The sequence below is a fragment of the Miniopterus schreibersii genome, assembly GCF_964146895.1.
Source record: "Miniopterus schreibersii genome assembly, chromosome: 10".
Taxonomy (NCBI): domain Eukaryota; kingdom Metazoa; phylum Chordata; class Mammalia; order Chiroptera; family Miniopteridae; genus Miniopterus; species Miniopterus schreibersii.
In genome coordinates this window covers 33226559-33283243 of record NC_138110.1, presented here as the reverse complement: position 1 = coordinate 33283243, position 56685 = coordinate 33226559, and the positions used below count along the sequence as shown (strand labels likewise).

General features: G+C 39.8%; 1 protein-coding gene across 1 annotated transcript; it reads left to right on the top strand.

Moving 5' to 3' along the window:
• Positions 1-13617: 13617 nt before the first annotated feature.
• On the top strand, positions 13618-53484 carry DSG2 (desmoglein 2). Its single transcript, XM_081149547.1, has 15 exons — positions 13618-13742; positions 27380-27415; positions 28822-28956; positions 32062-32223; positions 32366-32510; positions 33308-33474; positions 35448-35585; positions 35703-35888; positions 39414-39679; positions 42720-42862; positions 43152-43379; positions 44869-45096; positions 47361-47482; positions 48817-49152; positions 50763-53484. The coding sequence occupies exons 1-15, from the start codon at positions 13704-13706 to the stop codon at positions 51774-51776; spliced, it is 3345 nt and encodes a 1114-aa protein (XP_081005673.1). The 5' UTR covers positions 13618-13703; the 3' UTR covers positions 51777-53484.
• Positions 53485-56685: the final 3201 nt, after the last annotated feature.

Here is a 56685-nt window from a genome sequence, read left to right as displayed (position 1 = left end):
TTATATAAGAAAGTGACTTCCATATATGTTTTTATCAGTATATTACATCTTTTCCAGCTGATACCTATTCTGCATCCGCCCAGGCAGGAAGGAAATACCTGGAGGCTCAGAATATCTTCTTCGGGTGGATCTAGATGATGCTTTATCTCATTTATTATTTGGTAATTTAGAATTGTCTTTCAGACAAAAGTTTTGACATCTTATGATGGCTCAGAGAGAAAAGCTGGAATAAAGAAAAGGTAAGATTTCCAGCTTAACATGATGAAAAATATATTCCATGGCTCTGGTGGTAGCAGTAGCCACAGTGGTGGGTTTACTCCCCAGTAAATACCTGTTACTTTTGTCTTTTTAAAAAGAGATGCCACAAAATAAGTCTCTTCAGAACTTCGGATCTTGCTTCTGACTGACCTTCCTCATCTTTATATGCATACTTGGACTTGGGGTCTGGAAAGCATAAACCAGATTAAAGTGGATGTTGACTGGAGAAAAGTGGATGGCTTAACTCAGAAGATCCAACTCAATGCCAGGAAAAGTGAAAGCCATGTAGGTAAATTCCAAAAATATTACCATTTTCTCCTATTCTTAGAAAATTCAAGGAATAAAAATTTTAACTTTCAAAAATCACAGGTGTCAAAGGAATACATTCAACTGACCAGCTTCAATGCAACTAACAATTCAGAAACAAGTAAAAGTTCAGGGTCTTTCCTTCTGGTTCTTGGCAATTCAGCATTTTCTCAGCTCCTTTACTGGATGTCCAAAGAGCAATGCTAAATCACAGATTATATGGCTTAACATTTGTTCAACAACATAGTTTGGAATTGTTTTATGTCAGGGGAATAACTGATTAGAAAACAAATCATTTAAATTCCAGGTGATGGAAACGACACGTTTTCCATGACAAACACTGAAATTCCTTCTGCTTTATCTGATCCAGATTACACCAAGATTCCCTCCACGACAGGACATCGAGACGTAGCCCATTCTAGGTTGGTGTTTTTACTTTCTCTCTCATTTATACATTTTTTGTGGGTTTTATGTTTGTTTGTTGACAAATACAAACCAAAAATATCTAACCATAACACTGATGTAGTTAAAACTCAAGAGAGCGATGGTCTAAAAGAACAAGTATAAATGAAAGCAGTTACCAGAGTAGGAAGAAAGGAGACAGGGTGAGGGCTACCTTTTGGGTGGGCAGCAGAGCTACATGTTCTGATTTAATTCTTAAAGTAACCCTAAGATTACAGTCATGAAAACAGAGACTCAGGAAAAGCAAAGTAGCTTCCTCAAGGTCGGACAATAATAAGACACAAATGTAAAGATTAATCTATAGTTATTCGGCACTACTGATAATTATTGTTCTCAGAATGATCTGTTTACTTTAGCACTAAAACTTGAGTAGAACATGAAAATTTGGAGACTACAAAGAGAACAATGAAAGTTTTTTTTTTAATTTAGGAAGATTAGAAATCTAGGTATAATTCTAAAGGTTAAAGAAGCAGTATAATGTAGGGATAAAGATTAAATAAACAGTATAATGTAGGCATATAATGTAGGCATACACACACACACACACAAGGGTGGGCAAAGTAAGTTTACAGGTGAGTATGCAAGGCAGTTTATTCTTGCATTATTATTTATTATTATTTATTATATTCCATAGGAACAACTGTAAACCTACTTTTGGCCATCCCTGGGAGTGGGGGAGAGAGAACAAGGAGTTCTACATCTCCCTATTTATCTAACATTGAGAGACAGAAATAGACAGGAAAGGATGTAAAGATAAAGGGATGGATTAAAAGAATGCAAATACATGATTTGTTGCTATTTTGAAGTATATGTGAGGTTACTTTTCAGGGCAAAATGACCAGTTCTCTTTCACATTTAATAACAAAACAAGTTAGGTAGATGTCATGGAATCTCTTTTTCAGTAAACTCCTTAAGAATAACTTTGACAGTGCACTTTTTAGGCGAGGTTATGTGACGTGTCTAGATACAAAAATAACTTTTTAAAAATTTTGGTATTTGTATATATTGTGAAATGATCACCGCAATAAGTCTAGTTAACATCCATCAACCTACATAATTACAAAAAAAATTTTTTTTTCTGTGATAAGAACTTTTAAGATCTGTTCTCTTAGCAACTTTCAAGTATGCAATTCAGTATTATGAACTATAGTGACCATGCTGTACATTACATCCCCAAGGTTTATTTATTTTATAACTAAAAGTTTGTATCTTTTGACCCCTTTCACCCATTTTCCTACCCCCCACCCACCCCTGGTCTCGGGCAACCCCCAATTTGTTCTCTGTATCTATGAGCTTGGTTTTGTTTTGTTTTTAAAAATAATAACTTTAAATGGATCCATTCATCTTCATTTTTCCATGATTTGTGAAAAACAACACATTTTAACAACTACAGCAACTATTTTACTCCTTAAAGCCACCTCCATTCCTCCTTTACTCCCTTGAAGTACATGGGATCATTGTATTTTTAACTTTATGCCTCAGAACATCTTTGATGTTTTCTGTGTGCTGAATTTTTCATTATTAAATTATCAAGCAGGAAATTTCATGTGAAAGCACAGAACATCAAATTACGCTAATATAAGCAAAACATTGATATTGAAAGAATATATATGTCTTTATTTCTCAGAAGGCACAGGAAGTATTTATATTGTTTCATAATCAAGAGAGGATTGCAAAAAGCTTCCTTAATTAAAAAGCAGTACAGAATCAGGTAATCCCATATTTATTTAAATGGTATAATGACATGGTTTTCACTCCTGCACGGAGGCATTTTTCACTAAGCCAAAAATGAGTATCTAAACACAAAATGTGAGATTAACGTCAGTCGTGTCTTCCCATGTCCCCATGTCCAGCTGACTAGTACTGATAATAAGATTTCTACGTCCCTAACTAGGAGGTAAAACCCACACAAACACGCATGCACACATATCTGCCTCAGGTAACCGTGTAGCTTGGCTTAGCCGAAGCGGTGTCTCTCCATCATCAAATCCACGGACCAGGCATTAATGCTTAGTGCGTGTTGCAGATACAAAGTTTCTGCATGCAAGGAGTCTGCTCTCTAGATTTATTATTCAAAAGAAAAAAGCCACCTGGATTTGTCACCTTTCTTTAGGTAAAGCACAATGAAGAGGTCTTGTCTGACTAAACTTTTACTAATTCTCACCCCGGGCTGACATTCCCAACTTTTGATTAGTTAAAAAATGTGTAATAGGAAATGGAAGTATTAGTCAAAGGTACAAAGTTTCGGTTTTGCAAGATGAGCAAGTCCTAGAGATCTACTGTACAGCACAGAGCCTACAGTTAACAGTATTGTATTGTACACATAAAATTTTGCTGAGAGGGTAAATCTTACGTTAAGTGTTCTTGTCACAAAAATAATAACAACAGCAGTAAGACGGTCTAAGGAAACTCTTGGAGGTGATGGATATAGGTTTATGGCATGAATTGTGGTGATGATTTCATGGGTATACACTTATCTCCAAACTCATGAGGTTGTATACATTGATTATGTACAACTTTTTGTATGTCAAAAAAGTATTGTGTAATAATTTCTGACAATACTGGCTTTTCTGCATCGTCCCTCTGCCTCTCAGCTATTATAAATTACTACGGGATTTTCCTCAGAAGATGCTGTATGGCTGCTAATAGTTGAACTCTAAGTTGATTTTCTAACTACCTACTTTTTCCATATACACTTTCTTGGACCCTGGAACTGTCCTTTTTTTGTGCTGGTCTTTGAATATTCTTTTAAAGATGCAAACCAACAACAGAGGCATATGCTGCCAAGATGACAGAAGATCTTCTCCTCTATGCAACACAGACTCCCTCGGGGCCTCCAGGACAAGCCAACGCAAGCTATTGCTAACTTAGCCAACCGAGTCTGGGTAGAATAGGATGTCTCCATGAAAGAACAAGTCAGGAGATGTTGGCTATTTTGATAGGAAACAATGAGCTGTCAGGCAAAGAAAACCTGTTAAAGTTTGCAGAAAATCAAAACCACTACAGGAGGACCTAAGAGAAAATTTTAAAATCTCATTCTATCTATTAGTCAATCAAAAATAATGGTATGTTATACATATTTTAATAATTAACAGAAGATAAGCTTGAAATGTTTTTTTGTTTGGCTTGGTTTTTTTTGTTTGGTTAGGTTAATGGTTAAGAGTTCAGGCTTTGGAAACAAACTGCTTGAGTTCAAATCGAAGCTTCCACCACTTAACTAGCTGTGTGCCTTTGGGCAAGTTACCTCTTTGCGCCTCTTTGTAATTTATAATTTAAATCTTCACAACGAACTCAACTCAAAGAGTGCTGACATCCAAACAACTGAAACCCATACAGACTCAAAACATCTATATTATCTAATCCAAAGTCTACAGATACTTAAAAACCAGGCTGAAAAGTACTTGTTGATCAAAGGCAGAGTTAGGAATTGACTAGGCGAATTCTCTTTCTGCAGCTCTAAACTGTGACTGTAACATTTTCACTAATCTTTTGCCTTAGCCATAGGCTTGTTCTGTCTAGTCTGTTCTGCCCTGGAAATTCCTCTGACTACACAAGCAAATAGAGATGAACAGCCAAACTCATGAGAATCACCACTGCAATTTTCAGTTGCAGAGTGGAACGGGCAGAGTGGGAGGCTTTTTCCCTAAGAGTTCTAATTATGCTATTTCCACCAAGTAGAATATGGCAGCCAGGCGGCTTGAGGGGTGGTGGATTATTTGTAAGTTAGCATGAAAGGAATGATGCTATTGGCCCAACCTCCAGTAAGACACAATATTAGGTAATGCTACTAGGATAGCAATTACTGCACACACACACAACAATGACCATGCTTTATGTTCAGTTTCTGTATGATTTGTGGTGCCAAGTTTCTGGCCAAGTGAAAAGAGTTTTATTTGCAAAAGCTAGTTAACGCAACATAAAATGAAAGGAAGTGAAGTTTGTCTCTACCTTTGCATGTATTTTTACCTTATATTCTAGAACATGATATGCCTAATGTTTTCATAATCACTACCTCCTGCTCCCCTTAAAAATCTGACCATAACTAGCTGATAAATTTTTTGTTTGATAGCTTAATTCACAGTAACGTGTAAATCACACAAAGCACTTTGTTACTCTTCCCTGGAGTAAATATCTTTAATACTTAAAATAGCTGTTGACACAGAAAACATGGTGAAATTTTATTGTCATTAGGTCATAGGTGAGGAGGCTGAGAGTTTTGTGCTCAGACACTTTCCTGCGTCCCTCAAAACTCATATTTGGCATCCGTTCATGTAGGACCACAGAGCACACCTGGGACTCAGGTTTCCCATTCTGATCAAATGACCTAATGCATCCAGGCTCTAAGAAATAAAAGTATATAAAATACTCTGTAGAACTTCCATCATCTTGTTATTCCTGAAAGCCAAGAAATCACAATCTTCCTTTAATTGTTTTTGTTTTAGATGGCTTAGTCATACTTCTAAAGTGAAAATCCAAGGTATGAAGAACAATAAACCATACTCTGTGAACTCAAGAGTCCAGTTATTGAAAATTCTGAGGCTTGGACTGATTCCCCACAGAGCCAAACAATAGAAACTCACAATGGCACTTTTATGAACCATAAAGCAATTCTTCACATGAGCTTTCATATGGATTTCACTTTGTTCAACTCTGTCTTCCCAGTAATACTGCTCTGCTTAACTTGTTGCATTGTCATCAAATTTACTGGTTATTTCAGATGAATGTTCTAATCTTAAAGCTAAGAAAGAAATACAATGATACACTCTCTTCCTTTCTCATACTCATAGGAGAATTAGTCACAAGAAGTCATTGTTGACTGACTTACCTTTATTGTAGCTGATTCTGCATGAAATGGGTGTGACTTTCTCCAAAGGTATGACGTTATTCAGGCCCAGCTGGAGGGGAAAAAAGTTACAGTAAATTAACAGAAAATTGCCTAATAAAATCAGAGGTCTGCTCTCAGAGCCTATAGTAATGCTCATTGTGATTTTTTAAAAAAAATCTTTAAACACAACTGTCCTCAGACAAGCTCGTAAGGGTCACTTCGTGATCATTAAAACTAAATTATCAAGGGAAATTTTTTCCCATTGTTTTAGGGAGAAAGGAAAATAATTTTCCAGCTTAGAAGGGTAGAAGGTAAACTATTTTTCTTCCCCCACAATCTTATTTGTATCAAAGTTCTGCTTAACTGGTTTGCTTAATGTTGAATATATTTCTGTCTAATAAATATCTCTATTTTAAGTGGGAACAAGATGAAGTAATGGAATTCAAAGTAGACCACTGCAAAAACAAAAAGAAAAAAATTTACAGTTCAAACAAACAGGTTTAAAAAACATTTTCCTGAAATGCTGACACGAGAGACATTTTGATTTTCCCCTTCATATCTGAAAACTGCTTCAGCATTCCAGTTCTCTGGGTGTGTGTAGATGTAACCTAGTTAATTATTATTTTCTATGTTAAAAGATTTTCAGTTACTTTGGCTACAAAAGTAAAGTTAGTACATAGAAATAATTTGCCATTCATATCTTATTTGGGATTCAAGAATAACAATGTTATAACTTTTGATCAGCATGGCTCTTGCAAGTGTGTCCTCCAAAGCAGTGATTCCCAGCGTTTTGTGCGAGACACCTGTGACAGACGACATTCACAAGGTCATGCCTTCCGGTGGACAAGTTTGCACGGAGGCTCCATTCACCTTCCAGGCTAGAATCCACCCTCCACCTCCAACCAAGGTGAATGTCAAAAACGTGAGTAAGGAACATCATGATTGAATAACTTTAAATGTGCTCTAATCATTTTAACAAGTACTGTAAATAATTCACAAATTGAATATTAACAAATTACTACATAGACTGGTATGGTACTGAAATAAAAATCGCCACCAAGATTAATTTTGAAAGTCAATTAAAGTGAGTCATTTAATATCTTCAAATCCTTGTTTGTACTTTAAAATGGAAACTGTTATTTATTTTTGAGATTCTGCTTCTCTCTGCTAAAGTCATTCTGGATCATTTTGAAAAAGGTCTTTAAAGCCAGTATTTTACTGGCACTTTTGCTCTCCAAAGCTACTGCATCACATCTATTGTACTTTTTCTGTCACTTGTGTACGTGCAAATGAAGACACTGTCAAGAAACCTGCACTCCTTTCTGTCTTCTGAGGGGTGTTTTCTGTGTATGTCCCCAAGGCCATTAGTCACACTGGGTCAGCATTACGGTTTCTGTCTGACACTGTGCGTAAACATTCCTGTGCCTGCTATAAACCCGCAAATCCTGTCATGCAGGCACTGAATTCCAGTCCCGAGCTGCTGTTAGCAACGGAACACTCCCCACCTCTCCTCCCCAGCCGCTGCTAGTTCCCTTATCTTTCCAGAAATTCCCATAAACAAATCCTAGGGTGAAACCAAAGCCAGAGGTGCATTCTGAAAGGTTTTTGGAAAATGGATTTGGGCAGATAAAATCGACATTCCCAAGTGTCCCACTCCCCTAATGAATGCTTACTTTGTTCCACTCCCAAGGGATTTTCCATATTGTTTATGGTTTTGCACTTTGTTCCCCTGTAAAGAAAGGAGTCTTAAAGAAGAAGAGGAACACAGAAATGCCCTCCACTGGCCTCTGAGCTCCTCCCGCTCTGTGCTGGCCAGGCAGTCCGAGCGAACCCGTCCTTGACAAAGTGGTGAGAGGGGTGCTGTCCATAGCGAATCAGGCCTCCCTCCCAGTACACCCCCCTCAGCTGGGGGGCATTTACTCACACCCTCCCAGGAATATAATAGCGTCTTGCTCTTTACCCTCATTTTACACACACACACACACACACACACATAACCTATCCTCCAAAATAACCTTGAAACTGTATTCACTTATCCATTCCCACATTCAAATAATATCTACTGAAGACCTTCAATGGCTCAGGCGCTGTTTGGGTGCTGGATACATAGCAGTCCACAGGGAAAACCCCCAGCTGTCATCTGTTCTAGTGAATGGCAACAGATAAGTAAATGCTTAGTCTTTTAGATTGTGCTGTGCCAATAAGACAAATGAAGCAGAAAAGGAGGGTGGGGAGCTCTGGGGGTGGGAGTAATTACAATTTTTAAATGGGTGGTCAGGGAAGGCCTCACTGATAAGGTTGTATGTGAGGGGTGGGGAGTAAAGAGCAAGGGAGTAAACTTTGTGCATGTCTGGAGCAGAACCTTCTAGGGAAAAGAAAAGGAGTGCACAGGCTCTGAGGTGGAGCATGCCTGGCATGTTAGCAGTATCACGCTGTGATGTAAATACCTGATAACTCCCCACCCTTCCAGTAATATGCATGCAACACGGAGCCTTCGGCTAAAGGATTTTAGAGATCAGTCAGTAGGAGGGAGAGGCATTTCGATGGGACATCAAGGCCTTGCTGAGGTTTCCGATAAAATTGTTGCTTTGAATACAACTCAACCCAGCATTACCAGTCTTATCACCTTTTAAAATTAGCAGGATGTATTTTGGAAAAAAAATCCCTTAAGATGTATTCAGCACTCTACTTAGATCCAAAAACAGAGAATTTTGTTTGCTGAGCCAAATCCTATTTTGCAACTATAGTATCTTCTAATTCTCCTCTGTTCCATATACAAAGTTAACAATTTCCTTAAGCCATTTTGATTCAGGGACTTTGCGATCCAAGTAGCCGGTTCTCATACATTGCCTCACAAGGAGCCTGTGGGAAACTGCTCAGTTAGACAGTGACTCACTGCACAGAGCTCCCCCACTCTTTCAGGGCGTTGGCCTCTGTGGCTGTGCTTCCAGGGCTGACTGTTGTTGCCCCCAAAGTGTGGTGACTGCTCATTAAGGGTGTGCTGGTTTCTCTGTGCTAAACCTTAGGCTTGCAGTCTGCTGGGCTTTCATTATTACTCTGTAAGTACTAGCTCAGAATGCCAACAAAGTTTTCCCCCCCCTGTTATTAGAGACCATCCCCCACCCCCAAGTGGGCCAATGCTCCTCTCTCACTGCCGGAGGTAGAGGTGACTCTTGGTCCATCTAACTGGAGAACCCATGAGAATCTCAACATCCTGACTCCTACTGTCTGAGATGTCACTCTTGCCTTGTTTTCTGTGGAAAGGGACCACACATGGCTCCTCCAGATTAAAGAGAACAATCTTCCCCAATTCTCCACACCTGATGCCATACACTGTCTTCCCAACTGGCCCCTGCCAACTCCTCTAGCTTTGCCCTATCCATCTTTCCTGCCATACTCGACTCCATGTATATCCTGGATTAACACCTCTTAACTATCAACCAGGCCACTTTGCAACCCTGACTCACACCCAACATCCGCTGTTCTTCTCCTGCTCCTGGCTGCAGTGTGGTTGGAGAAAATACACATGTACAAATCAACATATGTGTGCACACACACACAATCCCAGTCCAACATTTTCTGACCAGATCCACTATTAACTTATCCGATGTGGATATTCCAAATATCTTTCCCTACAATTTGTTTCAACAAATTTTTTTTTTCTTTTTCTTTTTTTAAAATATATCCTTATTGATTTCAGAGAGAGGAAGGGAGAGGGAGAGAGAGAGAGTTGAAACATCAATGATGAGAGAGTTGTCATTGATCGGCTGCCTCCTGCATGCCCCTCACCGGGGATCGAGCCCGCAACCTGGGCATGTGCCCTGACCAAGAATCGTACCTCGATCTCCTGGATCCTCGGTCGATGCTCAATCACTGAGCCACGCCTGGCAGGGCTCAACAAAATTTTATTGATCATCTAATATATGCTGGATACAAGGGGCTGGGCCCACTATGATTATGATGTGACCTCTGCTTTCAAAGTACTAACAATCTTGAGAAAGAGGGATGGGTGGCATAGCAGACATGGATGAAATAACCATAAGCCACAGTGTAATTGCTACTAGGCAGGTGTATGAATCACTGAGCATGACCATAGAAGGAAAAGAATGGAGGAAAAGGTAATAAATTGGATACAGAGAGTATGGGAAAAGAACTGAGGATGACTCTCAGGTTCCTGGCCTGGGGGCCAAATTGACACGGCACAGGAGGAAGTAGGAAGATTGAGCTGCAGATGTGTAGAGGGGTGGGGAAACCTTTTTGTCAATATGCTGAGTTCGATATGCCTATGAAATTATTATGGTCATTTGAAGTCCCTATGAAATACCCAAATGGTAATGTCCCACATTTGAAGCTTGGGAGAGAAAGCTGTGATAGAGTTGCCCAATGGGAGTGGCTACAGATTCATGCTTGGTGCCAGGTAAGAAGGAAAGAACTCAAAAGGCATAAGCATTTAACAGGTAGGCAGCGAATAAGAAATGAATTGAGAAAGAACAGCCAGAAAAACAGAAAATTAAGCAGCTGTTTCTGCCTCCTAAATCAATCTGCAATTGTGTTCTCCTAATTTCGAACTACTTACTAGACTTTTCTAATTGGATACTGCTCTAATATCTCAAATTCAATTTTAACACAAAATAAGCTTTTACTTCTGACTTCCCTTTCTGTGTCAATAGGATGAAAATAATGCCTTCTTTCACGGATAAACCTGAAACCCCTGACTCTTCACCAACAGCGTCTATGCTTTGAGTCCCTCTGTCCTGGCAGGTCACTGTCTCCTTCACAATTACTCTTCTTTTAAGAATCAGCTCACCACCACCCACCCACCCATACACACACAAACACAAAGACTTCTCCAACTTCTGGTTCAAAGTGTGGATTAGGGACTCCCTTCTCTACAATTGCATTATACCCTGCATATATGTCTAACTGCATTTACAACAGTTTATAAGTAGCTACAGTTATATTATTTCATAATATAAGATCTATTTCATAAATTTTTTGTTTCTTTGGATGAAGAAAACTTTATGTTTGCATCTGCAACAAAACACAAATTAAATATTTGATGAACAGGGACAAACTAAATGTTGAATAAATGAAGGAATACATGAGTGAAGCTAAACTAGAAAACAGATTCCTTCTTTCATCGCCCTTCTCACATCACCTAGAGGTAGTTTACATTTTTTTCTGTATCCACATATGCTTTATTAATCAACTTTCTATGAGTAACCCTCCTGACCATGATAACCATTTTTTGTGTGTGTATTTTAACAGCCACACATTTCTATCATTTGCTTCTCAGGTATTTCATAGGGTAGCAACCAGATTTGGCTCCCAACTCTTTGACATTAATTCTAATACATATACTTACTGAGATTTTCAGTGGAATGAAGTATCAGAAATCATCAAACCATTAGCCAAGAACTGTCAATTTACAAAGTGATTCTAAATGCTGGAATGTATTGGGAGTAAGGAGGTCATGATAATAAATGTGTTGGTCTTTATAAAACTTTTTTTTTTTTTTACAAAATTTTTGTTTCAGATAATATTAAAGGGTGGTATTAATAAGCTAGTCACTTGAAGCTTAGTTTCACCCATGTGTACCTATGGATTCTGCAAAGTATTCTGGGAAATATAGCTCAGGTTGACGTTTTGGATATAGCTAGATGCTAAAGTCAATTATTTGCACAAAGTATATTTTAAATTCATGCATTATAAGTACACTTCTTAATAAAAGTACATTTACCATAATGTTCATGTAATTTAAAGGGAAACCTGTAAGTTAAATCTTTCACATGTTGTTAGCACTTCAATTTATTTTAAAGCAATCATTAATGCTTTGTTGGTGGCAGTCACGTTTGTTTTTGTGCAGAGATTTATGAAATAGGTTTACTCTCATCCCAGCAAAAAGGAGAAGTCATGAGCTAGACAACTAGCTGTGTGTCATTTGACTTTCAACAAGCCTCTTCAACTCACTGATTCACAAGTTTCAGAACTTTTAAAGAGGAATTAATTCAAAAATGACACACTGTGGCACTCTCAAAGCCTTGGAATAAATGTGTTATAGAAGGAATACTATCCTGAAACTGCCTTTGAGAGCCTCTGGGGGAGGTCAAACAACCCAAAAGAAGTAAAATTTGCATTAGCTATTTCTCATTCTGGAAGCTACAGTTTTCCTCATTACTAAACAGGAGCCAAAATCTTGATAATGAGACATAAACACTTGCCTATAAGAATTAATTGCAAGAGCACTAACTTCAGATAGGTCTTATATATAGTTTCCTGGGATGATTTGTGACAGTGTTTTGAAAAAGCCTGCCTTGTTTAATTAGCAGTTTTCCCAGGGTGATGGGGAATGAGAATTATCACCGAGGTGTGCACCGCCCATGTCTGGCTCAAGAGGAAGGAGTGGAAACTAGAAGACATAGTCCTGATTGGACTCTGTACCCCTGGCATTCAGCACTGGTCTGGGCACTGGAAACGGAATGGTAAGCCAAGCAGACCTCTTCCTAGATACCCAGTCCTCAGCTAGCTTAACCACCAACGTTTCAATAACAGTATGAGAAAAGTCACTTGGCAATTGTACTGGATCTGGCAATGGGCAAAATCAGAACTGGGGAGACAGATCCTAGGGGAACGCACTTTTGACCACAGAAGGAACTCTGCTCTTTTTGCCGAATTTTCTAATAGTAAATCAACTCTTTATATTTTTATAGGCTCTTCCATTACTCCAACAATAGTTAACCTTTCTTAGAAGTTTCCCAATCTAGTGCTGATGCTAGTGTTAATGTTTTTCAAGAAGAGTTCAAGTTAACATTTACACTTGCAATAATAACTATCCTTATAAAAGCTACCATTTATTGCACCCTACGTGCTAGACACTGCAGAATGCTTCGCATTGATTGTCTGATTTAATCTTTAGAACAGCCCTATGTGCTGGGCGCTATAAATCCAATTGGACAGATCTGGAAACTGAAGCACGGAAAGGTTGTCCAGGTCGGGGATTCTGACCTCTAGTTACGCTTTGTGCAAGAGATTTTGTAAATCGTATGGAAGAGTGTACTTGTCACCTTAACACTTCTAGAGTTTTCTCCTAATCTAGTTAACAAGGGGTCACAAAACTGTCCATTTAGATCATCTGTGGTTCTTCTAATAACTGTTTCTCCATGAGCCAGATAAGATGCAAACCTGTTGGAAACAATTAAGGGACCTCGGGGAAGAGGTGAGAAGCCTTCACCGAGACGTCCACCTGAAGTGCTGCTCCGGAACCTCCGCTCCCGGAGGGTGGCCACAGGTTCCCACGTCCCTCGTCTTTCTTCCCGCCACCTGGGCTCCGGGCCCCACGCGCAGTCACAAAGCGCCGGGCCTTTCGGCGGCCTGGGCGGCCGGGCCAGCTCGCCGGACACCGCGGGTCTCCGCTCCTGAGAGCTCGGACGGCCGAGCCCCGCCTGGTGGCGCTGAATCCCCGCCACCTCCTGGGAGGAGGCGACTGCGAGCGAGAGGACGGCGGGGCGGGGCCTGCCGCCCGAAGTCCCCAACGGGGCTGTCACGGCCCCAGGTGCGCGAACGCCTGAGGTCCGGAGCCACCGCGCGCCCCTCTCCTCCGCAGACTCCCCACCCCAGCGCCAGCAGCTCGGGCGACCCCGGCTCCATTTTCCCGCGGCGCCCACACCGGGGACCGCGCCTGGGCGGCCACGCGGGCGCCGCGGGGCGGGGCGGGGCGGGGCGGGGCGGGGCGGGGCGCGGGGTGGGGGCCCCGGGGAGGAGCCGAGTGCGCGCCCGCGGGCACCCTGCGGAGCGGGCTGCGCGGAGCAGGACGAGCGGCCGGAGGCGAGGGCGCGGCGGGGACGGGGGCGCGATGGCGGGGCGCGCGGAGGGCGCCCTGCTGCTTCTCCTGGTAAGTGCGCCGGCGGGGAGCGGACCCGGGCAGGCCCCCGCCCGCCCGGCCCGCCGGGCCGCGCCCGCCCGGCGCTCCCTCTCTGTGCCCGGAGGTGGGAAAGGGCTGGGCGGGCGGCGGCGCGCTCGAGCCCCGGGGCTTCGGGAAAAGTGCCCGGGCTGAGCCGGCCGGGTTGGAATCTGTCCACGGTTCAGCTCTTGCCGCCGTGCCCAAGCCCTACTCCTTTTTTCCGTTGTGATCTGTGGGTGTGGAGGGCCCCGCAGCGGGGAACACCTTCCCTGGAGACCTGGGGCTTTGTTTGGAGCCTCCAGCGGAAACATGGAGACAGATGGAGGCGGCGGCCGAGCCTCCTTCCAGGTTCGCCCCGGTTCCCACGGCTCCCCGGGCGCGCGCACGGCCGGGAACCGGACACCGCGGCAATACCTGTGTTCTTCGACTGCAAAAGCAAACAAGGCTGAATGTACTGTTCAAAAAATGTATTTTACAGAGTTTTTTTGTTTGTTTGCTTATTAAAGCCATGTGTGTGTTTTTAAAAATCACCCACACGAAGATAGTTTTGACTTAAAGCTTACAAAGCTATTTTTAAAACAATTTCCTACTGTTAAAAATAACATGTAATAGTCTTGTGTCTCGTGTTAAAGGGTTACAGAAAATGAAAGTGTAGAGCCACAGTCAAGCGGGGTGTTCAGAGGTTAACCTTAAGGAAAAGGGTTTCAGCCGCTGGAAACCGGTGTTCATTCTCCACGCCTCCATGTCTTAGGCTCCAGCTGGATCCTAAACGATATGTGTTTTCTCTTTGTTAAAGGACTTGCACGTGATATAGAAATGTACCTGGTGTATAGGGCTCTGCTAAGTGGGGTTTCATAAAGGGATGATTTAGATGATAATCCAGCAGGATACGTGCGGAGGGAGGACCGCTGCAGCCTGCGGGTCGGGGGCTCGCGCGAGGGGCCCAGAGCGGGGGCACGCAGGTGATTGCCATGCCCTGTTTATCCATTTCGTTTGTGGTTGGGCACGGGGCAGGTAGACAGCATGCTGAGCCTCTTCTACTTAAACCACCCAGAGCTAGCCCAAGTCACTGAGGCAGCTTTCAGTTCAAATTGGTTATGTTAATAAAGCTTTTCTAAGACATAATTTTGAGGTTTTGTTTTGATCTCCAGCATAACAGAGCAAGTAATTCCCTCGTCGTGAGATTTCCTGGCAAAGGAAGGTAAATGCCAAACTAACAGGGCACCTGGCCCCTTTTAGAGGTAAATATCAAATTCCTTTCCTCAAAGGAGAGAAATCACCCTTTATCCTCAAATGATATAACAAGCAGGCCAGTTTAAATACAGTTGGAGAGAGAGAGGTAAATAAGCATAGTTTTTACTTTAGCAATTTCATATTTTTACTTCAGTTTGGCAATAATTGTTCTTTAAAAAGTGATTGTAACTGCCGGGACCAGTGTGACTCAGTTGATTGGGCGTTGCCCCGTGCACCAAATGGTGGTAGCCTGTTTCATTCCTGGTCAGGGCGCAGGCCTGGTTTCCGGCTTGATCCCTGGTGGGGGGCGTGCAAGAGGCCGCCGTTCACATTGATGTTTCTCTCTCAATGTCCCTCTCCATTCCTCTCTAAAAATCAATAATATATATATGTTTCAAAGTGATTCTAACTGAAGCAGAGCAGAATTCTGGACAGATCTTTGTATTTTCTACAGCGCGTTTTGTGATATAAATTAGAATGTATTTATTTTTGGTCAAAGAGCAGTGGGCAGTTTAACCTTTTGCCTGAGATGAGAAATAATAAAAGGGAGGGGGGAAGAGAGAGAGGAAGGAACAGGACTGGGAGGGAAGGGGAGGGAGTGTGCACGCAAGTGTGTGCCTGTCTGTGTGGTTGGGCACATGGCAGGTAGCATGCCGAGCCTCTTCTATTTAAACCACCCAGAGCTAGCAGTAAATTGAACTTCGTTGTAGTCAGTTCCAGCCTTTTCTTTCAACATTGCAAACTTGTTGCTTATAATCCATTATAATCTTATGAAACCACCATCTTGTATATGTGGTCCACTGTTGATCAAAACATTGGTATGTGGTGCACTACTCTACGCTATAGAGTATCGGTTGTTTGCCTTTGCGATCCTGTGGGTGAAGGAGAGATGCAGCTCTAGGTCGCTGCCCAGCATCACGAGAGATTATCTATCACATATTACTAGCCCAGGAAAATATCAAAATTCAAAATTTGAAGTGTGGTTTCTACTGAATGCTTATCACCTTTGCACCATCATTAAGTCGAACCATTGTAAGTCAGGGGACATCTATACAGTCTTTGGTAAAGAATGGAAGGCAACTCATCTGACAGAAGTAGTTCTTAAGGAACTAGGTATTTTATAGAAGGGAATATAAATTATAGTCTATGAGTCAGAGTTCATTTGCAGATAACAGAATTCACACTAGCTAGTTAAAGCAAGAAGAGGCTTATTTCAGAACATTTCGTTGATTCATAAGTGTAGGAAAGATTGAGGAAATAGACTACAGTTTGTGCTATCAGTAAGACTTCAGAGTCACACTGCAGGACCCAAGCACTCTGGGAGGGGCTGCGTCTCCTGTGAACAGGAAGCACACTGTCTCTCGCAGCCTGGAAACTGCCATGATTAGGATTCTATTGCTGCCAACTCCCAGAACCACGCCACAACTGCTAGGATCCATACCAACGAAATGTACCTGTACCCTGCCTCTTGGCACCCATGACTCTAGTGGGTCATGACTCTAGCTCCATAATAAGACTGCTTCCAAAACCCAAATACATTCACATCCAATGCTTGCCAGCAAAACAGCAGCCATATAGCTCCTGCTTCACTTCCTTTTCTCACATCTCATGTAAGTACTGATTGGTTGAACTTAAATTGCAGTCAGAAACTTAGCTGCAAGGGAGTCTGTGATATGTGCGCTTTTGCTTTCCCCTGCAGTTTAGGAAGACACACCAGAAGGAGATGTTGAGTGATACCCACATAATGACCACAGTTATTTAGGCCAACTCCATCTAAATGGAAAAAAGAGATAATTTGTGAATGAAAACAGAGAATCTTTCCTCTTAAGGAGTTCTTTACCTGAGATCCACAAACTCCTGTCCATAGGTAAAATTTAGAGGGTCCTTAGACATGGCTGGGAATAAGTTATATATCTATTTTCACTAACCTCTAACTGAAATTTAGCATTCCTTTAAATTATCAGTGTAGGAAAGACATTTCAATACCATTAACATACAGTACCTGTGACTTTGTCATAATAGAATTCACAAATATTTTTACACCATACTATAGTTATCTTAAAATACCATCCTCATCACTAATAGACTTTATACTAGATCTTATTATTTAATGCATTGATAATGAGGTGCATGATATTACTGCATCACAAATATGGTTGGTTTTTTAAAATTCTAATAATAACTAATTTGACATAATTAAGTTCATTCATAATTTGATGGGTTTTTATTTTATAAATTTAAAAACATTCTGAGAAGGGATCCATAGACTTCACCAGACTGCCAAAAAGAGCATGCGAGGGAGAGATTTTTCTGATGTTATCTCGATTTTGCCTTGGACTAATAAAGCCTGTCCTTTAAAATCAAACTGCATTTTAAGGATTCAGTGATAGCAAAGTGTACCATGAACAGTTTTATCTACTAGTGTTAGTTTGCTAGGACTGCTATAACAAAGTACCAAAACTTGGGTGGCTCAAAACAGCAGAAATATATTCTTTTATAGTTCTACATGCTAGAAGTCTGAAATCTAGGTGTTGGCAGGGCCATACTCTTGCTGCTACCTGTAGGTTTCCTTCTTTGCCTCCTCCTAGAGTTTGGTGGTTTTCCAACATTCTCTGGCGTTCCTTGCCTTGTAGATGCATCACTTCAATCCTCTGTCTTCACATAGCATCCTTCCTATATCTCTTCATATTGTCTTGCTTCTGTGCATGTCTGAGTGTGTATCCAAACATCCCCTTTTTATAAAGACACTGATCATGTTGGGCTCACACTAATAACCTCAATTTGGTTAAATCTGCAAAGACTCTTATTCCTAATAAGGTCACATTCTAAGATGCTGGGAGTTAGAACTTCAACTTATCTTCTTTTGAGAAACACAATTCAACTCATATTATCGATAACATCAGTTATACAGTGTTCTAATTTGCAACTGGATAAAAGAATTTAGAATAAATTCAAGTATATATTAGATGATAAATATTGAAGCCCATACAAATAATCAGTTATCATATCCAGGGGTTTTAGAAATGCATAATTTCACATTTTTTTTGTTTCTAAAAATTAATAGGTGACGGGGAAATGGCAACTCTGAACAGATTTTTTTTAAATTATAAACTTAGAGAAAGAATTTTACAAAAAGACATGTGTGTTCATTTCATCTGAATTCTCCCTGATCATTAGAAATGTCTGATGAACTAAATTAAAATCCCCAAGGCTGGGATCCAGAAATGTGTATTGATAGAAACTTCTCATTAATTATCAGACATGTCTAAGAATGACAGTTACCAGTCTAAATTTTGCAAAATAGTTTATTCATAAATGAAGCATACAGAGATTAATATGGAAAGAAATTACACATTAACTAGGGATTGGTATTTTTAAAACTGCCAAATTGTAGTAAAATCAGAAACCTCAATTGAAATCATAAATGAGTTTAAATCAATTTGAGTATTTCTTAATCAAAGCTTTTTTTTTTCTGTCAATGTGTCACAAATTTTAATGGCTGATAACATTTTCAAACATATGAAAGATTGTTTCCTCAGTTAAACTTATCTTAAAGTATCAGATGTATACTACATATGACATTCATTATTTTTGTTTATTTCAAATTATTTTTAAAAATTATTGTGATTTTTATCATGCAGAGATTGGTGATTAGGGTGAAGGAAGCTGGAGCACCAGATATATACCAAAGGCTATAGTAAGATGAGTAATGCCCCCACACAAAAATAATGTAGAAACTAACCACATGTGACCACTATTTAGTGACACCCTACTTGGTCTTAGGCAATGATCTAGATCACTGGGGACCTCAAAAAAGCCATGTTCTACCCTCATGGTGCTTACAGTCTAGTAAACAAGCCAGTGGCTAATTACCACATGGGTAGTGGTAAGAAGAGTTGTGATAAAAGAACACTTAGTACCATAGAACATACAGAAGGAGCTCTGGCACTGAGCATTCCAGCCAAGATCTGAGAATAATTATAAATTGGTGAGATGGTATATGAAGAGGAGGAAGAAGAATGTTCTAGGCAGAGAGAAGAGCATATGCATAGGCCTGAAGACGCAGGTGCGTGGTTCCTTGGAAGAACTGGAAGAGTTCGTTGTAGCTGGAACATAGAAAAGTAAGGAAAAATAAGAGAATGACATGTAGAAAGATGAATCTGCACTCTACTTGATACCAAGAGAAGCCACAAGAGGCTAATACTCAAGTGAGGGTTTTTAGGGAGGTGTTCAAATCATTAAGAAAATGAAAAGATAGATTTTGGTTGAGTTTTTCAGGAAAGAGTCAAGAAAAAAGAGAGTAGTTGACTAGGTCCAATTTTGCCTCATTATTGTTTTTCGAAATGAAGGCATTCCAGAACTTGAATCAAAGACAGGCAGGGAAGCCCAGAGAATACAGTGCAAGGAGGATACGGCCTGGCAGGAGCATGGGTTTGGGAGCAGGAGCTCTCAAATAAAACATTGGGGAGGGGGGCACAGGGGTGGGGAAGGGACAGTTTGGTATTTAGTACTCCCAAGTCCAGGGATGGTAAACTTGCAATCTGCAGACCCTTCAAGAAGAATTGGCCGCTCATGATTTTTCCTATCACAAATGCCAGTAGAAACCTCCACTGGAAAACAGTGATGGATCACTAGTGAGAGGGATTCATCTTACTTATCTCTGTCCTCTTTTGAAAATGTGAATCTCTCTTCAGTTGAGTAAGCCTCAATACACATTCATTTATTCAACAAATAGTTTTGAGCACCTGCTCCGTGCCAGATGCTTTTTAGGTCTTATATCAAAATCACACCGTTATGTAAATTACTTTCATCAGCCAAGCAGGTGCTGCCTGGCTAATTGGGCAATGAAAGGGCAGATTTGCATAGAGACGAGGAGAGAAGAGAGTTCAGATTTCCCCTATTCTAAAATACCTCCATCTCGTTATTTCAAGTTCCCAACCGTGCAGACTAAAACAATAAACTTAAAATAGTTTGTGCCCACTCCCTCCTTAGAGATCCAATTTCCTTAGACTCCAAAAGTACTCAGAAATTGGGCAAGGGCCTAACTCAGCCACCATCGTCTTGAACACTGTCAGTTATCTCTTCTTTCAAACACCTTCTGCCTTTGCTCCCACAGTATGCTGCTGGGGCTCTTTTACCCTCGAGGAATCTGCAGTGGTCCTCACCCTCTTTTCTGACCACATATGACATTACACCATTTTTGTTCATTTCAAATTATTTTTTAAATTTATTGAGATTTTTATCATATGCAAAGCTTGGCGATTAGGGTGAAGGAAGCTTTAACTCCAGGACTTATACCATCATCTAATGGTAACATGAGTAAAGCCCACAAGAAAATAAAGCACAGGAGGGGGGTATGCTGTACACACATCACCAGGAGACACATCAGGTATGCGTGTGAGGCGACAGGAGTTGCTGAGAGGGTGCTGCCCTTAGGATAGTGTGCGTGCAATCCTTGCGTATCTTTGGGCCATAGTGCCCTCCTCTGTACTGTACAGTCTCTCTCCTCCCTACTCAGAGGATATCCCCAGCATCTGAGCTTCACATTTCTACAATCTGCTCTGAGAATCGCGTCCTTCTAGCCACTCAGACTTCAAATTGTGTGCCCTGTGACTCCTTCTGTCTTCTACATACGGGGCATGGCCAAGCGCTGAATTTAGCCCCATAAAGACTTGCCTCCACCCACCCATCCTGGTGCCAGTACTCTATTGCCATCCTCATTATTTCTCTGGCTTATTACTATCTTCTGCCTTTCATCTTACCCAGCACTGCCAGAAAATCCTTCTGAAGGTCTAGTGCTCTGAAGGTCTAGTATTCCCAATCAGAAGCTGGCAATAACTCCCCCACTCCTTACAGGATCAGTGAAGATCCCTAGCCCAACCTTTTTGTCTTTATTTTTATTTGCCACCATCACATAGTCTAGGTGCCAAACTGCACACTTCTTGATCTTTGCCCTCAGTGTCCAAGTTCTGGCGCTTGCTGCCTTTGAAGCGGATCCTTTCCTTCCACCTCCCGCTTGCATAGACGGAGATCCTGCTCTCCTAAGTCAAGCCCATTGCCACCTCCTGCCCTAAACCTCTCCTCATTTCCCTGGCAGGAAGTAACGTCTGCCAATTCCAACTCCTCAGAACTGTTTTTGCAGCTATCATTCACACAATTAAGTTTTTCTACCTCTTATTATAGTAATGTATTTACACTTTATCTCCTCCTAATCGAAGCTGCTTCAGAGCAGGATATAAACTAGCTAAATGCCTTGGACACAGAAGTATTCTTTAAAAATTTAAGAATTAAAGTATCTATGTTTAGAAAAGCTGGAATCATACTCCGAATTTCATTTGTTTACAAGAAATATTTAATGCCCAGGTAGGTTGAGTGATAAATGTTTGTTTGATTTTAATACATTCATTAGTTACTACTGTGCTTTCACTATGTGCCAAACAGTCTTCTAGGTGCTCATGAACTTGTCTCATGGTCAGTTAGCTTACAGCAAGGGAACAGAAGTACAGGGAAGAGAACTTGACATTTTTTAAGCATCCACTGTATGCTCATCTCTGGATCTAGTGAATGTTACTAATGGGCCAAGCTGGATAGAACCCAGATCCCCCGACACCATATGCCTCTTGTCAATCCAAAGGCATCACTGCTGTGACCTCCTTTTACAGCAGTGTTCTATGGTTTGTCATCAGTAAGGCCTGAACTTCTGGGACTAGATAATTGGTTTAGTTCATTACAAATTAGAAGGCTAGCAAGGAAAAGAGAGAAGAAATGTAAATTAAGGTGTGTCTAGTTTCACAGATAAGTTCCTGCAGAAGTATTCATACAACTTTCAAAAAGCCATTGGTCTTCACTGTTTTCGATTTTGTCATCCACTTATTTTAGGCCAAAATGCCTGTTTCCACCGTGGACCTGGGAGTCAACTGTTGGCCAATTTCTGGCAGTTCTGAAGTTTGCCTTCTTGGTAGACCAGTGCCATCTAATGGTGAAAAGGCACAGTCTGAAGCTCTCTCTTTCTTGAACTGGGGGAGGCTCTGCTTTTCTTCATTCTATTTTTTTAGTGTAATTTTTAGGAATATATTGCAGCAAAAACCTGGAAACAGCCTATCATTTTTGTCTATCAAATTATATGAGATGAATTATACAGATACACTTATATTTTCCCTTATTCTAGAATATATAGTTATTAAAAAAATACATACTAATAAAATGGTAACATATTTCAAAAAATGCTCAGGATTAAGTAAAAGAAGCTAGGAGAAGCGGTATGAATCAGGTGAAAACACTATCTAAAGCAGTCCTGTTGTGGTTGATTTTTACTGGGAAAGTGGAAAATCTTGTGATGGAAATAACTCAGTTGCTCATTTCCTGATTTAGAATCTGTTATTTCACACATGTCTCTAATGAGGGTTCGTTATTCAGTTTATGGATTAGCCAGGCTCTTTTCTTCCCTTGCCTTTGCTACTCTGTGGTTTTACACATTGGTTTTCAGAAGTGTGATCCCAGACCAGCAGCATCAGCATTACCAGGAAACTTGTTAGAAATGCACATTCTTCTACCCCACCCCAGGCCTGCTGAATCAGAAGCTCTCAGGTGGCACCCAGCAATCTGCGTTTTAACAAGGTGCTTCTGATGCCACTCAATTTGGAGAACTGCTGTTAACATCCCTATTACAAATTAATCTGATTTCACTCGTATGTGGAATTTAATGAACAAACTGAACTACCAAGCTAAATAAAGACATACTCAGAGAGAACAGGCTGACAGTCGGGGGGGAGGAGGCGGTTGGAGGGATTGAGCAAAAAAGAAAAAAAGGAAAGAACTCATGGACGCAGACAACAGTGTAGTGACTGTGGCAGGGAGGGGGTGGAGGTGGAAGAGAAGGGCATAGAGGGGGTAAATGGGGATGGAAAAAAATAAAATAAATTTTTTAAAAAAGAAGTTAATTGAGGGTAGAAAAGATTTAATATTTAAAAGCTTACTTTTAACACTTGTTAAAAGTATGATTAACTACCTGTCTCATTTTTTTTTTTTAAATGGTTTAGGGGCCAAAGAAATCGACACTAAGTAAAAAAATGTTGATTTTTCGGGGCCTTCAGTTTATTTGTCTTTGTTCCTTACACCAAGGACAAAGCAGGAGCTTTCCGCGCTCATACAAAACTCAGCTTGAAGTTAGAATGTACCTAATCTAACACCTCACCCGTGTCATAGCATAACTAAATTCATATTTTAAAATGCATTGAGCCAATAAATGCTTCCAAAGAAAATATCGTCCTCTTTGAATCTAAAAGAGGTATGAGTCACCCAATATCCTATCTGTTACAGTAAGATTAGCCCAGACATTGGAAGAGCAGGTGAAAAATTATGATAAATCATATAATTTACTGCAGTTAGACTTAAAGTACGTAGTTTCGCTATCTAAAATTCAAATTCAGAGTTCAAAATACTGCTTTTCTTGGCTGAGTCTTTTCTGAAGCAGCAGCTGTGAAAACAAAAATGTAATTGTTTAAATTAGCTGTTGAGTGTGGCTGCAACATAAATTATACTTCTGTGTGGGTCGTTTATAAGTTGGATTTTTGAGTTGAGATTTTAATGAATAAGTTATGATACTTAGCCATAAAATAAGAAATTTTATACTCCCTCCCGAGAAGCCGGCAGCCAGGAGGAGCTGCCATCCAGTACCTCCTCAGCCCTCCTGGGCTCTGCTTGTTAAACTCATCAAGGTGAGCTCAGAACAGGAAATATTTTTAAAGGTGCTGACCTTGGGAACAAAGAGCACATTGATTGGTCGGACTGTTGCAGTGATGGTTCATCTTCCCTCCTGCCTCTGCCCAAGCCAAATTCTTTCCTTGCCAGTTACCAGGAAAGCCAGTTTTTACAGGATGCACAGGATTCAAGGGTAGACTTTTTTTTTTTACTTTTTAAAATGAGTAAATTGGGATTGTGTTTGAAGGATTTATCTGGTTCGTCTTCCAGCCTTTGGATTCAGAGACTAGAAGCTTACTTTTCCTCTTCAGTCTTAAAGGCATGTTGCATGTGACATTTTTTTTATCACCAAGTTTCTTATGGGGAAAAAGTTAACAGATTTTATACTTGGGAGAAACCATAGTGGTTTCTCGTCCGGCCATCCTTCCAGTGCTTGAAAAGCCCTTTTACAGCAACCCTCCAGGAGGTCACCTGCACTTCCAGACCTGGAAATCTTCCAAGGGAAGTGGGAAGGAGTGGGAATGGAAGACAGAGACAGAGAATGTCACTGGTTCCATTTGTATTGCCTGTAGTATGCTACCAATTTGGAAATTTTCATAAATCCTCATGGTCCTGTGGAACTTGTAGCACGTTCATGACCCTAGTTACCACAGTAATTTCCAGTCAGAGAAACTTGGTCTAAACCAGGATTTCTCAACCTTGGCACATTGCCCTTTGGAACTAGATAATGCTTTTGGGGTGTGTGTGGGGGACTTGTGCATTGTAGACCTGCAGCATCTCTGATCTCTACCCACTAGAGGCCAGTGGCACTCACCTCCCCACCCCCACCCCCACCCCCACCTTGATTAAACAACCGGAAATGTCTCTAGATGTTACCAAATTTCCCAAGTGAGGGAGTGGGAGGTGTGCAAAATCTCCAGTTGAGAAACACTGCTTGAAGTTAAGAATGTGTTTTACAAGATACAGAGTCCCAAGGAAACATTAAATGATGTACTTTAGAAAAGAGTAGTTAAGATCTTAACTTTTTTAAATTAAATAAACAGTTCCACAATTGACAGTATGTTGGTACAGTTCTCTTGCGGTTTTGTGCAATGAATGTAGAGCAAATATTTCAGTCCATCCTCCCTTATTAAATGTCTGTGAAAACAAGCTACTGCAATCGGTGCTATAAAACAAACAGAACTATTTCGTAGATTCCAAGACAACCTCACCTTTAAGATACACACAAATTTTTGTAATTTTTTAGTGTACCATACAGAAAAGTTCACATATCACAAGTGTACTGAATTACTGGATTTTCACAAACTGCACATACCCTAAAACCAGCAACTAGATTAAGAAATAAGCCCAGCCAGTGTGGTTCAGTGGTTGAGCATTGACCTATGATCCAGGAGATTGTGGTTCAATTCCTGGTCAGGGCACATGGCTGGGTTTCAGGCTGGATCCCCAGTGGGGGGCCTACAGAAGGCAGCCAATCAATGACTCATCATTGATGTTTCTCCCTCAATAAGATTGCCAGCACCCCAAAAGACCTGACATCATCCCACTGGCTCACTGTCCTCTAGCAGCACCCACCTTGATGGTGCTGCTATCGTTCCCACTCCATGGCCTGGCTGTGCCCTTTGCAGGGCTCTGTCTGACTTGCCCCCTCATTCCATTCATGTCTTTATGCAGATATAACCTCTTCTGAGAGCCTCCTCACAGTCCTGAATTACTGTCTACCACCCTGTCCCTGCTTTAATTTTCTTTATAGTTCTTATCACAATCTATATTTGTCTATCTCTCCAACAAATAAGAACATTCTACTACTTAGCACATTACAGGAGCTCAGGAAATTGAAGGCATGAATGAATAAACCGCAATTCCAGAAATTTTAAGATGAGGAAAATGCAAGTCTTGGAATTGAGGTAATACCATCATAATTCTATTTACTGAGTGCCTGCTTATATGCCAGTCATTTGTAATAAAAACACATGTATTATTTTTTAATTTATATAATAACCATACCAAGTGGGCATATCAGTTAGATTGCTTTCAGTCGTAAGTAATAAAACCCAACTAAAAGTGGATTAAATAAAAAGGAATATATTTAATATTTAATAGCATAAGAAATGGATGAGATATGGGGTGGCTCCCTATTTGACCAATTCAGTAACTCCAAGATGTTATAGTTTCAGTTTGGCTTCTCTGCCATTTTGTTAACTTTCTGCTCATGGTCACAGATAACTAGCCATTCCACAAGTCCCATCCTTGCTGAACAATCTCCAGAAGCAGGTGAAGAGAGAGGCTATGCATATACTTCTCTTCTTATCAGTGAGGATAATTTTTCCAGACTCTCCTGCTACTATCTCATTGGCCAAAATTCTCTTATACATTGTTATGGACTGAATGTTTGTGTTCCCTCAAAATTCATATGTAGAAGCCTCAACTCCCAATATGGAGATGGGGCATTTGGGAGGCAATTAGGTTTAGATGAGGTCCTGAAGTTTGGAATAATATGTATGATAAGGATACTATAAGGGAGACTAAAATAAGGCAACTAATTTATGGTCTAAATGAGCATATCTTTGAGAATAAAGAGGTTACTAACAGAGGGGATACCTGCACGACAGATGTCATCCCGGCTCTCTCGGGAAAGCATAAACAAAGGGTCACCCTAGAAACCAACACCAACCCTGTGGAGGGAGCAGCTATTAGAGAGCACGGACCTTTGATGGATCCAATCAGCCACTGGGGGCCCTCTCAAACAGTGTTGTCAGTATAGAGTCAGAATCAAAGAGAATAATAGTTATAGGCATATAGAGTTGGGAGAAAAGTGAGGCAGGATTATTAGGAGGTCAAGAGAATGAGGGATCCCTGAGTCACTGACAGCATCTTTGGAATTGGCTGGCAATAATCTATTAGTATTGTCCAGTAGAATTGCCCATAGTGATGGATGTCTGCAGTGTCTCAAGCCACTTGCCTCATGTGGCTGTCGAGCAAATGAATTATTAATTACAAATAATTTAAGTTCAAGTGTAAATAGCCACACATGGCTACCAAATTAGAAAGTGCTGGTTTAGATTAAGACAAGAGAAAAGTGAAGGAAATGTCAAAAGGCAGGATAGGAGTTTACTGTGCAGATTTTAGGGTAGACATAACTGTGTTTAGTTCTGTGTAATGATGGAGTTCAAAATGTGACGGTGCTTAACAAGAATCAGAGAAAAAAGTTAGTGAGACCGAGGAAGGTGAGGAAGGAAGTCTGAATATGGGCAGTCATGTGCATGACCTGTGAGAGTTGGGGTGGTGGGGGGCATTTCACACTAAAGGCTTTGAGAAAAGGAAAGTGGGTTCCCTGAGAACATGAGATGAACACCACAGGGTAAAGAGAAAACCATCAGGGATTGGCTAAGATTTCAACAGGAGAGCTTTTGGTTTTGGGTTTCAGATATTAGTTGTGTTCTGAGTTTCCTCGAGAAGGCATTGTGGAGCAGAAAGAGTGTAGATTCCTCTCTCTAGTCCCGGACATGGCAGGGAGGCAAAGGGGAAAAGTAAATATTGTTTCCTTTTGACAAAGGAGAATAGTGGTGGTTAAACCATTGTTTGTTTGTTTGTTTTTAATGTCTGTAATAACCTAAGATATTCATTAACAAAATATTTAAAATAAGTAAGTGATAAATTGTATTAAACAATAAGTAAATAATTTTATTTTTCAGATATGCTTTAACTTTGGAAATACACTCCACTTAGAGGTAAGGAACCAAGGGGATTACTTCTGTCTTTTGGATTCAGAGGCTTAATTTCATGGGAGACAATTTGTCTGTACCTCATCCGGATTAAAAATGTACGCTCCAGCCCGGCCAGCGTGGCTCAGTGGTTGAGCATCGAGCCATGAACCAGGAGGGAGGTCACTGTTCAATTCCCGGTTGGGGGGCATGCAAGAGGCAGCTCATCATTGATGTTTCTATCTCTCCCTCTCTCTCCCTGTCTCTGAAATCAATAAAAACATATTAAAAATGCACACTCCCTTAAACCCAGGTATTTCCACTCAGATAGCTGCACAGGAACATATATCGAGGGATGTTCATGCAGCATTTTGGAACAATCTGTCCATCAGTAGGAGCGTGGTGCAACAATTTACGGTACATGGAAGAATGTCTATGGTTAAGTACTAAAGAAAAATCAAGGTGCAGAATGGAAAGTATAGTATATTCCATTTATATAGGAAATACATGTGCAAGTGTGGTCATAAGAAAAGGTCATAAAATATATTCATTCATCCGGTTGCTAACAGTGAATACACTGAAGTATGAGTGAAAATGTAGAAGGAAATTTACATTTTTACATTGTAAGCTTTAATGTTATTTAATGTTTTGTTAAATATCTTAATTTTTTAAGATATAAAAGAATTTTTCAACTAAAAGCAAAGAAAAAAATCAGTGACCTAGTGATAAGCAGTGTAAATATTTCTAAATAAAATACATGTTATGTAGGGCTACAGAATGAGCAAAATGAGAAACCTAGTAGAATAATCATTTCTGATCTTAAGATACCAGGTCAGCTGTATTGAAATTATCCTTGGATAAAATCTATATTATCTGTTAAAGCACAATTGAAAATTTATAGAATCATTTTACACCTAAAGGTTCTACAAACAAAAGATAGGCAGTTTAATCCTTAATCCAATCATTAAAACAATAAATTCATTAACTGACACTTTCACTAGTTTTAGTCAAATTGATATCAATAGGTTATGAAGATTTAATTTTAAAACATTTAGTAATTCTTTTTAAAAATATAAACCACCACAGAAAAATTGAACTTCATTTTCAGTTAGTAAGAAAAAAAAAAGTCTCATGTTAACTTTAATTTGCTTATTTGTAAGGTCACTGAATTATTCTTTAACCTTTTAAACTCTTCACTCTGGTAAATCTTTTCTTACTGATAAAAACTAAACCCTACTGCTGTACTGGCTTAGAGAGAATCTATTGAACTCCTATAGAATTTGCTGGAGTGTATACATTTCCTCTTTGAAAATGAAGCCTTTTAATAAATGTGAAATTTGCACAGCTATCTTGAAAGTTTTAGTAAATTACATGATACCATACTCATGTCTTAGGGCACTTAATAATTTTTTGGCAATATTTTATTGTTGTAGGCCTTAAACACAAGAAATGAAAATAAGCTACTTCCTAAACACACTCACTTAGTGCGGCAAAAGCGTGCCTGGATCACTGCCCCTGTGGCTCTTCGGGAAGGAGAGGATCTGTCCAAAAAGAATCCGATTGCCAAGGTACCTTCTAAGGAGGAACAAAAAATATATGCTTATTACTAAAATGTGGTGGGAAGAGACTTTTGTGTTTACTTTTAAATTTAAGGAAAATGATATAGTGTACTTAATGTTTTTTTAATATTGCAGATGTATTTGAAAATTAGCAAAGCTTAATTTTTAGCAGAAACTCCTAACTTTAAGATTCTCTTTCCCATTCTAGAAGATGCAAGATCATTGGTGAAGATATATATATATAATTTGGGGCTTTGATTCAACTAAGAGTTAAGGGATTTAGCACCAGTTGAATCTTTGTATACAGTGTTAGAATAATCAAACAAAGATATTATCACATGCAAGGGAGAGAAAGAAAGTCTTTTTCCAGCTACCTTCCTAGGTTCTCTGACTAGGGCCCTGGTGGACTAACAAAAGAAAGATTAACAAGAGAAAAACAATCAAGTTTATTAACGTGTATATTATACATGTAACACATGGGAGTATCCAGAGATGAGTAACTCAGAGGTTTGGTTAGAATTTGGGCTTATATAGCTTCTTAGGAAGGGAACAATAAATTTTTTAAGAAGTGATAAGGCAAAGGAAGGGGACCTTAAATTTGTAGGGGCAGCAAATTGTGGGAAGGCAAATATATAGTAAACTAATGGTAAAAAAAGATTAGTTAGTAAAGTTTGTTATATGGATTTTTGGCACCATCTCCAAACTGATAAGAGTCTAAAGTTGGTGACAATTAAAATTTGTCCTTGGTAGAGAGGGGAGAGATCACCTTTACAAATTTATGTCTTGCTTTTAGACAAATAGGAGGAAGGCAGGGAGCTTTTTTATATCTGCTTCTTCTCAATTGCCTCAGCTCAAAATAAACCTATCCCAAAGTGGCATATTTCGGGGTGGCATTTCCTGCCACCTACACATGAAGAGTAATTTCCAAAGTGAAAAAAACTGATACCTAATAGATAGTGTGGCCATATATCCTGCTTGAGGTAGTCCTCATTTATGCCCATTGTCCTGGCTCAATAATTAATAACTCCCTTTTTACTCTCAGATTGTTCTATTTTTTGATAAATTATATGGTGATATCTCATGTGCAAACCTCAACCCTTGATTCTCCCCTAAAGGTGTTCTCCGTAAATTCTGCTCATTTCAGTAAATAGCACTATAATTCCATCCAGTTTTTCAAAAATATAGCAAATATTACCAGTTTTACCCCCAAAATATATTCCAGATCTGCCCACTTCTCTCCACTGCCACCCCACCCCACCAGTCCAAGTCAGTGTCATCTCTGACCTGTGTTACCAAAAGAGCCCTGACTTTATATCCCTGCTCTCATTCTTGCCACCCCTGACCCCAACCCCTGACCCCCACCACAGTTCATTCTCCCAAAAGCAGCTAAAGTGGTCAGTGATCCTTTGGAAAGATAAATCAAAGCATGTTCCCCCCTTAGTGAGGCCCTTTCAATGGCTTCCTGCTGCAGTGGAAGGAATAAACTCTTTCCCCCGGCCTACAGAGCACTTGGGATTTATTGGCCTTGGCCTCCTCCTCTGTGACCTCAGCTCCTATCCGCCCCCATGCGCCTGTCTGCTACATACCTAAACTGATACATGTTCATTCCACATCCAGCCCCTCCCCTTTGCCCTTCCTGCTCCCTCTGCTTGGAATCCCCTCCCCACAGACATCTGCAGTATCTCTCTGCATCAAGCCCAAGTGTCACCTCCTAAGAGTTCCCTTCCCTGCCTCACCACATCTCTCTGTCCCATCACCATTTCAGCTTGGTTTACAGCGCAGTCATATCCAGGTTTTACTTCATCTTTCCAATCTTACACACGTCATACACGAAGAGCTCCTTAAACGAAAGAGCAGCTACGTAACAGAGGACAGCAATTTCCATTTTCCAGCAGCAGGTTGTTTTTATGAGAGCCTTCTAAAATCCAGATTTTTAATCATGGCTTTACATCATAATATGTGTATAAGCAATTAAGTTTTTTGGTTTGGTTTGGTTTTCTGAGATATCTGAGTCATTCACACACTCTTTCACGAGGTTTACCTAAAATGCATTGATTCTTTGGGGTTCAATATACAATAACTGTTCTTCCTTCTAATTTTAATTACACAAGTTGTTAAGAGTAAAATTTACGTAAGAAGCAAAAAGTCTTGTTAAATTTCCCCAACTTTACAAATTATCCATCTAGAGGTAACATTGACAACAATTTAGTATGTTCTAGGTCTTAGGAAATTCATAAGAATGTGTATACTTACATACTCTAATGTGCATACATCACACAGTTTTGTTTTATTTTTAACATCAGTGAAATTATATAATATCAGTACATAAAAATATAGAATATTCTTTATAAATAATGTTGTATATATATACACACATACACATATGTATTAATGTACATACCTGGCCAAAAAAGAAAAAAAAAAGGAAAAAGGAGCACAAAGAAAGAGAAAGAGAAACAGGTGGACGGACGCAGAAGCTCAGTGGAAAGGACTCATGGGACTGCTCCGGTTCACCTTTCCACCCCAGAAGCAGAGCGGGTGTAGCAGGAGGTTGGAAACCCCGCCTGCTGTGCCCTTGTCATTTTCAGCAGCAACCCCCCAGCCCCAGTGCATGTTGGGAAACCTATGGGGAAGAAAGTGTAATCCCAAGGTTTCAAGACAAAGAACGGACCAGGCAGGTGGGTGATGATGGGTTCATTGATGTCTGAAGGAGGAAATTGCCTTCTTCATACTTTCCAGAGGACAGGTAGATTTAAGAAGGTAATTTTGACCCTGCAATTTTTACCTTCTGTGCTAAATGTAAAATATACCCTCCCTAAGAATATCTTAACTTCATAGCAACCCTAAGAGGTAGGCAATAGTATCTCTACTTTACAGATAAGAACACTGAGGCACAGAGAGGTTAAGGAACTTAGTATCATGTAACTAGAGAGTGGCTGAGTCAAGATTAGAACCCAGGTTCTCTGACTCCAGCACCTGCTCTTGAGCAATTGTGTTTTCCTATCTTCCTCCTAAAAAAATGACAACTTCAGAGGGAAATTTTCTTTCAAAAATATTTGCATGTAAGCTATAAAGAGTTTAACTTGAGGCATTTCTCTGTTATTTATATGTTAGATACATTCTGATATTGCAGAAGAAAAAGGAATAAAAATTACATACAGATACACTGGAAAAGGGATCACAGAGCCACCTTTTGGTGTGTTTGTCTTTAATAAAGACACCGGGGAATTGAACATTACCAGCATTCTTGATCGAGAAGAAACACCATTTTTTCTGGTAAGAAGAACAATTTTATATTTATTAGTTTGAAGTTTTTCCTTTGGTAACAGTCATGGTTTGTTTTATTTTTTGATACTGTGGTAGTTTAATTACCTTAGCTTAAATCTAATCTCTTCTATTATTTATGCCATGATTTCAGCTCACTGGTTATGCTTTGGATGAAAGAGGAAACAATCTGGAGAAACCATTAGAACTCCGCATTAAAGTTCTTGATATCAATGACAACGAGCCAGTGTTCACGCAGGATGTCTTTGTCGGGTCCGTTGAAGAGCTCAGTGTAGCCCGTAAGTCTATTATTGTTATGAATGAATACTCGGAGTCATTTTAACCTCACTGTGTGACTGAACACAAACTCCCGTGTCTTAGTGGAGGCTGAGTATTAACCACAGGACAAATAGTAACAAACCTATTGCTGTAGGTTGGGAACTGGGTTTTTTTGGTGATAAGTTCAAAAGACTTTAAATGACATATGGTTAGATCTGTGTATCAGCTTTTCTGCCTTATAGCAGAAAAGCAGCCATAGAAAGTTTGTAAATAAATGGGCATGGCTGTGTTCCAATAAAACTGTATTTTATAAGAACTGGTGGCTGGCTGGCTTTGCCCAGTGGCAGTAGTTTGCTGCCCTTTGACTCTCATCATTTCTATTGTCAGGTTTATTGGCAACGTCCAATACAATGTTCTACATGAACACTTGCAGGAGAGATTTCTCTTTGATCAGAGTGTGAATAGCTGTGCTTCTCCTGAATTGTTTGTATTTTAATAAGCATCTATTTCTATCTGTTCATTCTTCTTTCTTTATTAGAACTATTATAAATATATTCGTGGCCTTCCTATAGCAAGTGTTCGGGACCTCATCCTAACCTTTTACTATCCTTGGCCCTGCCCTCATCTTGTTTTTCTTACTCCTGTAACCCATTCGAACTTGTCTCTCATCCAGTTCAGTTTTTTGATCTTGGTAAACTGTGATCTTGATAAGCACCTGAAATCCTTTTTGGAACAAACTGAAATGACACGTAAAATAACACATGTGTGTGTGCTTAAAGTTGTGTTTCATTTTGGACATCTTTGTTCCTAATGCCAGATACACTGGTCATGAAAATCACTGCAACGGATGCAGATGAGCCCAATACTATGAATTCCAAAATTTCCTACCGAATCGTATCTCAGGAGCCTGCTTATCCTCCGGTGTTCTACCTGAATAAAGATACAGGAGAGATTTATACAACCAGCATCGCCCTGGACAGAGAGGTAAATTAATATTTTATATTGCTCACCTTTTAATCTCTCCTTTACTCTTTCAGGTTCTCCTCTCTATTTCTTTTTTCAATTTGCCTACTTTGTTATATATTTCTAATTCATAGGATAACTTAGAATTATCCCCTTCTAGGGATGTTCTGTCCAGTATGATAGCCATTAGCTATACGTGGCCATTGAGCACTTGAAATGTTGACTAGTCCAAATTTTAGATGTGCTATAAATGTAAAATCAACTAAATTGGGAAGACTTAGTATGAAAAAAAAAAGAATGTAAAATGCCATCTTATAATTTTTTGTTGATTACATGTTGAAATAATATTTGGGATACCATGGGATAAATAAAATATATTCTAAAAATTAACATCACCAGTGGGTTTTTTTCCTTTTTAAATGTGGCTGCTAGAAAGTTTAAAATTTTAAAGGTCATCACTGTTCCAGGGCCTCTCCAGTCAGGACTTTGTTTGCTAGAGAGCTCTAAAGCAATGTTCCTTAATTTGTGGCTCTGTAATGAAACACCAGGAGTCTCCTCTACTACTAATAGATATACAGAGGAAAGCAAAAAGGTAGAAATAGCAGCCCTATTTGGGTAATAGAACTATTTTTAAAGGAAAGAATTATTGTAAATCCCAAATTGGAGGAAAGTTTGAGTAGGTTTCTTAGAAAGGTGATTCAAACATTTCATGGTTTTTTTTCTAACTCAGCGGGAAAATGTTAGAAGAAAAAGGGACATAGAAGATTTACAAATGCTACATACATGAAGATTTTAACAATGTACATGAGAAAAACGTTGATGATCCTAAGAACACTACTGTTATCAAATATAAATTATCATCCAAGTGCAGTCAGAATATTTTATGTTACTTATCATTTCAGTCTGCCCAGAGAGGGAGAGGGTTGCACCCTGCATTCTTATCGAGATCTCTATAGAATTAAAGAATTTTATTACTCTTAAAATTCTACTCTGTACCTTTTCACATAAAATTAGAATGGAAAAGTATTATTTTGAAGTAGTGTGATGTTTTTAGTAAGTTGCTGTCTCTGAAGTATAGGAAGTTTAGCCAATAATAATGGCGGTCACTTATTGGACATTAACCATGTGCCGGGTGCTATTCCATGCATTTTACATAGATTAACCCATTAAATCCACCTAGAAACCTTGTGTATAAAGTGTATTAGCCCCATTTTACTCAGAAGGACACCGAGGGTCAAAGGGATTGTGCATCCAACACAGCTCGTTAGTGACAACCCAGAACTAGAACCCAGGCAGCTGGCCCCAGAGCCTCTGCTCTCCTGCCTGTCACTGAGTAGCTGTGCCCCACACAGCGGCCCCAAGCGTTGGCACTGGCCGCCTTGCTCCTTAAGCTCACTCCTCCCACACTGAATGGAGACACCATAGGGAGACCATGTGGAAGAGAAGGGTTCACTTTGTTGTAACGAGATGTCATTCTCTGGGACACCTCTCAGAATCATCTCTCTCAGGATGTCCAGACAAAGGTCACTGAGTTTTGCCTTCACTCGCTAAGTTTTCTTGGGGACTGGTTTTTCTGGCTTAACTGTTAGCTAAAACTGAAGTGTGAGGCAGAAAGAACCAGTTTCTATAGTCCTGCGATCACTTCCAAGATAGAGCAAATTATTTTGAAAAGCACTCTTGTCCACAGACAATTTAAGGAGCAACTCATCTCCTGATAATATCACCAGTGACATATTTAAGAATTTCACTAATGTCACCAATGACATATTTAAGAAACTGACTATTAACAACTCCTCCAGGCTTTTCTCCCTTTCTAGAAAAGCTCTGACAGCAAATAAATAGCTTCACACGAATAACAGTAGATCATGAAACTTATTTATGAGTAAATTATACTGTGGTTCATTTCCTTGATGATAAAATGAACTAAAACCAGAAAGACAGCTCTGGAAGCGATCTGTTTTCACTCCAGGTGGGTATCTTTCATTGCCCTGCAGGAACACAGCAGCTACACTTTGACAGTAGAAGCAAAAGACGGCATTGGACAAATAACAGATAAACCGGTCAAGCAAGCTCAAGTTCGGATTCGTATTTTGGATGTCAATGACAATATACCTGTAGTGGAAAAGCAAATGGTAACTATTATTTTTATAACAAATGTATCTACTTACTCATATTTTAGTTCTATCTAAAAATATATCACTTATGTTAGTGTTCCATTAAAATAAAAATCCTGTGTTCATGTTTTGCAGTATGAAGGGATGGTTGAAGAAAATCAAGCCAATGTAGAAATTATACGCATAAAAGTGTTCGATGCAGATGAAATAGGCTCTGATAACTGGCTGGCAAATTTCACATTTGCATCAGGAAATGAAAGGGGTTATTTCCGCATAGAAACTGATAATCAAACTAATGAAGGAATTGTGACCCTTATTAAGGTAAGTGCTTACTGTTCAAACTGGAATGGGAGAAGCTGTGCAGAAGGAAACGGATATATTTTGATCTCCAAATACTTATAAGTGTTTTATATACTCAATTAACTGGCACCACAAATTTTTGAGATAGGAGCCATCCATATTAGCCCAAGTTCTGTGGTTAGTATGTGCTCACAGTGCAGTTTAAATTCAGATTAGGGAACTCTAATCCTAACCTGACAGCATGATGCCAGCATCATTACTGCTTAGCACACTTCCAGTCTTGTTTGCAGCCTGTGCCTGACTATAATATCCTTATGTCATGACCTCTTGCCTCTACTCAGTGTCCCCCAACCTACTATTTCTTATTTGATCAACTTAGCAAGAAAGCCAACTCTTATTAATAATGTCTAAAAACTAAAGCTGTAACAACTTGATAAAGCTCTTATCCAGCGGTCCTCATACTTGAGTGCCTAAGAATTACTTCGTAAAGCTACATGCTCAAAGTGCAAATTCCTGGGCCTCATCATGAATAATCTGTGATCAAGTGGGGCTCAGGAACTTGCCCTGATAACAGAAATTCACTTGTGATTCTAATATAGGTAGTATGAGGGCCACATTTTGAAACAGTGTTCTAACCCCTTGTGCTTCATTGAATCAGTGAAGGAAAAATTAAATTAGTCTCATTAAGCATGTGGGCCTTATCCATTTGAAACTAATTACCGCCACAGAATTTTTTAAACAAAAATTAGAGGATGAATTTTTATTTTAACAGAGTAAGGAAGAATATCAATGTATTTTTAAATGGTTTATGATAGAATTGCCTTATCAGATTTTGAAATAAAAATACAAAGCTACAGCTTTCAAAATACTATTTCATGAAGTCACATACAGACAAAAATTAATTCTAGAAGTTTCCAAATTTTCGCAAAAACTTAATACATGACGGGGTAGAAAATAATTCTAAAAGTGAGAAGAGTAACAAGAATAATTATAAATGTATAACAGAATAGAGAAAAATTAAGTTGACATTTCATGGTAATAATTATGGGCACCATTGACCACTCTCTGTTATATGCATTTAGACTTCCATTTTCTAAAGCAGGGGAAAATAGAATAATATCACCTCTTGTTTAAAGGGAAGACACCTGTTACGATTTTTGAAGAAATGGATAATGGTATCGGAGATGAAATAGATTTACTTGCTTATATAGAAGTAAGCATGCTTTTAGTCAGCAGTTACAGGTGCAACCATGCTAGATGCTGGAGGTAAAAAGCCTGTAACACACAAGGAGAAACAGTCCCTTAGTGAGGAGAGAGAAATGTTGACATATTCTCAGTGTATCATGGCAACACAAAAAGGAATATAGTTATTTCTACCCAAGGGGACATGGACAAAAAATAGTAAAATTAGTAATAAAACAACAGCTACAGATTGAGAAAATTTTAAATTTACTGTCTCAGTTGTATAAAGAATTTCTTCCAAGTTATAAGAGCAATAATCAGATCCCATTGAAAAGTTAGACAAGGAAGATATACAAATAGTTAATATGGACATAAAAAGATACTCGACATCACAGTCATTAGAAAAAAAGCAAATAAAAACTATATGAGATGCCACAGCACACTTATTAGAGTGGCTATAATAAAAAAAGATTGACAGCACCAAGCATCAAGGATATGAAGAAACTGGAGTTCTTATATGTTGCTTGTGGAAACATAAAATGGTATAGCTAGTGTGTCAGTTGTTTTAAATGTTAAGCATAGAGTAGTTACCCAGTGACCCAATGATTTAGTCCTAGGTATCCACCCAAGAAAAAGAAAAACACAAAAACTTGTATGCAGATATTCATAGGGGCTTTTATTCGTAATAGTCAAGAACTGATAACAATCCAGTGTCTGTCAGTGGATGAGCAGCTAAGTAAAAGGTGGTATATCCATACATTGGAATACTATTGAGCAATGAAAAGGAATGAAGTACTGATACATGCTACAACATGGATGAATCTTGAAAATATTTTGTGTAAGAAGCCAAACACAAAATGCTACATATTGTTTGATTTTGTTTACATGAAATTTCTAGAAAAAGCAGAACAGTGGATATAAAAAGCAGACCAGTAGTTGCTTAGGGCTGGGGGCGTTAGTGATCATTGACTACGGATAGGCACAAATGAACTTTTGGGGGTGATGGGAGTATTCTAAAGCTGGACAGTAGTGATGTTTGCAAAACCATGTAGATGTACTAAAAATCCTCATGCTGTACACTTCACATGGAAGATGGAGGAATTTCGTTGTAGGTAAATTATACTTCATTAAAACTGCCCAAAAAATAATAAAGGAGAACAGATACTTTGTGGAAATAGAGATAGTAAATTGTCACATGAAAAACAGTCTCAGCTTTGTTAACAAATGATTTTAAAATCTTTAATATTACTAAAAATAGCAAAAATGGAAATGATAAATATGTTCACAGTTATAATAAATAGAGGTATGTGCTCTTATACATTACTCTTGATGCTGGAAATTTTTCCATTCTCCTTGGATCATTATGGCTAGGTATAGGAAACACTATGAAACAGTTCTTGTTGCCCCCATACCTAGCTTATTTATTTTTAAGGTTGTCTTGGCCTTCCATGTTCTTTGAATACTAATGACATTAGGCTGGAATACTTAATTTCTCATCCAGCATACCTCATGCCATCAAAACAAGCATGCCACATGCAAGAGCAACCGGAAAAAAAAAAAAAAAGCCTCTCACAAGGATTCTACAGTCACGAAGAGTGTTTTCTCTAGTCATTTTCTGTGTTCTTGCTCCAACACCATAGTAACCCATATAAAAGAGGGGGCAGGGGAAGTTGTTACCCATTCAGAACCCTACCAATAGGAAAACAAGTGTCATAATAAATCATCCAAAAACAGAAGCAAACAGCTTTGCTGTAGTTCATGTCAACACATGTATTTAATGTTATACTGGAGAAACAAGCAGCAAGTCCGTGCATCTAAATGGTCAGAGCCACTAGAAGTGAAAAGCAACAGGACTTAATAAACTTCGACTAGGTATTTCAGTGACCAATTTTCTATTTAAAAATTGCAAATAGTCTAAATGCCTGATAATAGAATGGCTATGTAAAGTAAGTATCTCTAAATAGAATACTTAAAGAGAATTATAGAAATTTTTTTTAAAAGAAAATAGTCAAATTGGAACATAAATTATGTATACAGTGACAAACTGATTATATCAAGTGTACTTTATAAATACCACAATTCATAAAGAACATATTGGGGGTGTTTCATAATCATTCTTAACAGTTACGAATATCCAAATTGACACTCTTTAATTGCATGTTATCAATAGGAGTTGGAATACTCAGAGCTGCTGTTTCCCCATGTGTGAAATTGCTACATCTGTGCCCCCTTTACAGTGACACCTTAGGTTTGCATGATATGCTGACATTTTCAAAATCACACGTGTGTGCATGCGTGTATGTTCTTTGTGTGTTCTAGTCATTTCCTCTTTTGAAAGAATTCCCTTTGATTTTGCCTTTCTAGGCATTGGATTATGAAGAAATGAAGTATCTTGACTTCAGCATTATTGTCACTAATAAAGCACCTTTTCACAAATCAGTGAAGAATAAATACAAGCCTATATCCATTCCCATCAAAGTAAAGGTGAAAAATGTGAAAGAAGGCATTCATTTTAAAAGCAGCACACTGTCCATTCGCGCCAGCGAGAGTATGAATGAGTCAAGCCTGAGCCGGATCATTGGACGGTTTGAAGCTTTTGATGAAGACACTGGCCAACTAGCCCGTGTAAAGTAAGAGAACGATGAATATATTTCCTCACTGTAAATTACTTTCAATGCCTGTTTTCAAAAAAATCATAATGAAATTTGAACATTTCATTTCTTTTCATCCAGTATTATGATTCCCCAAAGGCCTATAGATGACATTTCCCAGAGTTGTACCTGCAACTGAGAGGCAGGGAGAAATTCCCCCAGACCCCGTTCCCTCCACCCCCTGAGTGAGGCAGAGGCTGGGTTCCTCGCCTCAAAAAGTTCTGGCTAGCGAAAGCTAAAACACAACAAAGAAAGTTCAGAGAGAAACTTTCTAAAATCTGTTTTATTTCCTAAAAGAGTATTTAAGGTAAGAAAGTAGCAAATTTATTGCAAATTCCACTTGATACCGGTTTGGTTAAATGAAATAGTTAGTTGCCTAATGTATTTTAATATGGAGAAACCAGTTTCATTTGCACATAAATCTTGGAAATTACTCTTCATTTGAACCATGATACTTGGTTCAGGATCGATGAACCTTTTATCATGGTGACCTTTACTCAGATACATGTATTGAGAACCAACTAGATGCCACCACTGTGCTGGAAGGGACAGAGGTGTGCCCCCTTTATAGTGACACCTTAGGTTTGCATGATATGTTTACATTTTCAAAGTAAATTTACATCTTAGATCAGCGAGAGCATGAATGAGTCAAGCGTAAGCCGGATCATTGGACAGTTTCAAGCTTTTGATGAAGACACTGGCCAACTAGCCTGTGTAAAGTAAGAGAGAGCGATGAATATATTTCCTCACTGTAAATTACTTTAAATGCCTGTTTTCAAAAAAATCATAATGAAATTTGAACATTTCATTTCTTTTCCATGCCATGACATATCCATGCCATAGAAAGATGACTCTACAGAATTATTATTTATGGAGCTCAGTTAGAATTATTACACTTAAATTTAAAGAAGCCCTGCCAGCCATCCAGACACACAGCCTGTTTTTCTGCTGTCAGTCAGAGTTGTTTGGTTGTTTTTAACTGTCCTTATACCTGGGTAAGGACACTTACCTTAGCGTCCCTGGGTGCCAACACTTTATAAAATATTGTGTTTACATGCATGGCCCACCATAGCTGGAATGGGAATGGGAAGCTTTTCAAAAATCTCTTTCCTTTTGGTGACTCTTTTAATGGAATTCATCATCCAATAGTAGCAAATAGCCTTTTCCCAAAATAATAGTAACAAAAAACCTCCACTGTGTTTTCTGCAATGTCTTGGTGACCCTTTTTTGCCCACCTTACCTGCGGAACCAGCCCTGCTGCTTTCTAGTTTTCTAGTCTAGGGTTTATTTCCACAGCTCTGACCCTGACAAGGCCGCCCCTTACTGATCCCCAGCACTGAGGATGAGTGCTCTCTGGGATTGCCTCTCACTGCTGTCCCCTGAGAGGCTTATACGTTCTAATTCATTATCCTGCGGTAGCGTGGCTATTTATTGAAACTCCTGTTTCCCACCTAACTATTTAGTTTTGGCTGCTATTTTTACTAAGGGTGATGCATATAACAGAAGATATGTTCTGCCTGGAAAAACAAGGAGCCATGTTTCTTTATTTCTTAAAAGTATTTTCTTTTATACTTCTCTTATATTTATCTTTACTGTTGAAAGTATTACAGATGTCCCTCTTTTCCCCCCATTGATCCCCTTTATTCAGTTTCTTTTATTCTTTAGCATGAAATTACAGAACACCAAAAGGAGAAAGATTTTAAAGATCAGTTCAGACCGACTGTTTTACAGATGAGGAAAGAGATGCACAGCCAAGTTGAATTAATTTTCTCACGTTTCCCTAACTAATTAGTGGTTGCTATTTAGAAATGCTGCCAAGGACAGCGGAAGAATTGTTTCTGTAACTCTGTCATCATTTACTGTTGTTCTGATTATTCACATGCATCCATTGTTTATAGATATCTGGCATAGCGTGGGAGCTGCCGGCCTCCTTTAAGTGGTGTCTAATTTTTACCACAGAGAAGAACAGAAAAGACCTTAAATGAGATCACATACATGTGAAACGTGATCCTTATTACTGTGACCCTGCCTGTATTATTATAAGTGTGAATGTGGGAAACTATTTACAGCAACTAAGTCCAGGCTTTAAAATTCCAGACATGAAATTCCGAAGTACTCATGAAAATCTAAATGTTTTATCAGTTACTTGTAGAAATGTTAAAACTCTGAAAATTTAGTTAAAGTGTATAATTGGAATTTTTTAAATAGCACTATAAACAAATATTACTGTAAATTAGCCACTCATTCCTATGTGCCTAAACAGCCCCTTAGTAGAAAATAAACTCTCAATAGTTGATTGAAACAACTATTCATATGTTCGGTTTATCTTTGGATCCGATTCTATTGAAACTTGATGATATTAAGATACATACATTTCTGAAGATGTAATTTGAAAGTTCTCCTTACCTTTCCCAGAGTTCTCTCTTTCCACACTAATTCTCCTTGCTTTGAGGGAAGACATCCAGAAATCACTTCATCAGCATGGTTTTCACTGATCCATTTCTCACTGAGAGAACCTTACTGCTCTTAATAATCAACAATATTCCAAAATGTTCAAGTACTTCCATTTAAGGCAGTCATTGATTTTTAAAATTGATACTTTTAAGTATTGATAACATGCCAATGAACAATAGAACATAAGACTACTTTTCTCCACCCGTTCTTGTTGGGTAACTAAATTATTCTCCCAAGGTTTACCCCAAATTTCAGGGAGACAAGATTGAAAGCTGTAAGACAGATTGTGGAGCAACTTGGGAACCTCCTGGCCTAGTTAAGGGATACCCCTTGCATTTATGTCTTAAGTATGTTACAGGATTAAGAAAGGTTCCGAAATAAGTGTGATATGCAGTAAAGAGAGGGGCTTTTACGATAGTTTCAAGAAATTAAAAACATTTCAAACTAATGCCTGTACCAAGAATATATACAATGAAGCAAACCTTAAACTTGAAAGAGTTGTACATATTAGAGATTCACAAGTTATCCAGAATTCTCAATTAGTTCTGTGTTTGTTTTTTAACAGATACACCAAATTAGAAGATATAGACAGCTGGGTCTCTGTGAATTCTGTCACATCTGAGATTAAGCTTGTAAAAATTCCTGATTTTGAATCCAGATATGTCCAAAATGGTACATACACTGTAAAGATTTTAGCTGTATCAGAAGGTAAGTTATTAAATAGCTATTTTTCTTGGCTATATGTAGTTTGATATTATTTTCCAACATCGGAGACTTTCCTTTTGGTCTTATAGGAAAATCAAATCTTTCCAGTGGAGAAACTTTCACATTTCTACTTATTTAATGGATTAAAATATATTATTTGATCTGAATATGAAAAATATCTAGAATCAGAAGTGTCCTAATTTGTTAGTACCTTCTCCTTACCAAACTATGTTTGGTATCAGCAATATAACCAGAATATATATATATATTTTTTTTCTTTCTTATCTTTAAGATTCTCCTAGGAAAACCATCACGGGCACTGTTGTGATCACAGTTGAAGACATCAATGACAACTGCCCCACCCTGGTCAACCCAGTGCAGAATATCTGTGATGACGTGCAGTATGTGAACGTGACTGCCAAGGACCTGGATGGCTACCCAAACAGTGACCCTTTCACCTTTGTCATCATTGACAAACCAACTGGAATGGCAGAAAAATGGAAAATAGTGCGCAAAGAAAGTAAGCCCAATCATTGGACTACACATTTAAATATTAAACATGACAAATCTAAAATCTTTAGAATATGGGGGGGGGGGGTTTATAAATCATATTTCCAATACAGTGTTTCAAAGGGGTTTATAAAAGGAGGTTTTGAACCATGAGCATAGTGTTTTTTTATCTGGCTATAATAAATATCGCCTTTGGAACAACAAGAGGGAGAGAAGCAAAATAACCTAAGGTCTTAGTAATAGCCAGGTATTCTCTAAATTGCTCTTGAAGATGTTGTTTTGTCGCATAAGCTGAGGAGTGCCTCCCCTCTCTAAGCAAACAATCAGAGTAAGTGCCTTCTAAAAATCTTGAAGTATGGTAGCAATTTCATTGAAAATAGCATTTATTGATCACTTACTGTGTGCCAGGCACTCTGCTGGCCCTTCATATGGCTTATCGCATTGAGTCCTTACTCCATGACATTATTCCCTCATTCTAACGGAGGAAACCTTGACTTAACGAGAGAGAAATAGCTTGTTCAAGGTCACGAAGCGGCTGACTGATAGACACAATATTAAAAGGGTCTCTCTGACTCCTCCATGCCAGACGGCGTGTGCTTATAGCCATATCTTGGACATACCCGCCTTTTTGATGTGAACTTTTGTGTGCCCTTCAGGGTGATTTTGAATGTTCAAAAACCTATCCAGAAGGTTATTGTTTTCTAAACAATTAGTGTTCATTTACAAAAAGTTTTTAAATACAGTACCCGAGTTTTTCTTAACTTACAGATTTATTGTTAAAATTTTTAAGTCTAACAAATTTTTACAATCACTTTAAAAGGCTTTCAATAATGTTAAAGCCGGTGCTGGGTACCGTGGGGATAAATTATGCTATTCTCTCTGTTATTATCTGTTTGAAATTGCTATGATAATTTTTTTTTACGAACTGATAAAATAAAGGTCATTCCGTGGAAATGTCATTTAACCCACCACTTGTTTGTCACTATATTCCCAGTACATAGAACAGTTCCTTGCATTTGGCAAACCGCACACACTTGTTCAGCTGTGGTTCCAGAGCAATGAGCTGGCCGACTGCGCAGGCGAAGGCTGCCGCCTTTGGCTGCCCCAGCATCCACCCAGGACCAGCTGTCCACAAGAACTTGAGCCCACCCCTGTGCTTTGTCCATCTGTCCCAGATCACCTCCCTGTTCACCTGCTGCCCCAGCCCAGAGCACTTGAGCCAACTCTATGCGCCTTTTGGTGTCCTAAGCCAGTGAGAGATTGGATCAAATCCTTTCCGTACCAAAATGCCAGGCCATCTTTGGGGTGTCTCCAAAAGTGGGTAATTTAACCTCCCCTCTCCCAAAAAGGAAAAAAAAAAAATAGAACCATTAAGGAAGAATAAAGCTTCTAACTGGAGCTAAGTATTATTAGCCATTAAAGAATGTTTCCATAATTTAATCTTGCCCCTCCCTTGGTAATCGCTCATTTCTATTTCATTTTGCCTCCTACCATTATAGGTACTAGTGTGCTACTGCAACAAAGTGAACAGAAGCTTGGGAGAAGTGAAATTCAGTTCCTGATTTCAGATCATCAAGGCTTCAGTTGCCCTGAAAAGCAGGTCCTTACACTCACAGTTTGCAAATGCCTGGATGGCAGTGGCTGTGTGGAAACACTGCGTGGCACCTATGTTGGCCTGGGACCGGCAGCGATCGCGCTAATCATTTTTGCTTTTCTGCTCTTGCTACGTGAGTATTTTCAAAGCCACTCTTTGGCTCTTTCAGTAATTAAGGGCACTACTAGCGTTTTGTTACCATAGTAGTCACTGATTTCTGTACAGTTATTCCAACTAGAGCACTTGAGGGTGAGTAGGGAAACAAGAGTTGATCGTTGATAAACTCATCAAAGGTGATTATAACATGCCTCAGAACTTTGTTGTGAACAAAGGTATCATTTCCTGATTTAAATAACCTAGGCTATCTTGCATGATCTTCAGCAGCCTTTGAACATAGACCTTGTTGGTGTCCCCATTTTTTTAAAAAAAAATTTATTTTTAAAATGTTTAAATTACAGTTTACATTCAATATTATTTTGTATTCATTTCAGGTGTACAGAATAGTGGTTAGACGATCATACTTGACAGGTGCTCCCCCTGATATTTCCAGTACCCACCTGGCACCAGACATAGTTATTTCAGTACTGTTCACTTTACGTCCCCAGGACTGTTTCATAACTACCATCTGCGCTTCTCCATCCCTTCTCCTTTTCTACCCCACTCCCCAGCCTCCCTTCCCTCTGGCAGCCATCAGTCTGTCCTCTGTGTCTGTGAGTCTGTTTCTATTTTGATTATTCAATGATATTGCTCTTTAGAGTCCACATATAAGTGAAATCATGTAGTATCTGTCTTTCACTGAGTGGCTTATTTCACTTACTTGGTGTCCCCATTTTGATAAGCTCTGTGAGGGAGGGATGCTTTCTCTTCTCTGCCCAGTGCTGAGAACAGTGCTTTGCCCACAGGAGGTTCTCAGAAGGGATTTATTGCATGAATTTGGATAATGGATACCAGGTTATTTTATAAACTCATCTTATTCTTATTGATCTTTCCTTTTCCCATTCAACTTGTCAGAGCCCCACCTACCCATACCCTTTGTTTGGGTTGCCCTGTCACCTGAGCCAACAGCAGTGAGACCTCTGAGCACTTCTGTGCTTCCTGACAGTTACAACCAGTCCGATCTTCCTTGCCTATTCTACAAAGACCCCAGATTTCCTTTCTTAAAAGAACAAAGGACTGCAGCCTGGGGTCATGTGGAATACTACTGCACTTGACCACTGAATGTGGGCAGAGAACTGGCTCTGAGGCAGCCCCGGCTATTTCAGTGACAGAGGAAGAGCTTGTCAGAGCCATCAGTAGATGTACCATTGAATGCACTTTTATACTATCATCCCTGCTTTAGGATACAGACACTTAACCGTAAATGACTTGTCTCAGTTTCCCAAGTTTGTCGGGACGTACTGGAGCTGGGACTACAGCTTTTAAATGGGGATTCCCTGCACTGCCTTCTCATCTCACATTCCCTGGGGCCTTTGTGACACTTGGCACATGGTACACGCTTGATAAATATTTGTTGAATTTGTACAAATGTTGAATTTGCCACTGGCCGATTTCAATCTTTGAATTACAGTAGCTATGGTGACTGTGCTGTCAGCTATTTTACATTTAAAAAAAAGTCTAGGGAGTAGGCAATTCATCATCTGAAGATGCCAAATGGGAGTGGCAATTAAACCTAATTTGGGGTGGACAGCTTGCAAGTTGTAGTTAATTCTTTACTACTTTGATTAAGAGGCCAACATTGGCCTTTATCTCCTCCTGGATGGAGGTAGAATAAAATTTAAGGAGAGAGCTCTGTATTGAGTTCTAGATCTATTTTAAGAGTTTCAATGTAGAATTATTTTAGAAAATAGTACTCAGGTAATTCAAAGGTTAATTTGAACCTCAGTGAGTCTACCTTTTGCCAAATTCTACTCTAGGAGGAAGTGGTGAAGTATTCTAGAAGTTTCAATGTTCTAGAATATTTGAACATGTGAAAATGTTTCAACCCTTAGAAGCTTTTGATTCTTTTAACACATTTTTTTTTTGTTAGTGAATATTCTCATATTAAAAATCAAAGTGGTTTAAAAAAATGTAAGTCTTTAAGTTGGTTTTGATGATTTAAATACTATCGAATTCAGTCTCAGTGTTCTACTCAGAACCAGACACAGCCTCTTTATGATGAGTGAGGCCTCCGAATCTGTAGGACTCCCTCATTCTGCCTGTAGACTTTGGTATGACTCTCCCAAGACAAGTTTGGTGAGGTTGGATGGGGCTGAAGAAAAGGAAAATAAAAAATAAGGTTGTAAATAAGTAAAGACTGAGCTGCAAGAAGTGATACATGCAAATTCCAAAATTATATAACACCAATTTAAAAATAAGTTGGGACTAACCTTTTTTGTTTTTAATTTTGTTTCTGCCCAGTTGTACCACTTTTACTGCTGATGTGCCATTGTGGAGACAGAGCCAAAGGCTTTGCCCCCATTCCTGGCACTGTAGAGATGCTGCATCCTTGGAATAATGAAGGGGCCCCACCTGAAGACAAGGTCAGATAATCAGATATCCATGGAACCTGCCTTCTTTTCTGATTTTAAAGGGTCCTTGGGAAGTGTTTCTACCATTATAGGTCATGAGAAAGTAAAGTGGTCCTTACAGATTTCATTCACATGCCTTTGAATGAAACATATTTTGTGTTTATTGCCAGGGCAGCGTTGAGGTTGTTTTGCTCTAAAGCGGGAGGAGGGGAATGTCTGGCCCACGGGCCACATATGGCCCTCAAAACCATTTGCTCTGGCCCTGCCAAGGCAACTGCAGGCAGGACTCAAAATTCAATAAATCTAGGAGCTTTTCTCATAGCTAATTTTTAAGTTAATAATCTTATATGTATGGCCAGAGAATGATGTTATAAATATCTAAATGGCTGTTGGCAAAAAACGGTTCCTCACCCCTGCTCTACTGTGACAAGTCCTGTGTTACAGAGAATGTAGAAAATGCGTCAGGTAGTGGCACAGGGAATACAGAACAAAGGTTAGAGAGAGCAAGAGTGTGTGGAGATTGAGAATGAAAATTTTTATTACTACCAATATTAAATGGGGACTTTACCTCAACCAGGTGCCCACCACCCCATAACAGTTGTGAAAGATTTTAAAATCTCCTCTTCTACCTACATAACAACCATCTCCCATCGTCTCTTTATTGCGTCTTCACCCTGGGTCTCTCATCACCACCTGCAGTGAGCGTCATATCTAATAGGATATGATTTAGCATCAAGTGTCAGAGAACTCAGCGTAACAGTGGCTTAGATATAAATGTGGGTGGTCCAGGACCAACATGATGACTCCATGTGGCCACAGGCTCCTTTTCCCTTGTTCCTCCGTAGATGAGTTCCATTCCCAAAAGCAGATAGGAGAGAAGTGAAGAACCGCTCTTGAAGAACGCTTCCCAAAAGATGCATACTCCATTTCTACTTGAAATCACATGAACCAGAATTTAGTCCGGTGGCAATTTCTAGTAGCAATGGAGCCTTAAAACTAGTCTATATTTGGGATAACCGTGTGTCCAGTTAGACAAAAAGTAACGATTCTATGGCCATAAAGAAGGCATTAAACTCTAGAGGAAAGTTGAATCGCAGTTGATGCCAATAGAGTAAATGAGCCGAGACTGTATTTAAATAACTTTTGTTTTCTCCTTGGATTATAATCATCTAACAAAACAAGAAGGTGGAATGGAGCTCTTCAGAAGACTCAGAGTTATTCAACATAAAATATTTTTCCTAATTTGTTTCTGCGGAAATAGCTTATGCCCACTTAGCTCAGATCCTAGCATCCATACGGATCCTTCATCCTTCTGACTCAGCTCCCAACCGTGTTTGCCCTCCCAGGCGGTGCCGTCGCTTCTGACGGCGGATCGTAGCGACAGTGTGGCGGTGGGCAGTGGAGCAGGAGGTGCAGCAGCCAGGGAAACCGCCGTGAAAGGAAGCAGCGCTGCGTCCTTTACCAGAGTGCAGCATGACATGTCCGAAGTGGACGGAAGATGGGAAGAACACAGAAGCCATCTTTCTGGGGGGGGCACCCAGGTTATAGGGACAACAGGAGCCATCATAGGCAGTGAAACCATAAGGAGCACAAGAGACACGGGGACTTTCAGAGACATGGCCGGAGCTCGAGCAGCTGCTACCGCGGTGAATGAAGAATTCTTAAGAAGTTATTTCACTGAGGTAAGGGTTGGTTTTTAGGTGCGGGAGAGAAAACATTTGTATGTGAATATGGCATTATTAGGGTAATTGTTGCCTTGGATCTAGATGGGACTTTGGGGGGTTTTTTGGGGAGTTTTTTTTTGTTTTTTAAGAATGAGGGAAGAGAGACACGACCCATTGAACCAGTGAACTAACTTATATGGTGATCACAAATGACCCCACAGTCTTACTCCTCACAAAGGCCATTTCTTACACTTATATTTTTGCCAGTTAATGTATCTCTGCTCTTCCCCGTGTTGTCTTCATTCCAAGATGCCAAGAGCAGATTGTACCTGGGAAGCTGCCGTTTTGGGGGCGCATATAGCAATGCAGAACCAGTCGATGGCTCTTAAAGCCTCTGCCTTTTTTGCCCTCAGATTTTATTGGCCACAGTGAGTCACATACCAAGCCAGATCTCAGTGGGTCAGAAAGTATAGTCCCTCTGCAGGAGCAGACTGGAGAGTACCTGACCTGAAACATAATCTGTGATGTCCATTTAAATTTTGTCTTCTGAATGAGAGTAGTTGGCTTCACTACTGAGGTAATTCGCAAAAGATTAGGAGGAAAGTTGCAGGAAAGATGATCAGATACAGTGAGGAAGCTCACGTCCGAAATGAGAATTAGAGGCTGGACTGGGCGCCTTTCTTGAGAATGAAGCCCATGTGTCCCATGGGCAGAGTCAGAGTGTCAGGCATCTGAAGGGCACTTGAGAGAGTAAGGCAATGGGCTTCCATGGAGGCCAATTTATTTCTGTCCCCTCTCTTCTTAATGGTTACAAATTACTGGGGTGCTTTCCCACTTTCTCTTTCCTTCTGTTCTCCTTTCATATCATCTGCCCCCCACCCCAAGTATCAGCTTGCCGGGGAAAAAGGGATGTGTCAGTGTCAAGGAAAACCACTTCTCATATTGCCCTTTTCTGTTTCACTGCCAAGCTCCATTCTGGTGCCCTGTTTTATTTTGATATTTTTTTTCCTCTCTGCTCTAATCCTGCTCTAGTCAGTCTTGGTTATGTATATGTATGCAACTTTTAATTCAGAAAACATTTCAAACTTAACAGAAAATTTGCAGGAATAATAGAAATTTTGAGCTTCTGTATACCCTTTATCCAGATTACCCAATTATTAACACTTAGCCACATTCGTCCCATTCTTTCTCTCTCTCCCCCCCCCTTTTCTCCCTCTATTTCTCATACACACACACACGCACTTGCATAATCTCTTACATTACCACGGCAAACAAATTAAGAGGCTTAACAGTGACACATCACAAATTTCTGTTTAGCCAGTTATCACAATGATGTCTTTTATAGCCATTGTTTTTCCTGTCCAGAACCCAATCCAGAGTCCTGCCTTCCATTTAGTTGTCATGACATTTTAATCAGGAACAGTCCCCTCTGCCTTTCTCACCTTTCACAATATTTATATTTTCTAAGGATACTGGCCAGTTGTGTTCTAGGATGTCCTTCAATTTGGGTGTCTCTGATGTTTCCTTGCAGTTAGACTCAGGTTATACATTTTGGGCAGAAACATAGTCTTGTTCTTAAATGAAGTTGTGTCACTAATTATATGCCTCTGTGTTTATTTCCATTTTAGAAACTTTCCTGTTATACTGAGGAAGATGACAGTCACATAGCCAAAGATTGCCTTCTGGTTTATTCTCAGGAAGAAACTGAATCTCTCCATGGTTCCATTGGTTGTTGCAGTTTTATTGAAGGAGAGCTAGATGACCACTTCTTGGATGATTTAGGATTTAAATTCAAGACACTAGCTGAAGTTTGCTTGGGTCGAACAGTAGATATGGATATGGAAATTGAGCAGAGACCAAAACCTAAGAGAGAAACAGCTTCACATTCATTCTCCGAGCAAACCAGGGTTAATTCAGAGACTACCTTCTCCTCTGGTAGTAGCTTTCAAGTTCCAAAACCTTTGCATGAAGCAAATGCAGAGGAAATAACTCAGGAAATAGTCACGGAAAGGTCTGTGTCTTCTAAGCAGGGTCAAAAGGTAGCTACACGGCTCCCTAATCCATTGGCTTCTGGAAATGTCATAGTGACGGAAACGTCCTTTGCCACAGGCTCCACTGTGCCGCCACCGGGCACGGTGGTCCTGGGCCCCAGACAGCCGCAGGGCCTTATCGTGACGGAGCGGGTGTATGCTCCAGCTCCCGCCTTGGTAGATGGGCATTATGCTAGTGAAGGTAACGTCACGGTTACCGAGAGAGTCCTGCAGCCCAGCGGGGGCCTGTCTGGTCCTCTGGAGGGCGCTCCGCACCTGCCAGAGGGACACTACGTTATGGTGAGGGAGAGAGAGAGCTTCCTTGCCCCCAGCTCGGGTGCGCAGCCCGCTGTGCCCAAGCCCAGTGCAGGGGCAGGACAGAACGTGACAGTGACAGAGAGGGTGCTCACACCCGCTTCCACTCTGCAGTCCGGTTACCCAGCTCCTTCGGGGAGGTCCATGACGGCCAGAAAGACGGTGGTTTCTGGAGCGGGCGTCCCCGGCCCTCTGCCGGATTTCGGTTCGGAGGAGTCTGGTCATTCTAGTTCCACGGTCACCACGTCGTCCACCAGGGTGACCAAGCGCAGCACAGTGCAGCATGCTTACGCCTGAACAGCCGCCACAGCCCCAGCCAGGGTTTCACCAGCGGTCACCGCTGTCGGGTTTGCAGTGGGCCTGCCCTTCAGCTTCACGGCGGAAGAGGCACATACACAAAATTTAAATCTTAATAATAGACGGCGGACCTTGCTGTCTCAGGGCCCAGGGGTGCCCTTCAGAGATGCTCTGGGATTTCCTGAGGGCATAAGCATGATGCTGTATATTACGTGCCTTTTAGTGAGTTGTGGCCAAACAATATTCACAAACCAAGTTAAACAGAGTAAATCTGGCTTCTGAGAATTTACCACATTAACACAGAGTATCCAGTTCATCAGCCCTGCAGTAGAGCCATCCATGAAACGGCCCTGCCTCTGCGTGGCATGTTGTTAACATTTAACATTGCTGTTCTCTAGTCCGTGCTTCACTGCACCCGGCAGGTTATCCACACGCATTGATCCAAAGATGCACACGTAGTCCAGTGACCAGTTTTGTTGGTTTTCCTTAAGACCAGAGGCCTTCCAATCTGTGTTAGGGTGACTGAATTGTGTAGCATTGACATGGTAAAAACACACGTTTTGGTGCATAAAAACTGTATGTATATGATTGTGTGTGTGTTGTATGACCTTAAAAATAGCATTATACCTTCCCTTTGTCTCTCAATAATCATGGAAATATTGAATACTTCCAATTCAGTTGAATAACCCAGGGAAAAATTCATAAATATAAAATCACTTTCCTTTTTATAGTAATAATATACTATTTATAAAACCTCAGGCTATATTATCTTCTAATTTTGTACAGCTAAATTAACCATGAGACTATGCCTGTAGAAAGAACCAGGGCTATTTCAATGCTGTTATTCATCCTCAGTGCCTAACATGGGTTCCAAATCAATATTTGTGGCATTAAGCTGGATTTTAGAAGCCACTCTCTTTACTTTACCATTTCAAAACATTGAAACACCTTGTAATTTCTGTAATTACGAGTTTGAAGTTAGTATTTTATTCTGTGTCTCAAAGTCATTGACTAGTTGGCCATGACTTACTACATATTAAATACGTAATTAACAGGAATTTGTATAACATCCTTGCCCTGTTTTGAAAAGCGATTTGGGTATTTTGACTAAATAAGTAGATTATTTTTATTGCTCTTTGGAAAAAGAATCCATTTCAAGTTTCAAAGTATATGTGTATTTTAGTAACAATTTATATAAATATTCACAACAAAAAATTTTCATAAGTTTTACACACTGTGTAATTTTGTGATTTCTCAAGTTATTTTGCTTAGGGAAATGAATCTTTAAAAAATTTATTTTTGTAGCACATTTATAGAAGAAGTATTGTTGAATTGGGTTATGCAAAGGACTGATACTGTTTGCTCCCACTGACTAAATGTTTTACTCTCTACTTGTGTCGTTGCTTTTTTTTTTCTCATCGTAGACATAGTTGCTATATTTTGCCAAGTATGCAACAGGAATACCACTACTGTGTGACATTTAAAAATGATCTAACTGCTTTGAACAAACACAACTTGGTCTTAAACTTCCTCCTTGGGCAGGCTTGGAAGCCCTAACCTGTCACGTGTGTGTAGAGTAATCACATTTTCTAAATGCTTTTGTTTGTTCCCAAACGAGTGATTTGTATTAGTTTTTACATTTGTTCCTTGGGAGACTATATTTGTATGTATATCAACAAAATATTTAAATAAAAAAATGACCTTTAGAGCAACTTCTTGCCCATATGTTTTTATTGCTCCGTCATATTTTACAGGGAATGTAGCTGGAGGTTAGAGGAGGAGACAGCAGCCTGAAGGCAGGTCTTGTTTGGTGTTTCAATTATAACAGCTTCCATCCGGCTCAGTCAGCCTCCTTGGAAGAGCGTATTTCCCTTCCTGAGGACAGAAGGCCCAGTTAACCCTTTGCGGTCGTTTGTCTGCTCTCAGCCACCACAGCAAGGAACCGTACGAATCTTAACTCTATTCATTCATGTATCAGTTCATATCCGACCAGTATGACACCCATGTCCAAATTTAATACGACCGCAAAGGGTTAAATTTGAGTTTCAGATCAATAATGAATAGTTTTTATAGTGTGAGTATGTCCCTTAGCAAAGAATCAGCTGTGATCTGAAATTCCAGTGTCACTGGGCACTCTCCTGTTTGCCACGTCCACAGCGTTGTTCCTGAGGGACTGAAGTTAGCTTTCTGTCCAGAAACTAACAGGAGGAGACTGAAGAGAGCTGCACGTCTGACCCCAAAAGATGAAGTCATGAAATACAACCAGCGTTGAGAGGCTGTTTTAGTTGTTATAGTTTACAGTAGGGAGGAGGTCAGAGGTTCTGCTTATACTATAATGTCACATTAATAAATATTTTACAATGCTGGCACATCAGGACACCCTAAAGCATGAAGATTTGCTTCAAATAACAACTTTCAGATCATTAAAACCTCTTTAACGTACCAAAATTCCGTGGTTTCACTATTTTAGTGTATTTCAGTTCCTCTCTATCATTACTGATTTTTTTTGTCTACTTTTATTAAAGAGGGATGTTAAAAATCCCCAACTGATTGTGGCTTTGCCCATTTCCCTTTTAATTCTACTCCTTCCTATATTTTGAAACTTGTTATACCTGTTATTAGTTACAAACACATTTAGAAATATTATATCCCCTCCCCCCAAAAAATAACCTTTTTAATGACATATTGATAAATTATGTCTCTATTTCTGGTTATATTCTTTGTGTTGACATCTTCTTTGCTTAAACATTAATGTTGCTATACCAGCTTCTTATGCTTCGTGTCTGCACAGTACAGCTGATCATTCTCAACCTGCCTGTGCCTTTATAATGTGTTTCTTGTAAATATATAGGCAGGTCTTGCTTTCTTACCATTTTAATAATGTCTCACATTAAACAGAAGATTTTAATCCGCTTGCAGCAGTTCTCACATGGATGAGTTTAAGCCTGCCTTCTTGGTATTTGTTTTCTCTTGGTCCCATCGGTTCTTCATTTCTCCGCTCCTTGCCTGCCTGCCTTTGTGTGTGGTGTATGCTAGGATCGCACCGTAGCTCCCCTACTGACCTTTTAACTATACCTCCTGCGTTTATTTTCTTTAACTGGTTGCTCTTGTGAATGGAAATGCAATCAAGAACAAAAATCTACCCACCTAGGAAAACTACACAAAGGTAGAAGGGAAAGAAAACAAATTTATTATTGAATAAGCATTAAGTCCAAATGACACGTGCATCTCAGGCAGCCCATAAAGAAATTGCAAAGACAAAAATCTCACCTTTTTATATAGGCAGGCAGAAACAGCCCATTGCATGCATGTTCACAAGGTAAATGAGAACTTGTCCTCAAGCAAGACTGACCAGCACCATAACTCACCTTAAATTCACCTGGTAACCGAGGCTGCCGTTGTGCTTGCTGATTGCCCCCCCCCCCCATCTGTTGCCAGACTCAGAGTCCAGGACCACCCCTGAGCTCTTTTGTGAATGACCCATTAAACTCTCCTTACTTCCAGCTGCTTCCCCCGAACCATCACTGACGCCGGTGTTCAGCTGCTAAACAAGGAATCATTTTTACAAATCATAAGACCCGCTCCCTTCTTAGAAAGTCCTGGTGTATTAGTTTGCTCAGGCTCCCATGCAAAGTATCACAGACTGGGTGGCTTCAACAACAGACATTTATTTCCTCACAGCTCTGGAGGCTGGAGGTCCAAGAGGAAGGTGTTGGCAGAGTTGGTTTCTTCGAGCCTCTCCCCTTGTCCGTCTTCCCCCAGTATCTTTCCATGGGCTTCCTTCTGATGAGTCTATGTCCAATTTCCTCTTCTTACAAGGACACCAGTCATATTAAATTTATGTCCATCCTGACCATCTCAAAAAAAGATTTTTATGTATGTTTTTATTGATTTGAGAGAAACATAGATGTGAGAGAAACACCAATCGGCTGCCTCCTTCACACTCCCTCTGGGGACAGAGCCTGCAGCCCTGGCATGTGCCCTGACCAGGAGTTAAACCAGTGACCTTTTGGTGCCTGGGATGTAGCTCAACCAACAGAGCCATGTCGGCCAGAGCCTGACAACCTCATTGCAACTTAATTACCTCTGTAAAGAACTTATCTCCAAGTACAGTCAGAGTCTGAGGTACTTAGTGGTTAGGATTTCAGCATATAAACTTTAAGGGAACACTGTTCAGCCCATAATACCTAGTAGACAAACAAACTTAGCCTGAAGAGCTGTACTATTTTTTCCCCCATGAAAGTCATTAATTTCTTTTGCCAACTATTTGGTTAATTATTAATACAAATTACTTTTCACCATAATAAAATTTAAGCCTGAGTTGGAAGCAGCCTGAATGAAGAGACTATAGCTCTACTGAGCCACTAGAGAAATCTCAAAGGTAATCAAAGCAAAAGCACGCCTGGTCCTACAGCTTCTGAAGTTGTGGACCTAAGTGCTGTTGACATCAGCCACCGTTCCCGGCTCAGTGGCAGAGGCCATGTGCTTCTTGTTGCTTTTTAATTTCCCCAGAAACCTTGTGGCCCATGCACCACAAACGACTCTTCAGGTAAGCTTGGGGAAGTGTAATCATTCTCTCCTTTGGAACTCATCCTAAGCATTATTTTTTTTTCTCCCTATTTGCTTCTGAGGCTTCTATTCATGCCACAGTGGTGTTTCCTGGCTTTCTTTTGTACCATACATTTAAGTCAGTAGAAATTATTCTTCCTCCATCTTCCCTTCTAGTAAAAAAAATAAAAAATGACTCAGAGACCTTAAAATAAAATATATCGATCTGCTTCTTCATTATGACATCTGTTATCATGTCTGTGAGATATTTCACTTCAAAACCACTTCACTAGAAGGTGCTTGATCAACACATGTACAAGTTAATTCTAATTGATTCCCTAGGAGTGGTTAGTGTTTGAAG

Excerpts from the sequence above, each read along its gene's own strand:
- DSG2 (XM_081149547.1), top strand. The coding sequence starts at position 13,704 with ATGGCGGGGCGCGCGGAGGGCGCCCTGCTGCTTCTCCTG. Across the intron at positions 27,416-28,821 it reads GAAATACACTCCACTTAGAG|GCCTTAAACACAAGAAATGA; the intron begins GTAAGGAACCAA and ends TTATTGTTGTAG. Across the intron at positions 39,680-42,719 it reads GGCCAACTAGCCCGTGTAAA|ATACACCAAATTAGAAGATA; the intron begins GTAAGAGAACGA and ends GTTTTTTAACAG.